At 45.0% G+C, this 71567-nt stretch overlaps 2 protein-coding genes and 1 long non-coding RNA gene across 7 annotated transcripts; 1 reads left to right on the forward strand and 2 right to left on the reverse strand.

Moving 5' to 3' along the window:
- The first annotated feature begins 2897 nt into the window (after positions 1-2897).
- On the forward strand, positions 2898-39720 carry LOC310677484 (nutritionally-regulated adipose and cardiac enriched protein homolog). Of its 5 annotated transcripts, XM_083440616.1 has the most exons (7): positions 2898-3125; positions 5448-5625; positions 10105-10194; positions 12255-12362; positions 16478-16610; positions 22813-22839; positions 38588-39720. In XM_083440616.1, exons 4-7 carry the CDS (start codon positions 12345-12347, stop codon positions 38788-38790), a joined length of 381 nt encoding a protein of 126 aa, XP_083296742.1. In that variant the 5' UTR covers positions 2898-3125; positions 5448-5625; positions 10105-10194; positions 12255-12344; the 3' UTR covers positions 38791-39720. The 5 variants fall into 5 exon arrangements, with proteins under 5 accessions (XP_083296742.1, XP_083296745.1, XP_083296741.1 ...); XM_083440619.1 differs by lacking the exon at positions 5448-5625; XM_083440615.1 differs by lacking the exon at positions 2898-3125 and having other exon boundaries at positions 5221-5625.
- A 3193-nt stretch (positions 39721-42913) lies between these two features.
- LOC310677827 lies at positions 42914-46674 on the reverse strand. The gene is made up of 2 exons (XR_014511481.1): positions 43706-46674; positions 42914-43265 (listed from the first exon to the last, which is right to left on the reverse strand). It is a non-coding gene; the product is annotated as an uncharacterized lncRNA (long non-coding RNA).
- Positions 46675-49295: 2621 nt separating this feature from the next.
- On the reverse strand, positions 49296-61564 carry TMEM179 (transmembrane protein 179). Its single transcript, XM_083440118.1, has 4 exons — positions 61163-61564; positions 54813-54950; positions 51663-51741; positions 49296-50796 (listed from the first exon to the last, which is right to left on the reverse strand). The coding sequence occupies exons 1-4, from the start codon at positions 61462-61464 to the stop codon at positions 50617-50619; spliced, it is 699 nt and encodes a 232-aa protein (XP_083296244.1). The 5' UTR covers positions 61465-61564; the 3' UTR covers positions 49296-50616.
- Positions 61565-71567: the final 10003 nt, after the last annotated feature.

Here is a 71567-nt window from a genome sequence, read left to right on the forward strand (position 1 = left end):
CATTTCTGCCTGGGTCTGATAGAATTTGAGCTTCCATTTCGCCCAAAGAACAATAGGAACGGACCCCCTACGTGAAGCACGCCACTATCTCTGCTTGCAGCCCCCTGGCCCCCTGCTGTTTCGTGTTTATTAACTGAGAAAAAACGTGGGCGAATTGCCACCAGGACTGGTGTACTTCTGACGAGATCAGCAGGTGCCCACTGCCCTGGGAACATGCCAAGCGAGCTGAAGACTGCTGATTACCCATCAGCACCTGCTTCAGCTGTCAAAAGGTTGATTGGATGGGAATGTCTTCCAAATAAGCACCGGAACATCAATTTGCAAAACTTGTGCATGAGATGGAGGAGCTGTGATGTGCAGAGGCGCCTGACAAGAAGTTCAAGAGTGGATGGGAGGCTTCCTAAACATGCTTGTGGGTTTCCCATATGCATGATCTGGTTGGCCACTGCGAGAAGAGAACGGTGGACCGGGTGGACCACTGGCCTGATCCAGCGGACTCTTGTTATGTTCAGGACCAGTGTTGCCATCTCACTTGCCCACCAACAAAAATTGGCTGGAATCAGGAAATTTGAGAGTGGTAGCCATTGAGCAGGGGACGCAGGTGGCACTGTGGGTTAAACCACAGAGCCTAGGACTTGCCAATCAGAAGGTTGGCAGTTCGAATCCCTGCGATGGGGTGAGCTCCCGTTGCTCTGTCCCAGCTCCTGCCAGCCTAGCAGTTCGAAAGCACTTCAAAGTGCAAGTAGATAAATAGGTACCACTCAGGCAGGAAGGTAAACGGCGTTTCCGTGCGCTGCTCTGGTTTGCCAGAAGCGGCTTAGTGATTCTGGCCACAAGACTCGGAAGCTGTACGCCGGCTCCCTCGGCCAATAAAGCGAGATGAGCACCACAACCCCAGAGTCGGTCACGACTGGACCTAATGGTCAGGGGTCCCTTTACCTTTACCTAGGCATTGAGCACATCCTTTGGGGATCCTGTCATCTTCCATTTTGTGGACATGACCAACCTAGCATAGATGTCACTGAGACAGGACTGCGAACATGCTGGGAATGTGGGTTTGGGAGAGCACATCTTTGCTTGAAACTCTGTCTTGCCATGTGATGCCCAAAATCTTCCTGGTGCAGTGCATGTGGAAGGCGTTGAGGCATTGCTCCTGATGGCAAGTTGCCCACCACTCTGCAGCGTGATCAACACGCAATCCTGGTGGGTCTTCATCTTGGTATTAGATGTGAGCATCACATTCTCCCACACCCTTTTGGAGAAGTGAGCCATTGCTGTAGCTGCCTTGCCAATTTGCTTGTCCAGTTCAGCGCCAAGGGAGAGGTTGCTGGTTTTGGTGGACCACAGGTAGACAAAATCTACCATCTCAATCTACGGGAAGCTTGATTCAGGCACCAAGTCCATTGGCAGATCAACTCTTTGTTACAAAGATGTAACAAACGTGCAATTTCCCACCCTGCTGTAATATATGTCTAACCTGGAAAAAACAATGATGAGGTATTTCTAATTTATTTTAAGAAATACTACTGTATTATATGCCATTCTGTGGGGCCATTCTGGTTGCAGCATTCATCCTTCTGTCTTTCTAGCCTAGTTCACTGCAGCTTAGAAAGAAGTGCTTAACTTTAGATAAATCATGGTGATGTTTTCCCCAGGAGCCCTGCAGTGGTTTTCCTTTTAGGGAATTAGCCCTGATCTCCATTTATTCCTAAACCTCATCTGTAGACATTTTAAACGAAAAAGCTGAGCAGCTGGAATGTTCATAAACATGCCAGAGCACTGCAGAACTGAGACAATAGCTCTGGTTCTTTCAGAGACTGTACATAGTGTTCGCCCCTGGCTTTTGGCGGCTGGGGAGCAAAGTCACTTCCAGGCTGGTTATTTATCAAGCACTTATCCTGATTGGCTTGCAGCGAGTTTACACAACACCAGCTGTTTATTAAGTATTCATTCTGATTTGGTTGGGGGTTTCTACAATGTTGTTTCAGCCACTATCCCATGCTCTGTAGTGTGTTTCCCCATCACTTTCCTTACCGCAGAAACTCTTTTTCTCTCTCCTTTCTTGATGTGGGCTGCCATAGTGCCAAAAGGAACTTTTAATTTCGCCACGTGACTTAACAGTTTGAGATTGACTCCTACCTGCAAAACAACGACTTAGGTTGCAAACACGCCGTACATGTAAAGGACATTCCCCACCCCAAAGAATCCTAGGAAATGTAGTTTACCCCTCACAGAGCTAAACTTCCAACCACCCTTAACAAACTACAGTTCCCAGAATTCTTTTTTTTAAAAAAAATATTTTTATTCAGTTTCCAATACAAGATTTAAACATACATTTTCAGTATTGTCACAGATACATAATTTTGACTTCCTTCAGCTCATCCGCGAATCTTCCATTTTCTAATCTTCTATCCGCAATTCTAAATTTAACATTGTCTTTTGTTTTAAATAAACCTATTCCCTTGTTCCCTTTTTTACGGTGTTTCTAATATTATTTCTTCACAAAGCTTCCTGTAAACCCAAAAACGTTATTTGTGCATCACATCAGTTCCCAGAATTCTTGTGTGTGTGCATGCATTAAATTTGTACTGTGTACACAGCCAGTCTGGAAGTGTCCTCAATTTATATGTGTTTTTGTAATAATTTGGGGAAACCACAATTTTTCTGAATATCCGTCCAACCCTTGCTTTCAGCTTGATGCCTTTTTAGTTTGTTTATGACCCAGAAGAAAATGCATCCTTAAAGCTGACTGAGAGCTGACTTTTTGACTGTGCAAACAACATACAAGGAAACCTTTCTGAGGCACGAAGGCTGCATATTCAAAAGCAAGAGCCTATTTCAGTTTTCAAGAGCAACAGGAGGAAATGGAGACAGAGATACAAATGAAGAGATACAAACGAAAGCTTTCATAGGCCAAGAGGAGCCTCTATTTATTCCACAGGCTGTAGCTGTTCTGCTGCTGCTGCTTCTTGGCACTGACGTTTCCCCTCACTTGATCTTCGGACAAATGACAGGAGTGTTAAACAAGCTGCTCCAATATACACAGGCGGAAAAACTCTGTATGTAGCTCACTTGCAGATGGAGCTCCTGGCAAGCAGCACCATCATCCATGGAAGCTCCGGAAAGTAAGTGACTTTTGAGAAACGTACAATAATCTGACTCCTCTCCTTATGTTTCTTCTGTGCTGAACCTTAAAAAAATAACAAACTATGCTAGAGATATGCACCGAGGGGGTTCTCCTTTCGATGAGATTGGTTCTGAATTTGTCATTAGGATCTAGGAACATAGGAAGCAACCTTATCCTTAGAGCCAGCATGGTGTAGTGGTTAAGAGCGGTAGACTTGTAATCTGGGGAACCGGGTTCGCGTCTCCGCTCCTCCACATGCAGCTGCTGGGTGACCTTGGGCCAGTCACACTTCTCTGAAGTCTCTCAGCCTCACTCACCTCACAGAGTGTTTGTTGTGGGGGAGGAAGGGAAAGGAGAATGTTAGCCGCTTTGAGACTCCTGAAGGGAAGTGAAAGGCGGGATATCAAATCCAAACTCTTCTTCTTCTTCTTGAGTTAGATGGACCAATGATCTGGGTCAGATCATTGGTCCATCTAACTCAATATTGTGTGTGCTAACTGGCAATGGCTCTCCAGGGTTTCAGGCAGGTTGCCTCCTCCAGACTTACCTGGAGATGCTGGGGACTAAAAGTGAGACCTTCTGCATGAAACACAGATCCTTTGCTGCTGGGCTGTAGCCCTTCCCTGAGCAGAGTTGGAAAAAAAAAATATTATGTTGATTGAGTGTGTTGGTGGCAAAAGACAAATAAAAAACCCCTCATTCAATCCAAGTTGAATGTTGGTCTTAAGAAGAGAGGGGTTATAGTTCTTGGCCCAGTACCAAGTGATGCGGGGGTTGGAGTCAGGAGTCAAGGCAGTGTCTTGTGCAAGAAGGTTGCAGCGTTGCAACCTTGGGCATTATTTTTCTGCAAGGTCACAATCTCCTCCAAGGTTCATCCTTGCAGCCCTGCACACACCTGGGCAGTCCATCACTGGACCAGCTGGAGATGCTCCAGGGGCAAGATAGTTGTGGTCCAGCTACTTCTGCCAAGGAAAAAAAAGGTAAAGGACCTCTGGACAGTTAAGTCCAGTCAAAGGTGACTATGGGGTTGCGGCACTCAACATGCTTTCAGGCCGAGGGAGCCAGCTTTTGTCCACAGACAGCTTTCTGGGCCATGTGGCCAGCATGACAAAACCGCTTCTGGTGCAACGGAACACCGTGATGGAAACCAGAGCGCACGGAAACGCTGTTTACCTTCCTGCTGCAGCATTACCTATTTATCTACTTGCACTGGTGTGCTTTCAAACTGCTAAGTTGGCAGGAGCTGCGACAGAGCAACGGGAGCTCACCCCATTGCGGGGAGTCGAACCACCAACCTTCTGATCAGCAAGTCCAAGAGGACCAGTGGTTTAGACCACAGCGCCAATCAGCCTGCTGTCACCAGGATGGAGGCTAGAGGGTAGAGGTGAATGTGTGTGGAAATTAGCCTACTGATGTTCCGCACACCAAGTTGTAATTTTAGACTCTGGGCTTAATGGTCTGCTGCTGCCACGTTTCCTGGGGACAGATTTGCAAATCTGAGGACATTCCAGGGATGGATTTTGTCTGGGGACGGATTTGCAAATCCGGGGACTGTCCCCGGGAACTGGGGACATCTGGTAACCCTACTGTACATGCCATGCCCGCTCCACACTTGATTCTTCCACATGCCCTGTGAATGCCTGAACAGAACTCTTTATTGCCCAACATAGAATTGTAGAATTGTAGAGTTAGAAGAGACCGCAAGAATCATCCAGTCCAACCCCTTGCAATACCAAATGACATCTATTGTTTGTGCCCAAGCCAATAAAGAGGACTCCATCTAGCTCACACCAATGCAGCTGAGGAAAGTACAGTCTCTTCTAGGTCCTTAAGATCTCATATCCTAAGCCCTCCTTTCCCTGCAGAAAGTAAAAAGGACGCAACATTTTTTCATGCAAAATCCACACCGCAGCTTTCTGTGGCTTTCGTGTTTGCAGACATCATGAAGCAAAAGAAGAATCAATTTCTCTGTGACTTTATGCCCTTCCTCCTCCTCCTCTTCTTTTAATTTGATCCAGCAGTAAAACTACTCAGCCGTAGGAGTAAAAACAAAATCTAGGAAAATCGCACAGCTAAACGCTCTGTTGGCAAAGTCCGCTTCAACAGCAAAGTGTTTGGTTCTGCTTTCGGATTCCGTTATGAGCTGCATAGATCCCTCATTGGTCTGAGAAGGGGCCCAGTGCTTTTGGCCTGCCAGTCTTTGCTGAAGCTTCACCTTCTCCCTTTCTGAGCAATTCAAGTCCCTTCATTTAATTTCAATGGAAACTTTAGTGTTTTCAGCCCTGCAGCTGAACGGCTCCTCTCTGGATCTTGTTTCCAGGTCTCGAGAGGACTGGGTTTGATCACCTCGTCTGATTACCTATTTGACAGCTTTAAAGGGATTTGCAGAAGGGGAAAGGAGAACAGCGGTGGTTCCTGTGAAGGTTTGGGAGCCGGGACTCCCAAGTTTGATGCACCTGCCAGAGACTTGAGAATACACCTTGCCCTGCAAGGAACAGGTACAAACCTCAGCCAGTGTGTTTGTGTGTGTGCGTGTGTGTCATTTTGTCTTTCGGTAAAATAAGAAACTGCCTTATATTGAGGCTGAACATTGGTCCATCTAGCTCAATACTGGCTGCACTGGCTGGCAGCAGCTCTCCACGGCTTCACATGGAGGATCTCTCAGTTCTACCTGGAGATGTCAAGAATTGAATTTGGGACCGAATGCAAGCAAACCAGGTGATCTGCCACTGAGCTACAGCCCTTCGCCATACAATCTTTCAGCTTTGTCCTTGAAGCAAAGTTTTGCACAAGCTGGTTGTCTCAAGTCTCTTGGAATACTTTAGCAAAGGAGGTCCATTTTGTATTTTACTTTTAAATACAAAACACATATGGGGGGGGGGCATCCTTTGAAAGCCAGCCATCCTGCTGTTTATCTTTAATGCAATGTGCTTTTTTAAAAAATCTCTCCTTCCAATAGCAAACAGCTGTTGAGTGGATGCTGGTTGCACAACAGCTCATTCTTCTTGTGCAACTGTTACACAACTACCAGTACCGTACATTGGTACCTCGGGTTAAGTACTTAATTCGTTCCGGAGGTCCGTTCTTAACCTGAAACTGTTCTTAACCTGAAGCACCACTTTGGCTAATGGGGCCTCCTGCTGCCGCCGCTGCGCCGCCACACCACGATTTCTGTTCTCATCCTGAAGCAAAGTTCTTAACCCGAGGTACTATTTCTGGGTTAGCGGAGTCTGTAACCTGAAGCGTATGTAACCTGAAGCGTATGTAACCCGAGGTACCACTGTACTTGTAAATTCCGTTCTGCAACAACTTCCTGTCGGTGCAACAAGTGTCCTGCTTAGTGACTTTCACTTAGCACTATTATTAATTATTATTATTATTTATTAAATTTGTATACCACCCTTCATTGTCAGATATCAGGGCGATTCACGGCAACTTCACAGCATTGGATGCAACCCCATTTTCCTCCACCGCTTTTTAAGACGGACCCCATATTGTGAAGGAAATGTGGTACAGTTGAATAGATCGCTCACATAGCCTTAAGAATATATTGCCTTGCATGAAAAGCAGCAGCAGTGGTGATTGCATATCTGCCTTTGGAGAGATGTTCCCACACAGCCCAAACCACTAACTTTGTAGCCGGACGCTAATATTGTGTACAGTTCTGTCCAGCTCTCTTCAAATAGGATATTAGTGAGTTGGAAAATATCTACATTGGCTGCCAGTACGTTTCCGAGCACAATTCAAAGTGTAGGTGATGACCTTTAAAGCCCTAAATGGCCTCAGCCTGATATATTTGGAGGAGCATCTCTACCCCCATCGTTCAGCCCAGACACTGAGGTCCAGCTTTGAGGGCCTTCTGGTGGTTCCCTCACTACAAAAAGTGAGGTTGCAGGGAACCAAGGCAGAGGGCCTTATTGGTAGTGTCCCCCCCCCCCTGCGGAACGCCCTCCCATCAGATGTCAAGTAGATAAGACATCCGAAGGCAGCTCTGTATAGCATGGGTAGGCAAACAAAGGCCTGGGGGCCGGATCCGGCCCAATAGCTTTCTAAATCCAGCCCGCAGATGGTCCAGGAATCAGCATGTTTTTACATGAGTAGAATGTGTGCTTTTATTTAAAATGCATCTCTGGGTTATTTGTGGGGCCTGCCTGGTGTATTTACATGAGTAGAATGTGTGCTTTTATTTAAAATGCATCTCTGGGTTATCTGTGGGGCATAGGAATTCATTCATTCCCCCCCTTCAAAACATAGTCCGGCCCCCCACAAGGTCTGAGGGACAGTGGACCGGCCCTCTGCTGTATAAGAACATTTTAAATGTTTGATGTTTAACTGTGGTTTCATAATTTACTGGATGTCACCCAGAGCGGCTGGGGTTACCCAGTCAGATCAGCAGCATATAAATTTTTTATTATTATTATTATTACTATTATTATTATTATTATTATGGCAACCGAAATGATCAAGGGATGTAGTAACTCCCCTTTGAAGGAAGGTTGCAACATTTGGGGGTTTTTTAGTTCAGAGAAAAGGCATAGAAGAGGTGACATTGTAGAAATCTATAAAATTATATGTGGCATGGGAAAAGTGGAGAGAGAAAAGTCTTTCTCCCTCTCTCACAACACTACTACTAATGGACAGATAAAAGAAAGTGCTTCTTCACAGTGGCGAAACTGCATGCTCTGCTACCGGGGGCGGAGAACAGGCAGGGGCATGGCTGATGCCCCCGGTCATGGCACGCATCTGGGGGCGTGGCGCACTACCATTGGGGGTGTTGTGTGCGTTCTGGGGGCGTGACGTGCCGCCGGGGGGGGCATGGCACCTGGCACCCGCGGGGGGTGGCACCTGTCCGGGGGGGGGGGCGTCACGATGGCACCCTACCGGAATAGTGGTGCCAGGGGCGGTGCGCTCCCTCTGCATGCCAGTTCCTCCGCCAGTGCTTCTTCACACAATACAAAGTTAAACTATGGAACTCCTTGCCACATGAGACAGTAATGGCTACCAACCTGGGTGGCTTTAAAAGAGGATTAGGCAAATTCATGGAGGAGAGGGATATTGATGGCTCCTAGCCATGAGGGCTGTGCTCTGCTTCCATGGTTGAAGGCAGCAATGCTTCTGAATACCAGTTGCTGGAAACCACAGGAGGGGAGAGGGCTCTTGCACTCAAAACCTGCTTGCTGGTTTCCCACAGGCAACTGTTCAGACACTATGGGAACAGGATGCTGCACCAAATGGGCTATTGGCCTGACCCAGCCAGCCCTTCTTATGTTCTTAGGTTCTTAATCGGGTTGCAATGGGACATGATGTTTGTGGTTGTTTTACACGGCTCTGGATAATTGCACCTGACAAAGGGGAACCCCATCCTTCGCTCTTGCTGCGAAAGGAGGCTATACCCTATTATTTACCAAATGCGTCCAGAACATTAGAGCTGGAACGTTGAACAGAGGATCGGTTGACGCGTGGGAAGCTAGAGGAACAGTGGAAGCATCCTTCCTGATTAATTCATTATCAGCCCGTTTGGGGAGCCTGATACACCCGCTTCCAGTTACACCAGCACACTTTGCTGCCTGCCATTACACGATTTTGTTTTCAGATTGTACAAGATAAGGTTACTTCATTATTAATATATGCACAACCACACGCATATATATACATAAATGTTGTATCTGTGCCGGAGCACACAGCCTCTGGAAGTGTTAATAGTTAAGATAAACTAAGTCCATTATCACTGGGAATGACTATTTCTATGACCCTATTTGCAATAAAACCAGATTCAATGATATGAGAAAATTGCTGGGTTTTGGAATAATTGAACCAGGCTGCATGAACCCGTACAAAGGCATCATTTACAAAGTACTTTGCTTGTCTCAAGTATTTATTCCTGCAGAAGGAAATGGGGGGAAGAAGAGTTCATATTGCTTATGCTGTTTTCCTGTGTTCATACTCTGTCTAAATCATCTATCTATCTATCATCAACTATCTATCTATATCTATCTATCTATATATATCTATATCTATATCTATCTATCTATATCTATCTATATCTATCTATCTATCTATCTATCTATCATCTATCATCTATCATCTATCATCTATCTATCTATCTATCATCTATCTATCTATCTATCTATCATCATCTATCTACCTACCTATCATCTATCTATCTATCTATCTATCTATATCTATCTATATCTATCTATCTATCTATCTATCTATCTATCTATCTATCTATCTATCTCTATCTATCTATCTATCTATCTATCTATCTATCTATCCACACACACACACACACACACACACACACACACACAATGTCTACTGTTAGACTTCCCATTTCCTTCCTTGGAAAGGGCAAGAGAGAAACTGTGAGCTTCTGTTGAATCACATCCCTATATGAAGAGTTGGCAGTGATCGAGAAGACCTCTCGCTCACCCAACAAGCTGCAAACTGGTTTGAAGAACATTGTAAGTGCCTGTTCACTATTCAGTTAAACAGTCAACAGACATATATACAGCTTGTATCAAAAATATCATCTTGCTCTTATATACCCAACGGATCAGTGCATTTTGCAGGAGAGAGCAACATGCAGATACCATCTGATCAGGAGTCCCATTCCATATGATGTTGAAACCAGGCACCTAACCTACAAATTTTCCCCTACGTATCAAACTGGTAACCCTCTTCGTAGTCTTTTCTGTGCCTCTCTAAACATGAAATATGAAGAAAGCCTCACCCAGCACTTTCTTGGACTAGATGGTCCTTTGGTCCAGCAGACTCTGCTGGGCTTCTTTTGTTCTGTTGTCCACATCAAAGTAAGATTCAGCTGCCAGGCTGATCAACTTTCCTACATTGGTTGTAGAGAAACCATCATTGCCTTGGCCAACGGCAGCAAAATGTCTTGGGCCAGGAACTGAGCTCTAATGGTTTTCATACCCATCATCAATGTTTTTGATTGTCATGGCTTACTCCCCCTTCAGGTTTGCTTGAGAGCATCTCCCTGACCATGGGGCAGTGGCTGTGAAGAAGCTGCATGTTTTTGCTGGAGCAGGAAGGACATAAGTGCCCAGGTAACTGCTGCAAACTCTGTAATCGCATGTAATCGCACTTTGGGCAGGCCTGGTACCCAGCAGTTTTAGATAGCCCGTGGTTGCAGTGGTTAAAGGGCTGGACTAAGATTTATGAGCATAGGATCATTGGTCTATCTAGTTTGGTATTGTTGGCCTATAGAGTCTATATGCGGAAGAACCCTACCTGAGAGGGTTGTGTTGAGGATCACAAGGGGAGGGGAAGAACCGTGAACACCACCCATAACTCCTTGAAGGAAAGCTGGGATATGACAATAACAGGGCCAGGCCATACCAATGCCTGCCCTGTGACACGTACACCAATGGTGCTGAATGGCTAATTCTGCAAGCCACCATTTTTAATTTCCCAGAATGCCCCTGATGGAGCGATGTCCTGTGGCATCATCCTGCTGCCACCACCAAGCTGATGTAGGAGAGGGCCCAACAGAGACCACCTTGCCAAGGACCTAATAATAATAATAATAATAATAATAATTTTTTATTTATACCCCACCCTCCCCTGCCAGGGCGGGGCTCAGGGTGGCTAACACCAAATATAAATTACAATGAAACGTAATGGGGGGGCGGCAACAATTGATTTTAGAATGAATTGATTTTAGAATGTATTTTAATTGATTAATTGTGATTTTATGTAAATTGTGTTACTTTTACTGTTCTTAGCCACTCTGAGCCCTGCTTCGGCTGGGGAGGGCAGGATATAAATAAAAAATTATTATAATTATTCACAAAAAACAGTTAATTAAAATATGGCTTAAAATGCAGCCCCATTTTAGTAGTAGCCCATAGCTCAAGATGATAAAGGGAGGAAACACCAGATATTCATGCTGGTCTTACATGGGCCAGCAAAAAAGCTAGGGGGAAATTTATATACCAAATCCCACATAAAGCCAGTTCTGACTAAGAACCTAGGAAACTGCCTTATAGAGAGTCCATCTTGGTCTATCTCACTCAGTATTGTCTATACTGATTGGCAGTGGTTTCCCAGGACTTCATATGGAAGTCTTTTACAGTTTTATCTTGAGATGCTGGAGACTGAACCTGGGACCATTCAGATGCAGAGCATGTGCTCTGCCACTGAGCTTCCCCTGAACACCTTGTGTGCACAACCCACCCAAAGCATCTCATTCTGCAGATGTTCACAAGAACTGTGCAGCTCCCAATCTATGTTTCCAGGTGTCATAAGAAAGCTGCAGAGATAGTGCAGGATAGTACGCACCCCGGAAATGATCTCTTTCAGCTTCTGTCTTCTGGAAAAAGGTACAGGGTTATAAAGACTAGGACCAGCCGCCTGAGAAACAGTTTTTATCCAAATGTGATTTTGGTTTACACGCAGTGTAAGGTAGTCTCTATGGGAGTATATTGTATTTAATTATGGGTTATCAGAGTTTTTAGGGGGTTAACCAGGCTGGGATAACTGGGATAGCAGGCTTGCTGGTTTTTGAATGTCTGATGTAGATTTTTTTCAATTTTGTTGTTCTGTATGGGACAATGGCAATAAAGATTACCGTATCGTATCGTATCATTTAGATGAGTCTTATGCAGAAGAGCCTCCCGCTAGTGACTTGGCCAATCTGTGCTGTAATGGTTCTAGGGGTTGCTCGTGCGTAAGTTGCCGTTACTCCTGGCTAGGTTGCCTGGTTGAACCCTTTCTGTCTGGACAGCCTCAAGTTCCGTGGCTGCCTCAGTCACTGGCAAAATCCGTCAGTGGGCGTTTCTTAAACCTCTTCCAGCATAGAAGCTGTTTGACGCCCAGTCTCCTCCCCCTTTGCCTGCGCGGAGGTTTTCTGCGCAAAGTGGGTGTGGGCAACGGAGTACTCGTGCCCTCTCCGCTGGTCTCCTGCGAAGAGTCCTGGAGCCACCTCTCCGATTCCCCCATTTGCCCCCCCTCTCCACTGGTGTTACGCTGATTTCCTTCCCCAGCGGATGGGCTACCTCTCCCCCTACTGGGACCCTCTCCACCATCGTCCTGGAGCCTCCTCTCCGCCTCCCGCTCCGATGGCAGTTCCCTGACATGTGCTAACTGAGTTATGCGATCCTTGCAGAAGCCATGAACCAGCAAAGTTCCCAAGACTTTCGGAAGTTCCGCAGATGTCCATTTTTTGCAGCATGAAGGCGTTCCTGCAGATTCTCCAATGCACTGTGAAGGAAAGGTAAGGTGGATTCTCGGAATACCTCTCCAAGCTGTTGCTGCCAGTGTGTTCACAGCCCACAGAAGCACTGAGCATTCTCTGGTGGCAAGAGATGGACCTGTGCTGCTATCACTACGTCCGTGGGCAGGAATTGGCTGAGAATGGTTCAGGTGCAGTGATGTGGGGCTCTAGAGTTAGGGACTTGGAGAACCTCTTGTTTGAATTTCCAAGTTACATGAACTGTTTTTTTAAATGCAGGAGTGGATCTACACACAGAAGAAGAAGAAACACACTATAAATGAGTCAGAAATTAAATCACTATAACAAAAGAACAAAACCACTATGTAAAATCGCATAGAAATTTTTTACTTTCCAACGCCATCTGGTGTTGCATGTTTATAACACATCCAAAACACTGTTTTTTTGACTAATATAGATGAGTCCAAAGTGCTAGTATGTAATGGACTAGTTTTGCGTTGTTTATAATTTTTAGTTTTAAATTCTTGTAATTTGCCCTGGGACCTCATGGTGTTGGGAAGACATGTGAAATTTCAATAACATTCTCATACCCTCCAACACTTTGAAGCTAAAATCTGGGACACCGTCTTCCCAGATGCCATCTTTCCATTTTTTTAAATTGCAAGAGCACGACAGCCATTTTGGTTGTTGCAATTTCACGAGATTTCACATTGTGCTCCCCCCCCCAAAAAAAAACCCCTCCTTTGTGTGTGGGAGAATCATGCCACGAAATGACACGAGATCACATCAACCCAAATGGCCTCTGTTCTCTCGCGATAAAAAAAGGGATGTCACAGTTTTTCTGGGACACTTGCAGGGTATGCATTCTAGAAACACTGAGCAAATGGCACTTATGGAGTGCCACAAATGGAGCCAGTGTGGTGTAGTGGTTAAGAGTGGTAGATTTGTAATCTGGTGAACCGGGTTCGTGTCTCCACTCCTCCACATGCAGCTGCTGGGTGACCTTGGGCTAGTCACACTTCTCTGAAGTCTCTCAGCCCCACTCACCTCACAGAGTGTTTGTTGTGGGGGAGGAAGGGAAAGGAGAATGTTAGCCGCTTTGAGACTCCTTCGAGTAGTGATAAAGCGGGATATCAAATCCAAACTCTTCTTCTGCTTAGGCCTAGGCCTTTAAATATATATATTTTTGTTGCAAAGGGGCTGCGGCCTACAAACATCCTTACAGAACTTCCAAAATTACAGACAAAGTTTCCATTGTTGTGCAGCTTATAAGTGACCCAGTAACAACTTTGTCCGTGTAGCTGAGGCATTCATAACTTGGCAGTTTTATGGTAATCGAGAGCAGCATTAGACTTCTCCATCTCACCCAGCAATAAAGAGGCTTCATATCTGAAAGGCTTTTATAGGGCTTTCGTCCTGGTCTTAGGAAGAACACAAAGGGGTAGACAAATAGCCCTAGGAAAACAAAGGAATCTGCGCTTGCATGTGCTATTGACGTGGCAGGAACAATAATAATAATAAAAAAACATATTTCAGCAATCATTGCCGAGACATCTTGACTGAAAGATGTATGTTTAATGACGGCAGATCCCCAGAGTTTTACCAAGGACTTTTAAAGCAAATCCTCTGCAATAGTAAATCATGTCTCTTCCCAACTAAAATTCCATCAATAGTTTTACTGAAATATCTGTAGGAAATCCTAATGTTCAAATCCCGCTTTATTACTGTAATAATGGACCTAATTTGTAAAACAGATAAAATGTGGCCTTAACGCTATTGGCATGGGAGAGATATACAATCCCTTCCCAGCTAAGTTGTTTTCTGGCTATTTTCGGGTGGCTTTTTTCCAAAAAGTAAAAACCAGGGCACCCCGAAAGTTGTTGAGCTTTTATGAAAATGCAAAAAAAAAAAGCAACCCACAATTTGACTTGTCTAAGTCCCAGGACAAGGCACCACCTTTCGGAAATTCCCCCGGACGCCAATTCCTCCTTTGAAATCCAGAAGTATTGCAGCCCTGGGCTATTTTAATTTCTAGAGAAAAACGAGGACAAAGGAATGAGGGCAACCATTCTATAAGAGAGAGAGAGAGAGAACGCACTGTTGAAAGCAAAGTAAGGGCCCACATGGTGGGAGAACACTCGTTTTGCATGCTCTCCAACATTTTTGTCTCCCAAACTGGGACATCAGCAAAGTTGTGCCAGAGCACCTTCTGGTTGTGCCAGAGCACCTTCTGACCACTCTGGTGTGAGTCAGAAGGGTCTACAAAGCAATCTGGCTCACATCATCAGGATTGCACCAGAGTGCCTTCTGGTCTGGTGGTCTGGCCTGACCCTGCTGACTCGCGCCAGAATGAGCATCTTTTGGACCGAACAACAGGATGTTCCAGGATGCAGCAGAAGCCAAGATTGACTTCTCTGATTCCGGGATGTCCCACTTAAAACGGGACAGTTAGCAGGTATGAAAAGGTCCCAGGTTAAATCCCTGGCGTCTCTAGGTAGGGCTGGAAATGTTCCCTAACCAAGACCATGGACAGCTGCTGCCAGTCAGTGTAAACAATAGTGAGCTGGGTGGGCCGATGCTCTGATGTTGTATAAGGCAGCTTCCTGTGTTTGAGCCGAGCTGCAATCTCTCAGAAGACATTTTCAGAGAACACCTGAGATTTTTCTTTCTCGTCCTCCACACTCACTAGAAAAAGGAGGCTTAGGCTACTAGGCATGATGGCTATGTTCTGCCTCCAAGGTCAGGGGCAGCATACCTCTGAATGCCAGTTTCTGGAAACCACAAGTGCGGAGAGTGGTGTTGCAATCAGGTCCTGCTTTCTGACTTCTCATAGGCATCTGGTCAGCCACTGTGAGAACAGGATGCTGGACTAGATGGGTCATTGGCCTGGTCCAGCAGGTTCTTCTTTTGTCTTTATGGAGTGGGTTTGGGTGTTTATGTATCCATTGGTGGAGGTTGCCGTTGGAGCTCAGCTGAAACATGGAGTTGAGGTTCATGAATGTGGTCATCCCCGCTCCCCAGAAATAGCCACCCATGACAATGTTTCATGGAGGACATGAAAGTGTTTGGTGGGCAGCGGGAAGAATGTGTTTGTCTACTGCTGAGACAACTAATAATAATAATAATAATAATAATAATAATAATAATACAGTGGTGCCTCGCAAGACGAAAAGAATCCGTTCCGTGAGTCTCTTCGTCTAGCGGTTTTTTCGTCTTGCGAAGCAACCCCATTAGCGGATTAGCGGATTAGCGCTATTAGCGGTTTAGCGGCTATTAGCGGCTATTAAAGGCTTAAGGGATTAGCGGAATAGCTGCTAAAAGGCTATTAGCAGCTTAGTGCCTTAGAAAGAGGGGGTGGGGAGCGGGGGGAAATCGCAGCAACTCGCAAGACATTTTCGTCTTGCGAAGCAAGCCCATAGGAAATTTGTTTTGCGAAGCACCTCCAAAACAGAAAACCCTTTCGTCTAGCGGGTTTTCCGTCTTGCGATGCATTCGTCTTGCGGGGCACCACTGTATATGCATACATTCTCCCCCACCATTGAGGACAAGAGCAAAGTATTTCATTTGCCCTCATGAGATGCCACCACATGCTCCATGCTCACTGGCTGTCTGGTCATTGCATTCACTACGCCACCCCTGAATGGCTGGGATCATAGAATGAATGTGAAAGAATATTTAACTAAGAAGACAGCTCAGTTGGTTAGAGTGTGGTGCTGATAATGCCAAGGTTGCGGGTTTGATCCCCGTATGGGACAGCTGCATATTCGGTTGGACTAGATCAGGCATGGCCAAACTTGGCACTCCAGCTGTTTTGGGACTACAGCTCCCATCATCCCTAGCTAACAGGACCAGTGGTCAGGGATGGTGGGAATTGTAATCCCAAAACAGCTGGAGGGCCTAGTTTGGCCATGCCTGGACTAGATGATCCTCAAGGTCCCTTCCAACTCTGCAATTCTGTGATTGTAAGAGAGCGGATTGGTGCTGGAGCAGTATACCTAAATAGTCACAAAACCTTTCCCATAAATGGTAAGTTGAGGAGTGCTGCCCCCTCAGAAACAGACATTTTGCCCCAGTAAAAAGATGGGTTCAATAATTCAATGCAGCTCTGGTCGTCGTCTGTGCGCATAGATAGATATAGATATTGTTTTTCTTTTTAGACTCACTACACCAAAAGCCCTCCTTCCATATTGAGGAAAAGATCGTCCGTGAACAAAGCTCTCAGTCAGAAGCAAAAAGTAGGGAGAAGAGTTCGTTTCCAGGAACCAGAAGAAATTATTGGACGTGTTCATGGTATGCTTGATATATGACACTAACAGCTCAAAGCTGGTCTCTCTCTCATACCCTATCCCTTTGAGGTTTTATCTGCAAGCTCCAACCATCTGCTTACCTCAGAACTGTCACTGGGGCCTTTTCATTGTACCTGGAGCCACGTTGAAGACCCTCTGGAGACTTCCGGAGGCATGGTTGACTGGCATAGAAACTAATTATAAGAAATCAGTTGCTGGATTGGTCAAGGTATAAATAGAGGTTGAGAAGAAGAGCACTCTGAGAAGGCAGATGCACATCAAGGCTCCATTGGCTTGTGTGGAGGCCACACAAACCCAAAAAGCCTGCTCTAATTTCACAGATATTGACCTGGTTTCATATTCTTCTCTTTATGCTGCCAGAGTTAAGCGTGAAATGCACAGAGACAGAATCTGCTGGAGTGCGCTTCTGTAAGCCATGGAACCATAGCCTTGGGAGGGGACCTTGGTGTCATCCAGTCCAAGGAAGTTAGTACGACAATTTGCCTGATAGAGATGATGCAAAGCACTCTCTTTCTCTTTGGCAATCACTCGTAACCAAGTAAGATTGTCTTCCATAAACTCGGTTTTAACAGTGGGTCCGTAAGTGACTGTGGAAGCCAATTCTGGATCCACATGTCCTTCCACAGTGGGGACATAGGTTTCCGGGTGGGAGTTGATCATGGTGAGGGTTTGCCAAACATGCCTTCCTCTTAGCATGTTTCTCCCTTTCGTCTTGAGTTTGAGCATCTTTAAAGTCCATGACACTTGGACTTTAAGGCTGTTCTCCAACTGGAGCGCTCGCAGGCCAGTGTTTCCCAGTTGTTGGTGTTTATACTACATTTTTTTAGGTTTGCCTTGAGAGAGTCTTTAAAACTCATTTGTTGACCACCAGCATTACGCTTTCTGTTTTTAAGTTGGGAATAGAGTAGTTGCTTTGGACAACATGTCCAACGAAGCTGATGTTGAAGAATCATCGCTTGGACACTGGTGATCTTTGCTTCTTCCAGTACAATGCCATTAGTTTGCCTGTCTTCCCAAGTGATGTGTTTTAATTTTTGGAGACACCATTGATGGAATCTTTCGAGGGGTTAGAGATGGCATTTATAAGTGGGCCATGTTTCACAAGCATACAGTCAGCTAAGCACTACAGCACACCTCAGCATTACGACTGGGAAGGGCCATAGCTCAGTGATAGAGCATCTGTCTTGCATGCAGATGGTCGTAGGCTGAATCTCCAGAATCTCCAGGAAGGCTGGGAATGCCTTCTGCCTGGAACCCTGGAAAGCCTTTGTCAGTCAGTGTAGACCAGGGGTCGGCACGGCTTACCAGCCATGGGCCGGATCACTCCCACGGAGATAGTTCATGGGACAGACCAGCACAGCGCAATGCCCAAAATCACATCTATGAATGTCCGCGGCACCGGAAATCACTTCTGCGCATGCCCAGATGACAGAAATCACAGCTGCATCTGGGTATGCGCAGAAGCAATTTTCCAGTATCTGTGTGTGCGCAGACGCGATTTCCAGCGGCACTCGGCGAGTCCCCGTGCAGAGCTGCGCCGATTTAGCGCAGCACACGGGGGACTCGCTGAGCGGGCGGCTCAGCTCAGGGGCGGCTCGGGGGCCGGTAAAACAGTCTTTGTGGGCTGCATCCGGTCCATGGGCCGCAAGTTTCTGACCCCTGGTGTAGACAATACTAGCAGGATTGACTCAGTAAGGCAGCTTCCTATGTAGCGACAGAACTGAGTTCAGTAGTTCCCAGCAGCAGTCATCATGCTTAGGACTGCAGCTTTTCAACCCACATTCTGCCTTCTATCATTTACACCAGCTGTTATAGAGTTATCTGGAGCCCTAAGTCCAAAATGGAAAACTCACACCTGAAATGTTTTGGTAAGACAGGGAGGGGAGCAGGGAACAGGGTGAGGGATCCTCATTTTTTGGCTGCCAGCTCCTCCACTTGTGTGCTTCAGCGCAAACGGTCTCTGACAAATGTGATTTTGCTGTGCGTCAACACACACACCATCAATAAGGCTCAGCTACGGATTGGGAAATGAAAGCTTTCTGGCACCAAAGACATTTTTCCATTTGCAGTACATTTCTTCCTAAATCTTAACTTGTGTGCGGTTTTTATTATTTTTTATCAACAAATGCCATTCCAAAACACTGTTGGATGATAGATCCACAATGTAATAAGAGTTGCTTTTTTTAAAAAAAAGGAAAGCTTATTCCCCTCACTCCTACCCACATCCTAGCATTTTATTGTGTTACATTTTCTTTTGGGAAATAATACAGAGGACTGGTTCCAAAGTCCTTGTTTTCTTGCAATGGGCTATATTTCTGCAACAAGAGCAAACCCATCGACGTTGCCATTCATCTTTGAGATGAAATGAACATTTACCCAAAGTATTCTCTGTTCAAGACATTCAATAAAACTCCTATCTTTCCAATCGCCGGGTATGATTATATTTTAAAATCCTGAAATAGAGCCTTAAGATAACTACCACAAAAGCATAATCTAGGATCTGAGGAATTAAATCATGTAATCTCTTTGGAGGGGAAAGGGAGGGGATTCTCAGTTCTCTGAATGTCAATATCCTTGCAAAATTTTCAATTCATGTTTTCCTGCATTTCCAATTGCAGCTGCTCTTGGTATTTTAGCATGGGGGGCGGGGGCGGCATAGGCAAGAAAATGCTATAAAAATTGTGCTGGTAGCAGAGAGGGAGGGAGAGAATAGGTTAAAGTGAGTTACAAATGGCCCCTTTTTTGATCGGTTACATTGGGGGCAGGGGGCACTTTTTACAGCTTGATACTCCTGGACCTCCATGAACTTGCAGCCAGTCCTATCCTACATGGTCCGTATCTAAACACTTCGATATGATGGACACAATTTTTTTTCCTAAAAATGATGCTTTGCAAAGACCTGTGGGTGTTTGTGCAAGATGTTCCAATGAAAAAGAACATTTCAGCTTCCCTACAGCACCAAAGAGCCCTCTCACCCCTATAAACTCTCAGAATGCTTTCCATTTGCAGCTATAAATACTATGACATTATTATCTGCTCCCTGTAATGTTTTCAGAAAGTTCCATTTCCTTGTTTCACCTGTCATGGCTCTTCTTGCGTGTGTGTGTGTGTGTGTTCTGTCTCATCAAGAAGCTTCAACAGAGACGGGAGAATGTTTATCTGAGAACAGATCCCAACACACGTGTTGGAATTTCCCCTTTCACAACAGACTGTTCCATTTAGTGGCACATCTGCTGATTGTCATCAGGGACAAGCTGCATGTTAACTCAGCAGACTCACAGTCTGAATCCCACAGCTGCTGAGTTAATGATGGAGACGGCCGGGGGGGGGGGGGGACAGGGACAGAAGAAGATAGGAAAAGGGAGAATGGTGGGTGGAAAGAGAAGAGGCTTAATAATAGGTGCCAACTCCCTGGGGCCCTGGGTGCCTGAACACCCACAAAATTCCCCATGAAGGGGCTGGGCATGCACAAATTTTGGTGCCAGGGCCATGCATGGTACCCATGGCCCAGGTACCCATGGCCCAGGGCATCCACAGTTGTGGGGGCCAAGCTGGCACTTCTGGGCTTAATCATTCCTACACCCATCTATTCTCCTCTTGCAGGACTATTTTTTCTTCCCAGGGGGGCTCAATTTTGGCTAGGGATAATTTGATACATTGCACACATACACACAAAAAGAAGAAGAGAGAAGCAATTGGTTTCAGTTTTACAACTGATACCAGGGTTAGGTTCTAAACATCTTTACTAAAATGTAGCTTCTCTGCTGAAAATCACATACAGTGGTACCTCGGAGCCAATGTGGTGTAGTGGTTAAGAGCGGTAGTCTCGTAATCTGGGGAACCGGGTTCGCGTCTCTGCTCCTCCACATGCAGCTGCTGGGTGACCTTGGGCCAGTCACACTTCTCTGAAGTCTCTCAGCCCCACTCACCTCACAGAGTGTTTGTTGTGGGGGAGGAAGGGAAAGGAGAATGTTAACCGCTTGGAGACTCCTTAAAGGGAGTGAAAGGCGGGATATCAAATCCAAACTCCTCCTCCTCCTCCTCCTCTTCTTCTTCTTCTTCTTCTTCTTCTTCTTCTCGGAAGTCGAACAGAATCCGTTCCGGAAGTCCGTTTGACTTCCAAAATGTTCGGAAACCAAAGCGCAGCTTCTGATTGGCTGCAGAAAGTTCCTGCAACAAATGAGAAGAAGCAGAAACCCCAACGGACATTCAGGTTCCAGAGACCATTTGGACACTGCAACACTCACTTCTGGCTTTGCGGCATTCGGGAACCAAAACATCCAAGTACAAAGACATTAGGGATCCAAGGTGCAACTGTACTGTCTCTTTTTCTCCTATGCACAACCGATTGTGTACAGCTCTGTGCTGCAAGCGACCTCGTTTACATTTACAAACACTGGCAAGGCACTCAGATTACATCTCTTCCCACTGTCTTAAGGTTTAACTCGTGACCAAGTCAGGAGAGGAGTCCCGAGCTGACTTAATACACCCTATGGAAAAGTATATGTCTAAAGCTTTCTTTTACAACAACTTCTGAAAATAATATTTTATGTAAATTAAACTTATAGCTTCAACACACTTGGATTCATTGTTGCTTCTTGAGGCTCAGGTAGCCTTTGTACCGCAGAGTGCCTTCCATCAGCTTTGACTGGTGGTCCAGTGACGCCCCTATCTGGTCAAGGAGGGCCTAACATCTGTTGTCTCTGCTCTGGTAACCTCTAGGCTAGATGACTGCAACGTATTATATGTGGGGCTGCCTCAGAAGATTGTTCAGAAACTTCAGTTGGTGCATAATTGGGTGGCCAGGTTGCTCACCAGGGTAAAACTCAGCAGCATCTTACACCAATCCTGACCTGACTGCACTTGCTGCCAATTAGTTTCTGGGCCCAATTCAAAGTGCTGGTTTTGACCTATTAAGCTCTAAAAAGCTCAGGGCCTCAATACCTCAAGGATTGCTTCTCCTCATAAGAACTGACCAAGACCCTGCAATATCATCTAAGGCCCTTATTTGTGTGCCCTCTCCATGAGAGGGGACGCGGGTGGCGCTGTGAGTTAAACCACAGAGCCTAGGACTTGCCAATCAGAAGATCGGTGGTTCGAATCCCCACGACGGGGTGAGCTCCCGTTGCTCGGTCCCTGCTCCTGCCAACCTAGCAGTTCAAAAGCACGTCAAAGTGCAAGTAGATAAATAGGTACCGCTCCGGCGGGAAGGTAAATGGCGTTTCCGTGCGCTGCTCTGGTTCGCCAGAAGCGGCTTAGTCATGCTGGCCACATGACCTGGAAGCTGTACGCCGGCTCCCTCGGCCAATAAAGCTAGATGAGTGCTGCAACCCCAGAGTTGGCCAGGGGTCCCTTTACCTTTACCTACCTCCATGAGAGGTCTGGAGGGCAGCAACATGAGAACGGGCTTTTTCTGTGGTGGCTCCCTGATTGTTGAATGCTCTCCCCAGGGAGGCTCGCCTGTCACCTTTGTTACATATATTTAGGCACCAGGCAAGAACATTCCTCTATAACCAGTCCTTTAGTTTTCTCTGTTGAACATAGGGATATCCTAAGGAGAAGCAGGACATTCTGGGATCAAACCAGGATGTCTTCTGTTAATCCAGGGCTGTCCGTAGAAAATAGGGATGCTTGAAAGGTCTGCATCTAGTCCAACCCCTTGCAATGCAGGAATCTTAGCTAAAGCTATGGCCTTTTAAATGTGTTTTGGGGAGGGCGTTATTGGTCTGTTTTTGTATTTTGTGTTCTCGTTTTCTATCTTTGTGCTGTAAATCACCCTGTGACCTTCAGACAAAGGGCAGTATACAAACATTAATAATAATAATAATAATAATAATAATAATAATAATAATAATTGCATGTGTTGCTCCACCCACTTATGACCCCAAAAATTCCACCCAGACACCTATTTTGGACGGACGAATCTGGACATATGACTGCCCTCCCCAACCTGATGTATAGGAAGAAAATGGAATCAGTTGAACCAGCTTTAATTATTTTCTCAGTGAAAATCCAGTTCATTATTTTTGCAAGTGAGCCGTGTAAAATCTGCATTTGCCTTTTAACTGAGCAATTTCCAACCTGCAGCTAGGTCCTCTACCGAATTTGCCCTTTTTTATTAGTCCAAAGAGGTTCCTTCTTTGCAGTGCTAATAATACATCCCTTTCATTCTGTTTTCTATCTAGACATTTCCTGCTGTGACTACATAGTTGGTAAGTTGAAATCTCTAACATGTTCACCGTGGGCCATTTGTGGAACTGACTGATGATGGCTTGATGCTTGGATTATTAATAGCCTAGGTTTGCAAAAGGAATAAAACATTAGCTGAGAGTAGCAATTCACATTAGGTCTCCTTCGACATACTTCATCTACGATATGGGGGTGAGCTCCTTTACACTGCTGTTTTAAAAAAACACAGCTAGGGGTGGGTTGCTTTAAAAGAGGACTGGTCAAAATTGGGGAGGGTGGAGTTATCAATGGCTACTAGCAATGAGGTCTGTGCTCTGCCTCCAAAGTCAGAGGCAGCAATATTTGGGAATACCAGTTCCTGGAAACAACAGGAGGGGAGAATGATCTTGTGCTCAGGTCCTGCTTGTACGTTTTCCATGAGCTTCTGTTTGGCCGCTGTGAGAACACGATGCTGGACTAGATGGCCCATTGGACTGATTCAACAGGCTCATTTTAAGTTTTTAACCTCCAGCAGCAAGCTAATCTCTCTCTCTCTCTCTCTCTCTCTCTCTCTCTCTCTCATTTTTATTAGTCTTTTTAACGTATCATTTTCAACAATAATTAAACATACCGTATTTTTCGCCCCATAGGGCGCACCAGCCTATAGGGCGCACCTAGTTTTTTTTTGGGGGGGGGAATAAAGAAAAAATATATATTTTCCCCCCAGGCGCAGGGCTGGGGCGGGGGAAACTCGAGCTTCCCCCGACCCCGGAACTGGCTGCTATCCGCAAGCCTAGGGAGCCGGGCGGGAAGTCGCGCCGGTCCCCCAGGCTTGTGGATATCTGCCTGAAGCCTGGGGCGCACTGCTCAGCACGCACCAGGCTTCGGGATGCAGGCAGCTCTCCGCAAGCCGTGGGAGCCCGGCAGGAAGTCACGCCGGTCTCCCACGGCTTGCGGAGAGCTGCCCAAAGCCCAGGGCGTGCTCTGCTGCGCTCCCTGGGTTTTGGGCTGTAGGCTGCTGTGCGCAAGCCTTGGGAGTCCTGTGGGAACTCCCGTGGGGCTCCCAAGGCTTGCGGAAAGCTGCCCGAAGCCCGGGGTGTGCAGCGCTGCGCTCCCTAGGCTTCGGGCAGCAGGCTGCTGTGCGCAAGCCTTGGGAACTCCCGCGGGCTCCCCAGGCTTGAGGATAGCTGCCTGAAGCCTGGAGAGCAAGAGGGGTCGGTGCGCACCGACCCCTCTCGCTCTCCAGGCTTCAGCAAAAGCCTGCATTCGCCCCATAGGACACACACACATTTCCCCTTTATTTTTGGAGGGGGGAAAGTGCATCCTGTAGGGCGAAAAATACGGTACTTTTACATCTTATTCAAATTTTTGACTTCCATCAATCCTGTCTGAAAATTTTCCAATCTAATCTCTCAGTATGCATTTCTTATCTTCCCTGTTACATTTCAAACTCATAACCAATATCTCTATCTTTTTCTACTTTGTAACACTTTGTATCCCCTTCATGGATCACTGCCTTGCCGTGGCGAAGGGGCTTGAAGAACTCAGAGAAGCTATGAACTATGCCGAGCAGGGCACCCAAGATGAACAGGTCATAGTGGAGAGTTTGGACCAAACGTGATCCACCTGGAGCAGGAACCGGCAAGCCACTCCAGTATCCCTGCCAAGAAAACTCCATGGACAAAGACAACAGGCATATAAAAGATATGACGCTGGAAGATGAGCCCCTCAGGTCGGAAGGCGTCCAACATGCTACTGGGGAAGAGCGGAGGACAAGTACAAGTAGATCCAGAGCTGATGAAGCGGCTGGGCCAAAGCCGAAAGGACGCTCAGTTGCGGATATGCATGGAAGCGAAAGGAAAGTCCAATGCTGTAAAGAAAAATATTGCATAGGAACCTGGAATGTAAGAACCATGAACCTGGGTAAGTTGGATGTGGTCAAAAATGAGATGGCAAGAATAAACATTGACATCCTGGGCATCAGTGAACTAAAATGGACGGGAATAGGCGAATTCAGTTCGGATGGCTATCATATCTACTACTGTGGGCAAGAAACCCGTAAAAGAAATGGAGTGGCCCTCATAGTCAACAAAAGAGTGGCGAAAGCTGTACTGGGATGCAATCTCAAAAATGATAGAATGATCTCGATACGAATCCAAGGCAGACCTTTTAACATCACAGTAATCCAAGTTTATGCACCAACTACTGGTGCTGAAGAAACTGAAATTGACCAATTCTATGAAGACTTACAAGACCTTATAGAAGTGACACCAAAGAAGGATGTTCTTCTCATTATAGGGGATTGGAATGCTAAAGTAGGGAATCAAGAGATAAAAGGAACAACTGGCAAATTTGGTCTTGGAATTCAAAACGAAGCAGGGCAAAGGCTAATAGAGTTCTGTCAAGAGAACAAGTTGGTCATCACAAACACTCTTTTCCAACAACACAAGAGACGACTCTACACATGGACATCACCAGATGGGCAGCATCGAAATCAGATTGATTATATTCTCTGCAGCCAAAGATGGAGAAGCTCTATACAGTCAGCAAAAACAAGACCTGGAGCTGACTGTGGCTCAGATCATCAGCTTCTTATAGCAAAATTCAAGCTTAAACTGAAGAAAGTAGGAAAAACCACTGGGCCGGTAAGATACAATCTAAACCAAATCCCCTATGAATACACAGTGGAAGTGAGGAACAGGTTTAAGGATTTAGAATTGCTGGACAGAGTGCCTGAAGAACTATGGATGGAGACTCGAAACATTATACAGGAGGCAGCAACGAAAACCATCCCAATGAAGAGGAAATGCAAGAAAGCAAAGTGGCTGTCCAATGAGGCCTTACAAATAGCGGAGGAGAGAAGGCAAGCAAAATGCGAGGGAGATAGAGAAAGATACAGGAAATTGAATGCAGAATTCCAAAAAATAGCAAGGAGAGACAAGAAGGCCTTCTTAAATGAGCAATGCAAAGAAATAGAGGAAAACAACAGAATGGGAAGAACCAGAGATCTGTTCAAGAAAATTGGAGATATGAAAGGAACATTTCGTTCAAAGATTACCATAATAAAGGACAAAAGTGGTAAGGACCTAACAGAAGCAGAAGACATCAAGAAGAGGTGGCAAGAATACACAGAGGAACTATACCAGAAAGATATGGATGTCTCGTACACCCCAGGTAGTGTGGTTGCTGACCTTGAGCCAGACATCCTGGAGAGTGAAGTCAAATGGGCCTTAGAAAGCATTGCAAATAACAAGGCCAGTGGAAGTGATGGTATTCCAGCTGAACTATTTAAAATTTTAAAAGATGATGCTGTTAAGGTGCTACACTCAATATGCCAGCAAGTTTGGAAAACTCAGCAGTGGCCAGAGGATTGGAGAAGGTCAGTCTACATCCCAATCCCAAAGAAGGGCAGTGCTAAAGAATGCTCCAACTACCGCACAATTGCACTCATTTCACACGCCAGCAAGGTTATGCTTAAAATTCTTCAAGGAAGGCTCAAGCAGTATGTGGACCGAGAACTCCCAGAAGTGCAAGCTGGATTTAGAAGAGGCAGGGGAACCAGAGACCAAATTGCAAACATGCGCTGGATTATGGAGAAAGCTAGAGAGTTCCAGAAAGACATCTACTTCTGCTTCATTGACTATGCAAAAGCCTTTGACTGTGTCGATCACAGCAAACTATGGCAAGTTCTTAAAGAAATGGGAGTGCCTGATCACCTCATCTGTCTCCTGAGAAATCTCTATGTGGGACAAGAAGCTACAGTTAGAACTGGATATGGAACAACTGATTGGTTCAAAATTGGGAAAGGAGTACGACAAGGCTGTATTTTGTCTCCCTGCTTATTTAACTTATATGCAGAATTCATCATGCGAAAGGCTGGGCTGGATGAATCCCTAGCTGGAATTAAGATTGCTGGAAGAAATATCAACAACCTCAGATATGCAGATGACACAACCTTGATGGCAGAAAGTGAGGAGGAATTAAAAAACCTTTTATTGAGGGTGAAAGAGGAGAGCGCAAAATATGGTCTGAAGCTCAACATCAAAAAAACGAAGATCATGGCCACTGGTCCCATCACCTCCTGGCAAATAGAAGGGGAGGAAATGGAGGCAGTGAGAGATTTTACTTTCTTGGGCTCCATGATCACTGCAGATGGTGACAGCAGCCACGAAATTAAGAGACGCCTGCTTCTTGGGAGGAAAGCAATGGCAAACCTAGATAGCATTTTAAAAAGTAGAGACATCACCTTGCCAACAAAGGTCCGTATAGTAAAAGCTATGGTTTTCCCAGTAGTGATGTATGGAAGTGAGAGCTGGACCATAAAGAAGGCTGATCGTCGAAGAATTGACGCTTTTGAATTATGGTGCTGGAGGAGACTCTTGAGAGTCCCATGGACTGCAAGAAGATCAAACGCATCCATTCTTAAGGAAATCAGCCCTGAGTGCTCACTGGAAGGACAGATCGTGAAGCTGAGGCTCCAATACTTTGGCCACCTCATGAGAAGAGAAGACTCACTGGAAAAGACCCTGATGTTGGGAAAGATGGAGGGCACAAGGAGAAGAGGACGACAGAGGACGAGATGGTTAGACAGTGTTCTCGAAGCTACAAACATGAATCTGACCAAACTGCGGGTGGCAGTGGAAGACAGAAGTGCCTGGCGTGCTCTGGTCCATGGGGTCACAAAGAGTCGGACACGACTGAACGACTAAACAACAACAACAACACTTTGTATATTTCTCCTTACAAAACTTCTTGTAGTCCTACTAGCGTAATTTGTTGATTACAGTTGCTCTTCAAATAATTCATATACTTCTTCCAATCTTCTGTAAATCTCTGGTCCTGCAGGTTTCGAATCCTTCCTGTCATTTTGTCCAATTCTGCATAGTCCATTAATTTCGTCTGCCATTCTTCTTTCGTCGGAATTTCTTCTTGTTTCCATTTCTGGGCTAGCAATACTCTTGCCGCAGTTGTTGCATATAAAAACAATTTAACATCTTACCTATTAATGTCCTGACCTCTAATACCAAGTAAAAATGCTTCTGGTTTTTTAAAAAAATGTATATTTCAACATCTTTTTCATATCATTATATATCATTTCCCAGAAGTTCTTCACTTTTTTACATTCCCACCACATATGATAAAATGTTCCTTCTTTTTCTTTACATTTCCAACATTTATTATTTGTCTTATACATTTTAGCTAATTTCACTGGTGTAATATACCATCTGACAGCAAGCTAATCTCAGGCCATACTGGGTTGGTCCAATTTGGCCCATGAGGCCATTTTCCCACAACCACCTGTCAAGCAGCTGACATCACTTCTGGTGCCCTCCAGATGTTGCTGGACTACAACTCCCAGCATCCCTGTCCACTGGTCATTGTCAGGAGCGAGCCGGCAGTAAATCACACTGTGCAAGTTGAAGTTAAGTCTTTATTAGCAAGAACATGATCTGCACAGACTTGGCAGAGTGTCGGGCCCAATGAACACAACAGTTCACCCCCAGTAGGTCTTGCCCCATGGATCAGTTGCCGAGACTGAAAGTCCCTGCCTCTCTAGGTCTTTCCCAAGCAATCAGAGACTGCGCCTGTGTGAACCAGCCTCCCCTCCGCCCTTTTCATGCCTCTTCTGGTTCTGGGAGACAAGCTGGGAGGGGAGCTTGTTGCAGCAGCAGGGGGAGACCCTCATGACTTTTCACCAGCCCGACTCAACTCTGCTTCTTGTCCCTCCTACTTCTGCCTCTGATTCTGGACTTCCCTCTGCCTCGGGCTCTCCCAGTTCACTAAGCCCTCTTCACCTTCTCCTCCCAGTCTTCTCCCTTTTCTCCCTCTGGCCACTCATCGTCATTGCACCACCAATCTCCAGGCTCTGAGCCTTCTTCCCTTGGTGGTTCCCCAGCTGGTTCCTTCCACCATTCCTCTGTGTCCAACCAGTTCATGACAGTCATGCTAGAATTCAGCGGTTCTCAACCTGTGGGTCCCCAGATGTTGTTGGACTACAACTCCCATCATCCCTGAGCACTGGCCTTGCTAGCTAGGGGTGATGGGAATTGTAGTTCAACAACATCTGGGGACCCACAGGTTGAGAAAGGCTGTGCTAGATGGAAGTGATGGGAGTTGCAGTCCAGCAACATCTGGGGGGGCACTTGATTGGCTACCCAAGTCCTCATGTGCCCTATAGCAGTGTTCCCCAACCTTGGGCCTCCAGCTGTTTTTGGACTACAATTCCCATCATCTTGCTAGCGAGGGATGATGGGAGTTGTAGTCCAAAAACAGCTGGAGGCCCAAGGTTGGGGAACACTGCCCTATAGCACTTCCCCATAGCTTTGCACCTTAAGGGACAGGTGGTCATGCTGGGCACCCTGTTTCTTAGAGTTCATCATTAATTACCACCCTGATAGGCTTCAAAATAACTGTTCCCAGGACACAGTTTGAGCAACCCCAGCTCCAGCATTGAGAATGGAGCAGTTTTCTGTGTCCAAAAGCAATTTCACACTGTATGTTTCAGATGCTATCTACTACAGTGTGTGTGATTATATATATATATATATATATATATATATATATGCAGGTTTTGGTGTCCTCGGGTGTCTTCCCGTGTAAAAGTTGGGGTGTCTAGGCGACGTTTCGACGAGGTCTCACTCGTCATCTTCAGGCTGGTGCTTTCGGCTTCTTGTTACTGGAACAGAGCAGGATCTCAGTGTTTGAGTTCCTATAAATACTGTTGAGGAGGTGTGGTGTATAGCCTCCAATGTTCTGGGCAGAGAGGAGGTTCCCAGGCTAGTGTGCCTTTTCTTCTTTTGTTCCTTAATTACTTGAGGGATATCTTGAGTGATTTCTTGAGTGATTTCCTGAATCCCACTTAGGTGGGTCATTAGGTGTGGATTAGTTGCTAAAGCCTTCGTGTCTTGAACTCTTGAACTTTGTGAAGAGTTTTTCTGAGAAGATGGCTGTACTGCACTTGGTTGTGCTCTGGCTTGGCTTCGTGTATAGGGGCGAGCTGTGGTTTTGTGGCCTGTGCCAGCCAGATCTGTGTAGGGATTGCAGGGGGGTGCAGCATCCGGAGGTGCCACCCTGGTTTGGCTACTGGATGGTGTCTGTAATTTATCTGTGGAGAGGGTCTGGGTTTGGGTCTGGTGTGGTTGATTGGTGATGGCGTTCTGTGTGCCTCTGGATCTGGTGTCAGATTTTGTGGGGAGGGCTAATTTCCAGATGTCTGGCAAGCGGGATGTGTCGTCACGCTTGTTCATGTTGTGAGGGTGTTTCTCTATCTCGATGGCTTCCATGATTATTCTCTTGTGGTGATGTTCCATGTTAAAGAGCAATTTGGAATCTGCAAAATTAATTTCGTGTCCTGTTTCTTTCATGTGTTGGAAAAGAGAGGAAGTTTTTTCTTCTTTTTTGACGGCATTCTTGTGTTCTGCGATCCGTGCATTTATTCGTCTGTTTGTTTGTCCAATGTACGTGGCTGGGCAGACTTTGCAGGGTATTTCATAGACCCCTTGGTTTTCCAACTGAATTTTATCCTTGGGGTTTCTGAGGATATTGGCTATTTTTTGGTTGGTGCAAAAGGCTGTTTTGATATTGTGTTTATGGAGGATTTTGCTAATTTTATCTGTAGTGCCCTTGATATAAGGAAGGAGGGCTATGCCATTGTTTTCTTCTGTGTCTTGGTTTTTGGGGGGTGTTTCTTTTTGGATTAGCTTCGTAACCCTGTTTTGCTGGTATCCATTGGCAATTAACACATTTGAGAGATTCTGTAACTCAGTTGTCAAGTGGTCTTCGTCAGCCAGGCGTTTGGTTCTGGAGATGAGAGTTACAGCAAACCACCCAGAAGCAATTTACACAAAGAAGAACAGAAAGCACTCACCAACCTGAGGAAAGACAACAACATAATCATTCTCCCAGCAGACAAAGGTAATGCCACTGTTGTGATGAACACATCGGACTACCAAGCAAAACTATCAAATCTACTCCAAGACCCTACCTACCAACCTATAAAAACAGATCCCACCACCTATCTGGAAAAAACCACCAAATCCAAAATAAAAGCCTCTCCTATCAGTGAAGAAATCCAGCTAAGAATCATCCCCAGAGAAAAATCATCCAGATGCCCCAAACTCTACGGCCTCCCCAAGATACACAAAGAAGGAACACCACTCAGACCAATAGTCAGCTCCATAGGCTCACCTCTACAAAATCTCGCTAAATTTCTCGCCAAGCAACTTCAGCCCTATGCAGAATCCATCTCTTCACACGTTCCAAACTCCTTCCAGTTCATAGAAACAATAAAGAAGCAAAACCTACAACCCAATGACCTACTTGTGAGCTTCGATGTTGTATCTCTCTTCACACAAGTGCCCATTAATGAAGCCTTGACAGCCATTCAAAACAAATACAATCCCCCCGAATACATCTTGGACCTGACCAACCACTGCCTAACCAACACGTACTTCATCCACAATGGACAAAGATACAAACAGATAGAAGGAGCACCTATGGGATCACCCCTCTCACCGGTCATCGCTAACCTGTACATGGAACACTTTGAAACCAATGCTTTAGACAAGTCAGAACACAAACCCAAACTTTGGCTCAGATATGTTGACGACACCTTTGTAATTTGGCCACACGGGAAGGAAAAACTGGATAGCTTCCTCACACATCTCAACAGCCTACACCCCAAAATACAATTCACTATGGAAATAGAAGCCAACAACCAACTTCCCTTCCTTGACGTCCTAATCTACAAAAAACCTGATGGCTCCCTAGGACACACTATCTACCGGAAAAAAACACACACCAACCGCTACTTACATGCACAATCACACCACCACCCTGCACAAATAAACTCCGTAGCCAAGACTCTCATCTCCAGAACCAAACGCCTGGCTGACGAAGACCACTTGACAACTGAGTTACAGAATCTCTCAAATGTGTTAATTGCCAATGGATACCAGCAAAACAGGGTTACGAAGCTAATCCAAAAAGAAACACCCCCCAAAAACCAAGACACAGAAGAAAACAATGGCATAGCCCTCCTTCCTTATATCAAGGGCACTACAGATAAAATTAGCAAAATCCTCCATAAACACAATATCAAAACAGCCTTTTGCACCAACCAAAAAATAGCCAATATCCTCAGAAACCCCAAGGATAAAATTCAGTTGGAAAACCAAGGGGTCTATGAAATACCCTGCAAAGTCTGCCCAGCCACGTACATTGGACAAACAAACAGACGAATAAATGCACGGATCGCAGAACACAAGAATGCCGTCAAAAAAGAAGAAAAAACTTCCTCTCTTTTCCAACACATGAAAGAAACAGGACACGAAATTAATTTTGCAGATTCCAAATTGCTCTTTAACATGGAACATCACCACAAGAGAATAATCATGGAAGCCATCGAGATAGAGAAACACCCTCACAACATGAACAAGCGTGACGACACATCCCGCTTGCCAGACATCTGGAAATTAGCCCTCCCCACAAAATCTGACACCAGATCCAGAGGCACACAGAACGCCATCACCAATCAACCACACCAGACCCAAACCCAGACCCTCTCCACAGATAAATTACAGACACCATCCAGTAGCCAAACCAGGGTGGCACCTCCGGATGCTGCACCCCCCTGCAATCCCTACACAGATCTGGCTGGCACAGGCCACAAAACCACAGCTCGCCCCTATACACGAAGCCAAGCCAGAGCACAACCAAGTGCAGTACAGCCATCTTCTCAGAAAAACTCTTCACAAAGTTCAAGAGTTCAAGACACGAAGGCTTTAGCAACTAATCCACACCTAATGACCCACCTAAGTGGGATTCAGGAAATCACTCAAGAAATCACTCAAGATATCCCTCAAGTAATTAAGGAACAAAAGAAGAAAAGGCACACTAGCCTGGGAACCTCCTCTCTGCCCAGAACATTGGAGGCTATACACCACACCTCCTCAACAGTATTTATAGGAACTCAAACACTGAGATCCTGCTCTGTTCCAGTAACAAGAAGCCGAAAGCACCAGCCTGAAGATGACGAGTGAGACCTCGTCGAAACGTCGCCTAGACACCCCAACTTTTACACGGGAAGACACCCGAGGACACCAAAACCTGCATTCCTGTACCCGTGAAAATCTACGAAAGCATATATATATATATATATATATCTCCAGTCTACAAGTGCAATAACATTTGAATCAGTCCCTCACAGGAAGGAGTTAGCGAGCGAGCCACAGGCTGACATTTATTCACAGAAAGCACAAAGAGAGTAATTTTAAATAGCAATCGATTTAACAAAGAAAATGGAAGCCTGTTCAGAGATAATTTGCAAGCGGAAAGGAGGGCTTCGTTCGAGATGAATAAATCATTTGCTGCAAATAGTTCCCCCCGACTCTATTAGAGAACATTGATTCGCTTTCTCGGGTTCTTTAAAATGATTTGCTCTTAGCATTCTGCCTTCCCCCCAAACACACACACTTTTTGATACATTATTATGGGTTGGGTTGCCTGCCTTTATGACTTCTACTTTCCTCCCTGTACCTCGGCATGACAGCTTAATTGTTTACCATGAATTCTGGGACCAGTAATAGCAGCTAATTTAAATAGGCCAGAGCAAATAGTGGACCTTTACCCATAACGATACAGACCACAGCAGCATTTTTATATATATTTAATCTTAACCATACTGGCTGCGCTCATATACCAGGCAAATGGTTACACTCTGTACAGAATTATTATATTTTTTTTAAAAAAATGCTTATTATCCGATGCATAGATCAGGCGTTCGGTAGCACTTTCCATATCAAAGTAGCTTTATAAAAGAAGACTGTTGTTATAAAGTAATGGCAATGCAACTTACATAAAAATTGCCACGCTGGGTCAGAGCGATGTTCTGTCTCACTCAGCAGCTTGTCAGTAGATATTGGTATGACAGTGTGTCTCGCACAGGATCGTCAAGAGGGCATATAAGAACAGGGGGAGCTGCCTTCTGCCAAGTCAGACTGTTGGTCCATTGAGCTCAGTCTACACTGACTGGAGACGTGGGTGGCGCTGTGGTCTAAACCATGGAGCCTCTTGCGCTTGCCAATCAGAAGGTCGGCGGTTCGAATCCCCGCAATGGGGTGAGCTCCCATTGCTCTGTCCCAGCTCCTGCCAACCTCGCAGTTTGAAAGCACGTCAAAGTTGTTGTTGTTGTTTAGTCGTTTAGTCGTGTCCGACTCTTCGTGACCCCCTGGACCAGAGCACGCCAATGAATTCAAGTTGCAAGAAAGGAGATTCCTGCTAAACATCAGGAAGAACTTTCTGAGGGTGAGAGCTGTTCAACAGGGAAACAGACTCCCTTAGGAGGTGATGGACTCTCCATCCTTGCAGGTTTATAAGCAGAGGTTGGGTGGCCATCTGTCAGGGGTGGTTGAGATTCCTGCATTGCAGGGGGTTGGACTGGATGACCCTCGGGGTCCCTTCCAACTCTACAATTCTATGCTTCTACGAGAGTATCGAGACTAGTGATATCCTCCCCAAAGGCTTCACAGAAAACTGAAATAAAAATAGGAATGCAAATGAAAACATTGTAAATGCCATTAAATAGCAAAATTAATACAAATTAAGATGAACGCTTATGACACACACACAAGCATTTCATTAAGAGAAAGCCTTCCTAAATCAGCCTGTGAAAATTAAAACATGTCAAATGTTTACTCGGATGATCATTTTAAGCCCGCTTGTATTTTATGCCGCACCGAGTGCGCAACTAAGTCTCTCTTTTTTCCAATTTGAAAGGACTGGATATAAAAGGCTCATGTTACAGGCAGGAGCCACGGAATCTCGTTTCTTTATAAGCTGCCAATGAGCATTAAATAATTTGCCAGAGCTACCTAGCGTTCAGAAGTATTTAAGTGCTCACTTTTTTTTGCTGAAAGGGGTTTTGTTTTTTAAAAGATGCCAGCCAGGGTATCCAAGTGCAAGCATTAATTATGGTAATCCTGTTCTTGTTGTATATAATCAAATCCTTTCAACGCTCCATTAGATTTCATCATTGTTATTCAGTCTCCTTTCGGAGGGAGGTGTGTGTTGTTGCTATTTGAGCTAGGCGTGCCAAAGAGCTGTATTCAAGGGCAGGAGGCCAGAGGAACACAGTGGGCAGAGACAGGCCTGGGAACTGCTGCCAAACAGCTGCAAAGAGGCAGAGCGAGGGCTGCTTTATAGCAAATCCTGGGCAAGCACAGGAGGTACTCCCCCAGGGTCACCGATTGGGGGCACGCTTTAGGCCCTGACCTCCATAGGCTTCGGACGAGGCAACGCCCCCCGGAATCCTTTACCGGACTACCCTTCAATATTTGGGGGAGGTGATGGCGCTCCTCCCCCCAAAACATCTACATAACAATACCTAACCGCCAAACCAAGGAGTTGTGACGATTTGCTACGAGGTAGGCGAAAAACCAAATGGCCAGTGCCAATTTGCCAAGTGGAAAAAATTCCTACCAGGCCCCTTAACAGCGACCAACCGAAGTCCATAGCAAGGTCAGAAGGGAAAACCTTAAAGGGCGGGCGGGTGGGAAACCACATCAGCTGCGCAGACCAAAGAGGGAGATCCCAGGGCCGCGGCTGCCTTAAATGAGGCAAGCCACACACCCCGAGTCTTCCCCTGATGTTGGAAGTGGCTTTGCCTTTATACTGTTCAAGGAGCAGGCCTCCTGGCTGCCTGAAAAGCTGAGGTGTAGGGATAGCTTGTTGTTGTTGTTGTTTTCACAGTTATCCAAAATCCAATTATTATTATTTTTATTTATTTAAATTTTTATTTTTTACCAACAACTAAACACAAACAGTGAAACCCCCCCAGGCAGCTGATACATTGGGTATACATAATCAATAATAACATATTCACATCAACCATATGTACAATTTTATATACGTTAACACTTCTCCATCCACAGGGTTTGTTTAACTTTTAACATTTTAATTGCCCCAAATTGTTCAAACCTACCCAAATAATTCAATATCTTCTCAAACCAATCCTCCTCTTTCTCGCTGATCTTAAACCTTTCATTCTGTGTATCTTCACAGTTAGATGTTCTAAAATTATAATATTATTCAGTTTTTTCCTCCATTGGTTCACCCCTAGCTCTTCTGCATTTCTCCAGTTACTCGCTATAACCTGTCTGGCTTCAGTTACCATCAATTTTATCCATTTACATTCTTCTTTTGTTTTTAACTCGGTGCTACTCAGACTAATAAGAACCATTAAGTTAGATATTCCCACCTTCCTACCCACAATTCCTGATATTTTCTATACCAATCTGTTTCCAAAATTCATTAACTAATGGACAGTCCCACCACATATGACTGTACGTTCCAATCGCTCCACATTTCCTCCAACAATTCTTACTTCCAGATTTTGTAATATGATATAACCTTACAGGTGTATAATACCATATTTGTATCAAGGTGTAGGGATAGTTAAACCATGGAATTCACTGCCACAAGAGGCAGAGATTGCCACCAACTTGGGTGGCTTTAAAAGAATAGGCAAAATTCATGGAGGAGAGGGCTATTGATGGTTCCCAGACCTGATGGCTCGGCTCTGCCTCCACAGTAGGAGGCAGTAATGCTTCTGAATACCAGCTGCAGGAGAGGAGAGTGCTCTTGTGCTCAGAGCCTGCTCATGGGTTTCCGACGGCCGTCTGGTTGGCTTCCTTGAGAACAGGATGCTAGACTGGATGGGCCATTGGCCTGATCCATCAGGTTCTTCTTAGAGTCTTATCATGGGTGAATCTGTCAATTTTCGCCTCTCTCAATTTCTCGTTTTTTCCCCCTTCAGTTTGGGGTTGGATTAATGTAAAACCAAAAGTACAAAGAGGAAAGAATAGAATCAAAGTTACGAAATAAAGGAATCGTAAAAGCTAAAAAGGAACCCAGCCCCCTGCAATGCAGGAATGTCAACTATCCATGACAGATGGCCATCCAATCTCTGCTTAAAAACCTCCAAGGAAGGTGACTTCTTCACGCATTACGCTGAACACAGATATTAGCTATCTCTACACACTTACAATTGTTGGTGTGAAAGGGTCTACCACTGAGGGACATCTCAGTAGCAGAACCTCTGCCTCAGATGATATGATAGCCATGTTCAAATATATAAAAAGATGTCACATAGAGGAGGGAGAAAGGTTGTTTTCTGCTGCTCGAGAGAAGCAGACACGGAGCAATGGATCCAAACTACAAGAAAGAAGATTCCACCTAAACATTAGGAAGAACTTCCTGACAGTAAGAGCTGTTCAACAGTGGAATTTGCTGCCAAGGAGTGTGGTGGAGTCTCCTTCTTTGAAGGTCTTTAAGCAGAGGCTTGACAACCATATGTCAGGAGTGCTCTGCTGGTGTTTCCTGCTTGGCAGGGGGTTGGACTCGATGGCCCTTGTGGTCTCTTCCAACTCTATGATTCTATGATTCTATGAGATGGAGAATAGCCCAGGTTCAACCCCCAGCTTCTCCAGGTGGGGCTGAGCACGTCCCTTCTTTCTGAAACCCTGGAGAACTTCTGCCAGTCGGTGCAGACGCTACTAAGATAGATGGGCCAATGGTTTGACTGGGCATAAGACAACTTCCTGTGTGCCTATGTTCCCTCTGGAATGTGGTGTGGATTGGGGCCAGAGGAAGAGGTGAGTGGGCAGCATCAAGAGTGGTGAGGAGCGTAGGATGTAACATCACAGAAAGCAGACAAATACAATTCTTGTTTGCCCAGAGTGGACACACAGGGGGATGTTACTCCAGCCAGGGGGACTTCCTGTCTGGTCTGGAGCTTCCTCCCCCTGCGTGTGACCAGGTAGATGGCCATGACCCTGGGCTGTGACCATGAAAGGGCTGGTCACACAGCCATCTTAACTTCTCTCTTGATCCTTCTTCTTCACTTTATCCCATCTTGATGCTTTTGCTGTCTGCTGGTTCTCAGCCAGCAGCACATGGGCTCAATCCAACCCACACTCTCTTCTGTAACTACGAACGACTTACATTCAGGATCATACTGTGAACTGAATGTAAATAAACTTCCCATTGCTTTTAAGAGAAGACTGCTGTGTCTTTATTCTTTTTAAGAGGGAACAAATGGGATTTACCAGGAACAAATCCAATCTGGACAAGCCAGGCTGGATTGCTTAACTCAAGGGATTCAAACGAATCTACCAACTAGCTTCCTGCAATATACAGGGGAATGTACTCTGCCAGCAGCTCACTAGCGTGAGTGAGGAAGGATAATATTTAATCAATATATCCTCTCCTAATATCCACAACATTCCCACAAGGCGGCAGCGGCAGTATCCTCAGAGGGAGATCCTCTGAGAGCAGCATGCTTAATCGCCCCCCAGATAAAAAGAAATGGATATCATACCTTCCAACATTTCTGAGATGAAAATAGGGACAGTCTATTCTACATCAGGAAGCTTCTTCCGTGCTGGATCTCCCACACATCTACATTAAGGTTACCAGATTTTTTTCAATGAATCCGGGGACACTTTTCAACTTCAATGGATTTTGTATGGGGACTGATTTGTAAATCTGGGGACTGTCCCTGGGAAACGGGGACATCGGGCAACCTTAATCTACATTGGTCACCTTGAGTCAACCTCTCAGCCTCCGCAACCTCACAGGGGGTGGGGGTTGGAATCAGGACACTCGGAGGGTCTGTGATATGACACCGAAAGTTAATATTTCTCCAGCAAAAGGGGAGGTGGGGGTTTTTCAATACGACTGGGGAGGACCTAATTTTAACCTCGCTTCTTTCTGTTCTCCTCCACTACATCCCAGCGCACAAGAGGCCTGCAAGCGTACTGCCTTTGTTCCTGGGGATTTTCCTTTGTGTGCTCCTGCTTTTGGCTTTAAGTCTCTACTACGGCAGCGTGAGGCGAGATTTCAAAGTCTTGGAAGAGTTTCACACCCAGCTTGTTATCGTCGTCCTTCAGATCAGGCACGTTGCTGTGAAATGTTGGGCCTGGTTTATGAGGCTGTAGAAAGCCTCACACATGGAACCATGCAGGGCTGGGGACAATGGTTCGCTTCCTCTGGGATGCCGTCCGAATGTGTCTGAGAGAGAAAAAGAGCCTCTTTATTTAAGAAAAAAAAATTAAACGGAAAATGAAGCAGCTGTCTTCTTGCAAAATTACGACGCTACCCACGGTGGGCATTTTTTCCTTTCTTATCGCCGTCATTTGGGTTCTGCATTTCTTTTCATAATGCCATTATCGTCTCCTAGCAATCTGAATTGCAATTAGAGGCCCATTGTGTAAGAGCCTTGAAGCATTGAGAATATTCTTTATTTCCAACCTGGGGATGTGTGGGAGCTGCAAACAGGATTTCAAAGTATTGCCAATCAAACGTCTTAAAATAATAATAATAATAATAAACCCATGAGCTAGACCATACAAAGGACTAGTCTTCAAAAATGACTTATTTTTAAATGATAAATATTGGGTGTTGCTTACAGAGGAATGTGTGGACAGACAGGGTGTATAACCTTATCAAAACTTGCTTCCTTTGAAATTCCCCAGCAGTTTCTTGGGGAGGAGCCTTTGAACGCAACTCAAATTTTGGCTTGGATGAAACTGAGAGTAGCTGAGCATATTTTACTCTCTCCCACTGGAATCAATGGGGTGTAAAAGTGTTTAGCTGGAGCTGAGTCGAGCCTCTTTGTGCCTGATGTATATTTTGAGGTGAGGGTTAAGCAATGTGGGTATTTGTGAGTGGTATGTATAAATATCACATTTTATCCATTGCACGGTTTGAAACCTATTCTATAGATGTCAGCTTATGGATAGCTGCTGCAAGCTTTCAAAAGATAGGTGACCAAGTGTCTAATCACACAATTAAAAATTACAAGAATGCTGCAGTCTCCACTATCATTGGTTCATGCTTTAATAAAATATTGTATATACTAATACAAATTGGTTATAAAAAGGTGTTTTTTTCTAAGACATTGATGCCATTTTTAGCTTACTGGAATCACACCAAGACTGTTTAAAAAATGAACACAATGCAAAAAAAATTCCTTCTGCATTGCAAAATTATGATTAAGAATGAATAAATGCTGGTAACAGTTACTAAATCTCCTTGTCACACATTGTGGTCCTGTCTGCACTATACATTTAAAGTCCCTGCCTCTGAAAAGTCTACAAAGAACTATATAAAAGATTAGTTTAACAATGCCAATAAAAGCAAATGTTTAAACGAGGCTGGCATGCAATCTTAGCAAAACATAAATAAAATCAGCAACTTAATATATATATATATATATACACAATAATATTGTGTATGAACAATGGCATGTTTAAATCCCAGGCCTGGATAGGCTTGCGGGGGGGGGGGGGCTGTTTTTAGCAGATGCTGAAAACAATGCAGTGAAGACACCTGCCTGAAATCAATGGACAGAGTAGGTACTGCTGGTGGAATGGAACTAGTGGGACTGGTGCAATGGAAGGCGAAGAGGCCAAGAGTACCTGGAACCAACCAATTCTAGGTTTGTCCCTATTCGCTGCCTCCCTGCTGAGTTATACAAGGGCAAAACAGACTGAGAAGGAGGAAGCTGACAGCCAGCATCACACACACACACCAGGTTGGCTGTAAGAAGGGAGGTGTCAGGGACAGGAATGGTGGAAACCGCCTCCCCATCCTGACCCTTCCAGGGAGGAGGAAGACAGTCTAGATTTACAACAGGGGTTTGAGGGAGGTCACAGCTCAGAGGCAGATGAGGGGTAAAGTTGGGAAACCATGGGAGAGCCAGAGCAACATTTAGCTGACACGTTGTCATTAGAAGGCATTCCAAACCCTCCATCTCCCAGAACACGGCGAGCCTTAAAAGTAGGAGAGCAAAGAGCTCAAAGGGCACATAGCAGCACCCAGAGAGGAGATGAAGAAGAAGAAGAATGAGGGATGGGAGAGATTGGAGGGGGGAAGAGATTCACTCGCGTCAACGCCCTTATCCAAGAGGCTGGGTTCTATAGCCTCTCTGTGTAAAGTTTGAAACAAAGACTCTCCTCCTGCAAGAGAGGGGAGTGGTTGTGGTTGGGAGCCGGACTCCGCCTCAAGCAGGGGGCGTTAGCCCCCTGCCTCCCACTCACCTGGCTGGCGCCCACGCCAACGGGCAGGCACCCAACCAGGTGCCTGCGAGGGGGCGTGTTTATCAGCCTAAATTGCTTCGGCACCAGCCTTCCAGCCTCACTTTTCATCGTCCCATCGCGAGTCACCCACCCTCCACTCCCTTAGAGCTCAGGGTCTCAGTTTTCTTTTGGCCTTGCTATGGACCTTAGGTTGGTCGCCCTGGTTGTCCGGGGGGCCTGGTAGGAATTTTTCCATTTGGCATTAGGCTTTTTGGTTTTTTCGTCTACCATCACAACTTTCGTGGTATTGGTGGTTAGGCATTGGAATAATGTGTTGTGGTGTGTCGAAGGGCTAGGTGTGGCCATCGCCTGCGCCTTCAATTTTGGGTATTCCGTTAAAGGAATCTGGCGGTCGTGTATTCTGTCCGATGCCTGCTTGGCGGGAGGCCATGGCACGACCCTCGGTGACATCAGGGGAGAGCTTATAGTTGGATTAGCATCAACAGGCTCCACCTACTGGTGAATAAACCCCCCTGTTTTAGACTCACCCCTCTCTGAGGGGGTGGAGTCAGCTGACGTAATCCAATGCCTAAGCCAATACCTTTTCACTTGCTGTAATCAATAAAGTTGTGGCCTTTTTCTTGCCCATTAACCTTATATCACGTGTCCTTGTGTTTTCATTCCACTACGCGGGGATCCGGTCCTCGAACCACAAAAAAGGACTGTAAGAAACTTTCCCTTGTCTTTATACTTTCCTGGGCAACCAGCCGGGAGTTGCTGACATCATCCTGACAGGGTTGGCTGAGGGCAGAATGAAGCCGGTGGACCACTGCCCTATTTGCCCTAATGGACGAGCCTCTGTTGAAAAGTCAGGATAGAAACTTTCTAAGATTATGCGTGGCGCTGAGAAAGTGGATAGTTAAAACTGTGGAACACCCACAGGAGTTGGTGATGAGAGCTTTAAAAAAGATTTTGGCAAATTCATGGAGGACAAGGCCATTGATGACCACTAGCTGCAATGGCAACGCTTTGGCTCCACAGTCAGTGGCAGGAATTAAACCACAGGATGGGAAAGAACTTGAATCCAGCTTGCTGGTTTCCCACCAGTATCTGCATTGCAGAGTGTTGGGCCAGATGATCCCTTCCAACTGTTCAGTCTTATAACTCCATTATCTGGTTGGCCACTATGAGAACAGGAAGGAAGGAAGGAAGGAATCTTTATTTGCGTCAGCCATCGGCCATAGCAATAAAACAACAATACGATATACAAAGAATACAAATAAAAAGTCAATTACAGTGGTGCCTCGCAAGACGAAATTAATTCGTTCTGCGAGTTTTTTCGTTCTGCGAGTTTTTTCGTCTTGCGAAGCACCAATGTGTATTGACGGTTTCCCATAGGAATGCATTGGCAGTTTTTTAAAAAAAGGCGCAAGACGTTTTGTCTTGCGAAGCAAGCCCATAGGGAAATCCGTCTTGCGAAGCAACTCAGAAAATGAAAAACTCTTTCGTCTTGCGAGTTTTTCGTCTTCCGAGGCGTTCGTCTTGTGAGGTACCACTGTATATAAAATACATTTTAGGGTTTTGAATCAGCAGTCAAATAGTGGATCTTATTCTGATTGCCCCAGCTAAAAGCCTTGCAACCTTTGCTGTTACCTGCTCATCTTGATCTGCCAAAAGGAAGGACACTGTGGCAGTGGTTGGGCGACCCGGAATGGACAATAAAAGAGGGGTAATAATCTCATTCCTCAAGCCTTTATAAGGAGGGCAAGCCAGAAGGGCACGCGCCACCAATTTGGTACTGCCATCTCCACAGGGGCATAAGGGTTTTTCGTGTGGAATCTGTTGGAATCGTCGCTCGAGTACAGCCGAGGGCAATACATTCAACCTTGCAAGACTAAAAGCATGTCTATGTTTTAGAATTGCTAGGTTATGCAGATAGAGTGCCAGAAAGTTGAAATGGGAAGGTGCAAAATAGTCATACCGTGGGCAAAATTTCCTTATTGTGGCCAAGTTGTTCTGACACTCGGTATCATTTAGGAAATGACAAATTAGACTGTTTGCTTTACTAAAACCCAAAGTGAGTAGCTGTTGTGGTGATAAACCACAAGAGTGAAGTTTTTGACAGACAATTTTAGTCCAGGCGCTCTTGTGACAATCTTGCAGCACTAGGGATATTAGATGGGGGGGGGGATCTGCATTTAGGCGAAGCCAATAGTTAAGTGTCCTACGCCAGATCCATAATTCTACCAAGGAAAGATTAGCCTCTAGGCACAATGATGCGTTTGGAACACAGGGTGGTACAGAGAAAATTTGCCTTAAGAACTTTGATGGGACAGCTTCCATAGATCCAAAGTGAGTGCCTGTCCAAATCTGAGCCCCATATAATAACTGTGCTGGGGTGTCAGGGAACTGCCATTGGAGCTGGAGGCGGAGAGAAGGCTCCAGAGGGATGCTGGAGAGGGTCCCAGTAGGGAGAGAGGCAGCCCATCTGCTGGGGAAGGAAATCAGCGTAACACCAGTGGAGAAGGGGGGCAGATGGGGGAATCGGAGAGGTGGCTCCAGGACTCCTCGCCGGAGACCAGCGGAGAGAGCACGGGTACTCCGCTGCCCACACCCTCCCTGCACAGAAGACTTCCGCGCAGGGAGAGTAGGAGAAGACTGGGCGTCAAACAGCTTTTATGCTGGAAAAGGTTCAAGAAACGTCCACTGACAGATTCTGCCAGCGACTGAGGCAGCCACGGAACTTGAGGCTGTCCAGACAGAAAGGGTTCAACCAGGTAACCTAGCCAGGAGTGGCGGCAACTTACACACGAGCAACCCCTAGAACCATTACATGGGGTTTAGCTTGGAACACTTCCAGGACTGATGGTATATGTTTACCACTTTTTGTGTGGAAAAAGTGTGTCAGAATTTTGGCGCTTTGGGACGCTTTTTCTTTTGCACATGCTAGACTTAGGGCCATTGGTCTGATGCAACAGACTCCACTTATGTCCTTATGGTTGCTACCACACCGAAGGGTTGATTCATTGCAAGTGCAGAAGGAACATTACATGGCAGATGAAAAAGTGTTGAACAGGCATTGACTGAAGACGGAAACTCATTTGCAGGTTACCATTTTTGTTTTCAGATGGAAACATCCCTCGCAAAAATTAAAATAAAATATGGAGAGCATTAAAAGGAATTATTCTGACCATATTTATAACACCTGCCTCGGAGGATGGCATTAATGGATGATACATTGCTGGGAACCTTTTAAAATACACACTGGCCCACTTGTACGAGTGCATTAAAGGTCGACATAGGCAATGTTCTTCCCGGTGTGGATTCTGCACCATAATTGAGACCACCTGCCTGCACCGATTACGTGAACCATATCTGACTTCTCTTCGTATTCAGGCATTATCCCCGCTGCGACAAACAGTTCTTGTTTACATAACAAAAAATAAAAAATATATACATGAAAAGGAGTTTATTTTAGCTGCCATTTAATAGATGTCAGCAGCTGGAAAATGAAAATGGGGAACAGCCCTCTCAGCTTCTATAGAACTGTGCAAGAAAAAATCTGAAAAATGAGGTTAGACACACAAGAAAAGGTTTTATTTTCATTTTTTTTAAGAAAAAGAATTATATCCTTGTTAGATTCCTAGATCTGCACAATACTTGTCAGCAAGACTCGTATAGCCTATAAGTGCGGCACACTATTCAGTTCCCAACCATCAGTTGCTTCATACGTCTTGTGCTAAAAAATCTAATTATTCTGGTAAATAAAACACCAAAACGCATTAAATTTTCAGACAATTTATTTTTATATGGCACCAGATCAGAAGCCCAATACGCTCTCCAGAAGGGGTGGTGGGCAAACAACTGATATAAAACAATAATTTCCCGTTTTAGGCAACCCTGTCCCCACCAAAGACAATGGAAACTCAATCGTTGGTTCAAACAAGGAGAATGGGCCTTGCAATCTCAGATTTGCTTGATGTATACAAAGTATTACAGCAGAAGGTCATCAATGGGGGTTTGGGGTACATGTTTAAAAAAAAAAACCTACTCCCTATTCAGTTTTGTATAAAACAAGCAACACTCTGCATTTCCAAGCTCAATGTTTTCCCTGCACTTTGCATGCAATCCATGCCCAACTATACACCAAAAAAAGACAATACAGATTGTGAGTGCAAATGCTCAAGATAGCATCGTGATAACAAGCTCTGAAATGAGCACAACCTATTCCAGTCCCAATTTCTTAACTATTTTGAATTTGACAGTTATGCATCGTGCAATAGTAAATCTGTTCAGAAGGTCAGGTTCTAAATCTTAGGACATAAAAGTTGGTGGATGTGATACATACACACAACTGCATTTTGAGCCCCTCTCCCAAAAGGTGGCTTAAGAGATCTTTCTTAAAACCACTTGTGGACCACCTGACATTATGCCTTGTTTGGTGCTTTGCTCCTGAATTCAGAAGAAGTTCAAATTTGGGCTAGGAATACACACACACACAAACACACACATCACAGGGCATCGATTCAAAAACAAAAGCATTCATCCCCTCCTTTATGTACACAAATATACAATAAGAGTTCAAACATCTACCAGTAGAAAGTTATCATTAAATGTACACTGAATTTGCTTTTTCACTACTGGACATTGCAGGAAAGGAAGGTTCAGCCGAGTGGTAGGGAATGTGTTATGCACACAAAAGGTCCAGGGTCCCATCTGTTGGCTCCTCTGCAGCATCTTCAACTCAACAGAACATTAAGTTGTGGAGCTGGGCTGAAGGAAAGAAATCTGAAAATCTCAGATTACGTTTCTGCTTTAAAGCTACATTTCGACATCAAAATGTAAACACTGACAAGCAAAGGCTTTTGCTTTCTCACTGGAAATGGCATAAACATGGTGGCTGCACGCTTGCAGATAGAAAGTGGCATCTTCCAAGCCCTTAAAGTTGCCTTGATGGGTGGCCCTCTTTTCTGAGTTTTTGAGAGTTCTACTCAGGCAGCATAGGGCGCATGGGTAAAAAAGAGGACACATTTGCCAATGCCTGGGGTGGGGAAGGAGGTGCAGGAGAGAAGATGCTGGCTTACATACCCCTATGGTTTGATCCTGCAAGATCCCTTTTATGACCCTATGGGCTCAGGCTAGAAACTCTAACCACTGTGTCCTGTTGGCTCTCAGCTCAGTTATTGAGATAATCTTCTAAGACCGTGTTGCCCCTCCATATTAAGGTAGGTGAGCCACAGGATGGGGGCTTTCTGATGCTGACAAGAAAGGAAGTTCAGACTCAAGACAGCACTCCATTGGGCGAACAGGTTCTTCCTCCAGCATATTGACTTTGAGTTTTATTGTTGTTTTAGCCTAATTGCATGCATGTTATTGTTTGATATCATTTTAATCTTATCACGTTATTTGCTGCCCTGATTCATTTTTCTTTTATGGGAGAGAGACAGCTGTTGAAAATAAGTAAAGGAATAATCAAACATGCATGTCTGAATTAGCTCTTGCCCAATTTTGACACTCCTGGAACGGCAGTTCCCGAACGCATGCATGCTCTCTGGGTACGAAAGGAAAAAAATGAGGACATTTTGGCAAATTAAAAAATCCACCAGGACAGAAATTCTGCCTCTGAAAAAGAGGGCATGTCCTGAAAAAGAGGACGTATGGCAACCCTATGTATGGACTCTTTGGCGTTTCCTCAGTATCCTACTTCCACAAACGGGGGGCCAAGCAGACTCCACCTTCTGCTAGACATGGAATTCCATGGCAAGCCTAGTTCCACTGCTCAATTAAGTAAGTAAAAGGACCCCTGGATGGTTAAGTCCAGTCAAATACGAATTTGGGGTGCGGCGCTCATCTCAGTTTTCAGGCTGAGGGAGCCAGCATTTGTCCACGGACAGCTTTCCTGGTCATGTGGTCAGCATGCCTAAACTGCTACAGGCACATGGAGGACCATGACGAATGTCAGAGTGCACAGAAACATGGTTTACCTTCCTGTCGCAGCGGTACCTATTTATCTACTTGCACTGGTATGCTTTAAAACTGCTAGGTTGGCAGAAGCTGGGACAGAGCAACAGGTGATCATCCCATTATGCAGATTCGAACCACCGACCTTTCAATCAGCAAGCCCAAGGAGCACAGCGCCACCCACATCCCTTACCTTTTCAGTTAAGTAAAAACGGCCCTACCATTAGGAAGAGTGGACAAACCACCTCCAGCAGAGAATGCTGGAAGGCAACAGGGGCAACCTTCAGAATCAGCTGCCACTCCAGGCACCTTCTGTTATATAGGGAAAAGGGAAGATGCCATCTTGCCCTTTGCCTCAGGCTAGGCTGGCTCTGTTTCTGTGTACCAGAGGAAACGCAAGCCAAGACTCATGGCTAGTGAGAAAACAGTTTGCTGATTGTATCCATCTGCAGGGAGCAGAAACAAACAAAAATGATGGCGCAGATTGAGAGAGAGAAGCAAGGCTCTACACAATGAGTTCTTTGGTTTGGAAAGAAAGATAAGGATTGGGTCTGAAAATCTACAATGGAAGAACAATCAAGCACTTTGCAGGCTGTGAAATTGGTGTGGGTGGGTGTTTTAGCTGTATCTGTTTTCAGTGCATGTTGTGGGTTGCCTTGAATCCTGTGCTAGGAGAAAGGAGAGCACAGAATAAAATACATAAGTAAACACTACAGAAGACATTATAAAAAAGGAGCAGAACTATGTTTTGGCATTGGGGAGGCCTTGTGGAAGTGGCCCCCATGGCTTATAAAAGGTAATCATGGGGAAATACAGACTTTCCCCCTTTTCGAGTGCATTATTATTATTATTATTATTATTATTATTATTATTATTATTATTTTGCAGCAGGGGCCAGGGGACCTGATGTCTTTGGATTTTGCAAACCTAATTAAACTATCAGCCTGTCAGACGGTTAATGCAGAAGGAAAGTGGGGAATGATTTGCAAGATCAAAGTTATTGTAATATATAAATAATGTGACCAGAGGAGGAATGACTGGTGAGAGGTGCGCAGAAAGAAGGAACGCCATGGTGCATCTGTAACAAGCAAAACTGAATGCCTTCATCTGCTCCAGCTGCAAGAAAACATGTCTCTCCCACACTGGTCCCTACAGCCACAGCTGGCGCTGTAATTCTCCAGTGGCTTGACTTCACCGCCAAAGACAGACGGATGCTAATCAACCTTCACTAAACTGCCAAACTGAACTCTGCTACTGGGACTCTTTGAAAACAGCCTTACAGCCATTTTTCCTTTGCTGCTAACCCGCACATGTGGGTCTCTAGAGGGTTAAATATAATTCTATATCCTCTTGCCAGTTCTTTAGCTGTGATTCCCACACTGCAGGGAGTTAGACTAGATGGCCCTTGAGGTCCCTTCCAACTCTACAATTCTATGATTATATAGTTGTAACTGTTTTATTTGTTTTATAACTGTGGTTCCCATCGCTGCAACCCTTGCACCTTAGGTTAAAGGGTGGGTAATTAATGCATTACTTTATTCCCCCACCCCACTTACCCATAAGAGCAGACGACAGCAACAGCCAAAGTATCAAGCTTTGGTTAGTGATAAACCTCCTTGAGTTTGCCTGATCCTGAAAACAAATCCTGAATCCAATCCTAATCCCATAATTCCGAAGTGCAACTTTCATCTCAAGCAGTTTGATAAAAGGGGGAGAGTGCCCCAATTCAACCACAAACAGCCTGCCTAAGTAGTTGTTTGAGCTATGCACGTAGATAACTGTACTTTGTATCTTGGAATAATTCCACATACTGTATGAAGGCAACATTACAGATGAACATTACTACATTAGAATATGTCATTAAGATTCTACTTGTATATATGAAGAAGCAAGCATTATATATCAATTGCTGTACAAGGCAAGCTGTTACCTATAGCCCATTTCACTACATTTTACTAAGCAATAATAATATATTTTGCATGCCAACCTCGAAGCTAAGCAAAAGCGCCCTCCGAAATCTCCTGGGAAGATCTACGGAGAGCAGCTAATATAATGCAATGAGTTTCCCCTCCCACCCCGTTCCAAATACACATCTTTATCATAATCTAAACAAGTGTCCAACAAGCCACTCTGCTCCATATCTTCTCAACTGAATCCAGGAGCAGATTTTTTTTTAATGGAACTGAAACAAATTTAAAAGCAAAACTCCAATCTGCAGATTTTCAGCTTGGCTGCAGTTTGCATCAAATTAAATTTGGTATAATGATGCTTCGGATTTTAAAAAATCTTTTTAAAGTGGCGATTCAAGGATTTTTGAGGGGGGCATCTCGAACTTTGCATAAATACTCATGCTTTTTAACCCCCTGGTTTTCAACATTTTGGAATCAGGAACTCCAATCTGGAATTCTTCCATTCATTCATGAATGTGCAACTTTGCTTCAGTAAATGTTTCAGTAAATGAGTTTCTGTGCCTTCAGCTGCATGCAAGAAGGCTTCCATGTAAACCAGAACTCTGCAGAATCATGGCATTTGGATTTCAAGGAAGCTTTTGCATGTACAGTCATACCTTGGTTCTCGAACGCCTTGGTACTCGTACGTTTTGGCTCCCGAACGTCGCAAACCTAGAAGTGAGTGTTCTGGTTTGCAAACGTTTTTCGGAAGTCGAATGTCCAATGCAGTTTCCGATTGAGTGCAGGAAGCTCCTGTAGCCAATCAGAAGCTGTGCCTTGGTTCTCAAATGTTTTTGGAAGTTGAACGGACTTCCAGAATGGATGACATTTGAGAACCAAGGTACAACTGTACAGCAGCATGTACGAAGACTCAGTTGCACTCTTCATTCAAGGGCACATGGCTGGGCCACTTGGCACGCACAACAAGGGAGCATCAATGCCCAGAGAGGACACTGATCTAAGGCTTATTAGTGGGTCTACCAAAAGGTAGCACTGGTGGTCACACCCAGAGATACTGTCTGTGTCACACAACAGTTCTTTAGAGGTACATTTTGAGCATGAGTTTGCAAGTGTTGCAAACTGCAGACCATCCACTCACTGGATCAGAAAGAGCCGTCAGGTGGGAGAGGAGAAACTCAGCAAAAAGATAACATCACACATATGATGCAGGCACTAAATACAGATTTCCCAATCCCATGGATGCTCAGTTTGGATAATTCTCACCCTCATTCCTCCTCTTTGAGGGGGAAGAATAACTGGGCATCCAACGTAACTGGACATCAGCATTGAGTGCCCGCATCATGCATGACATTATATTTGTGATGGAGCGGAGGAGTGTATGACTCAGGCTTATCTCGTCAAACATCTGAAGAAGGAACATGACAGCCAAGAAAGAAAATCTATTTCAGAGTAGTGGCACACAGCTTGCTGTCTACGGATTGGTTCATGCGGGCATAGCCATCACATGGCAACTGCTGCATCAAAGGATGGTTTGCATGTGTGTGAATGGGCCATCATAAATGAATCCCCAAGGATGGACCTTCAATATAACCCAATTCTTTTCAAGTGAGTTTGTACATTTGGCTGAGATTCCTCAAAGTCAGCTGATGAGAGAGAAAGTGATGGGCGTGCCTGTGTGAACCAGTCCTATGTGTCAGTGCTAGTAGGGATGCGTCTACAGACACCATCTCCTTAATGGGATCCAGATTCACTTTCCTTTCTTAAAACCAGTACCATTTTCTTGAACTCCACCTAAAACTGCCAAATTATTATAATTATTTTTATTTTTTTAAAAACCCCTACAACCTGCTAGGTAGACTGGCTTGTCTGCCCATTAGATCATCCCACTTTTCTCCTCCTGGAAAGAAGTTCGTGATGAGGATCTTCCTAGCAAGAGCTCCTTCTCATGAATCAGGCTTTCCACAAGGTCCTCCTGCCGGTAGTTATGGTAAACTTTCAAAAAGGCCAAAATGGTAATTCCGAGCCAAGTGAGCCAGGCAGCCCAAAGGCCAAACTAGAGAGAGAGAGAGAGAGAGAGAGAGAGAGAAACAAGGTCAAGCAATTCCTAATACCAATTTATTTACAGTGCTACCTTGGTTTAAGAACAGCTTAGTTTATGAACAACTTGGATTAAGAACGCTCCAAGCCCAGAAGTAGGTGTTTTGGTCTGGGAACTTTGCTTTGGAATAAGAACATCTTTCACTTCCTTTTCAGTGTGTTCCATTTGTAAATTGAGCCCCCCACTACTATGGGAAAGCACACCTTGGTTTAAGAATGCTTTGGTTTAAGAACAGACTTCCGGAACGGATTAAGTTCATAAACCAAGGTACCACTGTACATGCAAGTCTGTTTATACAGGGAAGTTTTTGACTGAATTATACAGAGGTGGCCAACATGGTGCCTTCCAGGTAGTATTTGACTCCATCTCCAACTGAGAGGCAGTGTGGTGTAGTGGCTAGAGTGTGGGACCTGGACGGGCAGAATTCAAAATTCAATGAAGCTCACTGGCTGCCCTTTCTCCTAATACATGCATTTTTTAAAACAATGGCTGGTTTCAAAGTTCAGATCTGCAAAGTTCAGATCAATGCAAATTTATCTGAAGGCTGACCATCTTTTGCTTCTCATGTTGCCCCAGAAAGTGGAATTTTGATAAATCCTCCTTTAAATGCACACTGAATTGAATTTCTACCCCATCCTCATCAGGGATGCTACTTTTGATTCCCAGAGAAGACAAGATGACACTGAGAACCTTCCCAGAGATCGATCTATCAATTAATCAATCTCTTTATTACAGCCAATAATCAGTATTCCTTTCCAGAGCTGCAATTTATCAGCTCTATGGACAAACAAAGAGACTTTGGGGGAGATCACTTGACTTACCTGTGTGATGGCAAACTGGTCATAGAATGCTGAGTTTTCTAAATTCAGCTCAAGATCTATATCCTGTAATTCTTCACAGCTAGAGGGAGAAGACATTTTGGATGAGGGGGAGGGGAGGAAATGAAAATCATTTCAGCAATTCCAAATGACCTTTTCTGAGCTCCAGCTGAAACAGACCTCTAAATCCTGTCCAATAAAGCTCCATTCCCAAGAAGCAATAGCCCACTGCCATATATAACAACTGGATGACAACATCTTCATTATAAAACAATCATCCTGCTATCCTTGAAACACAGATAAACTTTCATATTGCAGCCTCTGTCTCTCAGCGCATGCCACTGAACCAGTCAGAGTTTATTGCAGTTTGATCTCAACCAGAAATAATGGAGCAAAGGCCAAAATGTCAACGTCCCTTCAAATACTTTGCCAACTGTTCCCACTTTGATCAATTTCCTGCAGATTAAGAGAAAGAGAGAAGCTGTATGAATGTTTCATCCGTGTCTGCATTCTGAAACTAAATTGGGTCTCTAATCTGGCAGGACCTTTCAATGGAATCGTAAAATAATAATAATAATAATAGGAGACCAGCATGCATTTTGGCCATTGCACAATAATTGTGAAATGGATACACAAGGGAGTTTACAACCACAATTAGCACAACATACCAGCCTCGGCATAAGAATGTAAGAAGAACCTTCTTGCATCAGACTGAATTGACCTCTGGCCAGTGTGGTGGTGTGGTTAGAGCTTTGACTATGACTTGGGAGAATCAGGTTCAAATTCCTGCTCAACCATGAAGCTCATGAAGTGAACTTGGGCCCGTCAAGATTCTCTCAGCCTAACCTACCTCATACCTGCTCCTTGATCTCATGAACCATCAGGCCAAATTTGGTGGCGATAGGCTTCTTGATTTCAGGAACTATCATGCAAAATTGGGTTACAGTGCAGTTTAGAAAGGTTGAGTCCACCATCTTGTCTGATGGTATCCCAACACAGAGTTTACGAACTATCCTTGAGGTCAAGAATCATCATGCCAAACTGGAGGAGACCTTTAGACCCATAAGCACCATATATCTAAAAAACACACACACACAAAGAGAAACACTGGTGGGGCCCCCCAGACTGACAATGACTACTGGGGATGAGAAACAAAAAAGCATGCAATGCAAATGAAGCAAAAATGTGCAGGGAAGTCCTCCACCTTACCTAAAACCAGCATTTGAAAAGCCTTAAGCTCTTCTATTTTGCCCCACCGAATCAACCACCCACACAAACAATCCCCACTTTGGCATCACCCCACAATGAAACTGAGTTATGAGCCTCCATTACCTTTTGACATCACCAGAGAAGACTTCAGAAGAAAGGGGTGTTTGCGTGTGTGTGTGGTTTTTGTTTTGTTTGTTTCAGATGCTCCAGAGCAAAGAGTTGGTCAGATAGAGTCTGCCTACGGGTGGTTTTGGGTTGGTTTGTTTACAGGTAACTTGGATTTCTACTTGGTGCTGTGAACAACTCCCCGGGGTTCTGAGGTTTCAGAAGGCCTCTTCTCTTTCTTTCTTTCTTTCTCTGTCTGTCTCTCTCTCTCTTTTTCTCTCCTTCCTTTCCAGTGTTGTCAGCCATCTTGGATGCTTATCCGAATATTCTATTAGTCCAGAGATTTTTTTGTTTTCAAAAAAAACCTCCCTTTTTAACGGAATATTCGAATAACCGTTGCAGCCCTAAACAGAACATTCACTAATGGCATTTTACAACATATGACAAGGTGAAACAAAGTAAATGCTTTAGCAATGCAGTTTATCTGTATCATATGACATAAAATGTCACCATTTTATCTTCTACTTTATGATCCAGTGGATATTTTTTTTTATTAAAAAAAAAACATGAAGGGAAAGAAATTTAGACTCTCAATAAAAATATTTCTAGTACCAAACACGCAGAGTGGTTCAATACGCTGGATAATTTCTCAATTGTGCAATATTGCTGGGCTTTCATACTCTACAACAGTAATAAATTTAAATTGCAGCCTGGAAGCATTTTAGACGCACATTCCTAGTTGCTTCTGAAAATCAACCCCCCACCCCCATCCCTTGCAAGCTAATTCAGTTGTGTAAAGCAACAACAGCATTTTCCCTATCCAACCATGTTAATGTGGATTACTGCCCTTTACTATGAAGCAAATTATGTCCCATTTTCATTTATCCAGAATAGGATAGGTGCATATATTTCAGATTTTTAGATAGGCTAGTACTAGCTCAGGGGTGAAGAACCTTTCTTCAATTTGGGGACCACATGCCATTCTGTGCAACCTTCTGGGAGTCATGGGTCTGTGATGGGCGGGGCCAGAGGGAAAAGTGGGTGGAGTAACAAATGTGAAATTCACCTTCGTAGGCTACTTTTTAAGCACACTTACGGGTCCCTCCCTCACCTCCACCATCCCTCTCTATCCTCCAGCTATTGGGGTTCAACAGCACATTCCAGCCTGGCAAAACCACTCAAAGAGAGTGGAGAGAAGGGCTGGGTGAGGGGGCGACATGACTATGGAGTGGTGTGGTCTGAGGACAGTTCCAAGGGCCACATAGAGAAGCCTAGGATCCCCTTGCCTGAGGTTCCCCATCCCTAAAATGAGCTTAAATCTTTTAGGATACACATCACGTCCTGGATTTTGAGGGACAAGGAATATAATAGTAGTAATCAAATGCTCTGCACATCCAAATTTTCACTTCCCGTGGGGTATAAAAGTGCTTAACCATTCTTCCTTCCCCTCCTTCCATATCTTGCTTGACAAAGGGGTGCTGCAGTTTCAAGGTCCAAACTGCCATATTCAATATGGGACTAGCCTCCAGTAGTCTTCTTTTTTTTCCTCAAATCACAGAAAAGGGGGAAGTTAACTTCTCCCATTGCAATGCTGCTAGATAATTCTTAAAGGCACTGGATCTCTCCCCTGTGTTGCATCTGACAAGGTAAGCCAAAGAAGGGGCAATTTCTTCTTCTGTTTGCCTCGCTGTAGCTACCCATCATACCGTTAGGAGATTATTTCCAGCTCACACCTCTTTTTGCCTGTTTCCCTTGCTTCCATACCTGCCCTTCGCTTACTGCCTCCCGTCTTTCTGAGTGCATGCATCAATGGGAAGGACCTTACCCTGCCACACTCACCTGTTGGGCATGCTTCCTTTTTCAGTGATGGCGTCGCACCACATGTTAAAGCCAACGCTTACGATCGTGCTGGCGATGAAGATGACAAAAACCACAAAAGCGCTGATGAGCAGATTCAGGAAGGCATAAAAGAAAGAGCTGCGAGGGGAAAGTGGGAGGTGGGGAGGAGAGAAGAAAAGGGAATTATAACTCGTAAGCAACGTTTACCAAAGCAAAGTAAGCAAAGTAACCAAACGTGATCCACCTGGAGCAGGAACCGGCAAGCCACTCCAGTATCCCTGCCAAGAAAACTCCATGTACAAAAACAATAGGCATATAAAAGCTGGAAGATGAGCCCCTCAGGTCGGAAGGCGTCCAACATGCTACTGAGGAAGAGCGGAGGACAAGTACAAGTAGATTCAGAGCTGATGAAGCGGCTGGGCCAAAGCCGAAATGTCACTAAGCTGCAGATATGCCTGGAAGCGAAAGGAAAGTCCAATGCTGCAAAGAAAAATATTGCATAGGAACCTGGAATGTAAGAACCATGAACCTTGGTAAGTTGGATGTGGTCAAAAATGAGATGGTAAGAATAAATATTGACATCCTGGGCATCAGTGAACTAAAATGGACAAGAATGGGTGAATTCAGTTCGGATGACCATCATATCTACTACTGTGGGCAAGAATCCCATAAAAGAAATGGAGTGGCCCTCATAGTCAACAAAAGAGTGGCATCTTAAAAAGCAGAGACATCAGCTTGCCAACAAAGGTCCGTATAGTTAACTGCTTTTTAAGATGCCACTCTTTTGTTGACTATGAGGGCCACTCCGTTTCTTTTATGGGATTCTTGCCCACAGCTATGGTTTTCCCAGTAGTGAGAGCTGGACCATAAAGAAGGCTGATCGCCAAAGAACTGATGCTTTTGAATTATGGTGCTGGAGGAGACTCTTGAGAGTCCCATGGACTGCAAGAAGATCAAACCTCTCCATTCTGAAGGAAATCAGCCTTGAGTGCTCACTGGAAGGACAGATCCTAAAGCTGAGGCTCCAGTATTTTGGCCACCGCATGAGAACAGAAGACTCCCTAGAAAAGACCCTGATGTTGGGAAAGATGGAGGGCACAAGGGGAAGGGGATGACAGAGGACGAGATGGTTGGATAGCGTTCTCGAAGCTACCAACATGAGTTTGACCAAACTGTGGGAGGCAGTGGAAGACAGAAGTGCCTGGCGTGCTCTGGTCCATGGGGTCACGAAGAGTCGGACACGACTAAATCATCAAACAACAACAAGCAACGTTAGGACTAGTGCAGCTTCCTGTTATCTCACAGTGGCTGACCAGGTGCTTCTGGGCAAGTCCTGAGTGTGAGAGAGCCAGTGTGGTGTAGTGGTTAAGAGTGGTGGACTCGTAATCTGGTGAACTGGGTTCGCTTCCCCGCTCCTCCACATGCAGCTGCTGGGTGACCTTGGGCCAGTCACACTTCTCTGAAGTCTCTCAGCCTCACTCACCTCACAGAGTGTTTGTTGTGGGGGAGGAAGGGAAAAGGAGATTGTTAGCTGCTTTGAGACTCCCTAGGGTAGTGATAAGGTGGGATATCAAATCCAAACTCCTCTTCTTCTTCTTCTGAGTGCAACAAGCAAGTCCTGAGTGCAACAGCATTCACCCCACTAGGGATTTCCAGCTACTGCTATTCAGAAGCATTACTGCTTCTGAGAACATAGACTAAGGTTCCCAGACGTCCCCGTTTCCCGGGGACAGTCCCCAGATTTACACATCAGTCCCCATACAAAATCCACTGAAGTTGAAAAATGTCCCCAGATTCATTGAAAAAAATCTGGTAACCTTAACATAGGCATCATGGCCAGTAGACATCAACAGCCCTCTCCTCCATGAATTATTGCAATCCTCTTTTAAAGTCATTTAGGTTAGTGTCCATCACTGCCTCCTGTGGCAGAGAGTTCCATAGTTCATGCACTTTCTTTTACCTATCCTAACTCTTCCAGCATTCATCTTCATGGATGTCTGCAAGTTCTAGTGCTATGAGAGAGGGATAATTTTTTTTCTCTCTATCCACCTTCTCCATGTCACACATCATTTTATAATTTTATAAATCAATTTGTCGGATCCTCTTTCAAAGCCATTCAAACTGGTAGCCACCAATTGATGCCTCTTGTGGGAGCGAATCCTGCAACTCTGTGTTTACAATGCCAGAGCATCAGTTCAGATATGTCTGGAATGCTAAAAGTTTTCTCAGTGCCAAGGCAGCAAAATCCAGACGAGGCACTCCTTTGCCTTTTGACAGATTGATACTGACAGATCTGGGTTTAAGAGGCCTATCCCACAATCTCCTTCCCCGCTCCTATGTATTTTTGGTGGCAGACCTCAAACATTTCCTTTTAGCCTAGGCCACCACCACTGGGTTGAATAGGGGGTATTAGTCAAACCATATGAAGAGCACTAGCTTATACTTTGTCCATGCTCTGACTTGAAAACAAAACAGCACTAAATAACATGTGAGGTTTGTCAGAGTTTAGTATTGTGTAGCAGCTTTCTGTTTCACAAATAAGCAACTAGGGGAGGGACATGGGTGGCGCTGTGGGTTAAACCACAGACCCTAGGCTTGCCCATCAGAAGGTCAGCGGTTCGAATCCCCACGATGGGGTGAGCTCCCATTGCTCGGTCCCAGCTCCGGCCATCCTAGCAGTTCGAAAGCACGTCAAAGTGCAAGTAGATAAATAGGTACCGCTCTGGCGGGAAGGTAAACAGCATTTCACCAGAAGCGGCTTAGTCATGCTGGCCACATGACCCGGAAGCATGCTCCCTTGGCCAGTAAAGCGAGATGAGCGCCGCAATCCCAGAGTCGGTCACGACTGGACCTAATGGTCAAGGGTCCCTTTACCTTTACCTAGGGGAGGACAGATGGACCCAGCCTGTGAACACAGTGTAGGAGAGGAGGGTTTATCCAGTACAAGGTAGGGAGAGGTTGTTTCCATCACTATAGTTCAGGCCTTTTCAATGCAGCTGAATGTTGGAAAAATTGAGAGAGAATATTATTGATTCATTTATTTACTAAATGCATATTCCACCCTTCTTCCCAAAGAAGGCAAGGATGGTAAGCAACAACTTTTAAAGTGTCCCACTGCAGATGCAGACTGGGAGAAGTCTCAATTTAAAAGGTCTGCTGACCAGGTGCCAAAGGGACAACAGAGGCTGCACCTGTCTGATATGCATGGGGAAAGCATTCCAAAGAGCAGGTGCCACAGCACTAAAAGCCTGATTCCTAGTTTGTGTGGAATGGACCTCCTGATAAGATGGTCTCTGCAGAAGGCCATCAGCTGCAGAGCAGTGATCAGTTGGTCATAGAAGGGGTGAGACAAAGTTTCAGGTATCTATCTCTCAAGCTGTATACAACCATATGCACCCAAACCAGCACCTTGAACTTGGCCCAGTAACCCTAACCCTATCACACCCCCACTCAGTCTGCTCTTTGCCAGGCAAAAAAACAAAATAAAAAACCCAGTTTCTTCAACCCAGATAGCCAGTGATATGGAAAACAAATCCTATTATAAAAGTTTGGAGAAGCTGGGACTGTTTTGCAGATGTTCTACCTTCCTCCACCTTTCTTCAATGGTGGCTAGACTTGGAGCAAGGCCTCTTGAGGCTGATCTTAAAATCTAAACAGCTTCATATAGCAAGTGGTCCTTTGTGTATCCAGGTTGCAGGACAGCTTTCTCGTTTAAACACTTTGATCATCCCCGGAATATTACAAGCTGGATGCCTGCCATCGTAATCATACCAGTTTATTTGTAAGCCACTTTTCTGCAAAGCGTGACTCACAGGATATCAAACTAACCGCAATAAATGTAACAATAAAAAAAATATACTAAGAAACTATTAAGAATTATCATAAGCTCACTTATGTAAAGCAATATAAGTAAACTAACCTAATTTCTGAGCTTAAACCCAAACAGGGCAGAGAATAATGTCTAACACAGAATAAAATAGCAGCATATCAAATTGCAGGCAAGAAATCAGTAATCCAAAACCATGTTCCATAGATGCTCACCATAATTTGGCAACCACACCTTTCCATTCTGACAGCCTTCCCTCTGATCTGCTAGTTAGACACCCATGGACAAAATCATCCACCAGGCCTATTGTGAGTTTAAGATAAGGCTTGTGGGCCACCTGATGTTGTTGGACAACAAAGCCTATCATCCCTGAACATTGGCCATGGCAACTGGAGCTGATGAGAGCCAAAGTTCAGCAATGTCAGGAAGGCAGCCATATCTAGTTTATGGAAAGTTTATGGAAAGCTTGATCATCATCCACCCCCTGCCCATTCTAGCAGCCTGGACCAGTTCATCTTACACAGGTGAACACGTGGACAGCAAAGACCTCTTCATAGCTTGTGGTATTTTGAGCTAAATTGCAGCACCCCAGAGAGATCTCAAAAGCCAGCTGAATGCAGTGTATAAAATATTACCAGTGCTGCAGGCACACATCACCATGGAGATCAATGGTACATTCTATTATAAGCCTGTGGTTTGGATCACTTGCCCAAAGCCTCTGGAACTGTCTGCTCTGCAGACACTGTAACAGAACATGTTGCCTGCTTTTTATCTTCTGGTTTTCATTCTGCTTAGGGCTAACTGGGGATGGGAGGTACCACATTGATCTTAAGAAAATAGAAATTTGCCTAATGGAGATTGGGGCTCTTAGGTCCTCCTGGTTGCTTGCAGACATCTGGAGAGAAAAGATCTCACCATAAATAATCTATTTATTATTATTATACATGTATATCCCACTTTTTCTCCAAAGACCAGGGTTCAAATCTCCTCCCCCTTTCCATTTTATCTTCACATTTTATCTTGTGAGGTACGTTAGGTTGAGTTGCAGTGACTGCCCCAAAGTCATCAAGGGGCCTTCAGAGCTGAGTAGGGATTTGAACCGTGGTCTCCCAGGTCCTAGTCCATCTCTCTAACCACTACTCCACACCAACTCTCAGAAATAAAGGCTCGCTCTCCCACTTATCCAAAGGAAGCATAGACATGGATTATCTCAGAGATAGCTAATTTGGTGACCCCCAGAAGTGGTAAGAATCCAGCTCTCACCAGTCCCAACCAATATGGCTGACAGTCAGGGATGATGGGAGCTGTAGCCCCAAAAATTCGGAAGACACCATGTTGGGTACCACTCGAAGAGCCAGTTGTGGTACTCAGACCATTAAAAAAGAATCAAAATTGGCTTTGGGGGGCCCAGAGAAGGTGGGTGAGCCAGGAGAAGGTAGGATTCACTCAATGTAGCAGAAAACTTTTGGAGGACCATACCTGCCTTTCAGCTCTTGGGATGAGAAGCACCATAAGCAGAAGCAGCTGCTGTCACCAACAATATCAGCATCAGTTGTGCCTGTGTTTGCTTGTTGTTGTTTTAATGTTATTGTTCTTATTTTGTAACGATATGTAGCAGAAACCATTATACATCAAACATCCTTGCAATAAGAAGAAAACAAATGAAATTTTTAAAAAGAGGAGGGAGGGGAATAAAGTGGGAAATGAAATTACAGATAAAGGGGCGAGGACAGCATAGCAAACTCTGTAATACCTTGATTAAATTAAAAGGGGAAAAATGTCATTTATGTTGTCATTCCAGAAATGTAAAAATACCCACCTCTCAATAAATTTGTTCTCTTTTATTATTAAGCACTGTGTTTCTCTCAAATGTAAGCTTCATCATTAAGATAATTTTCCCTAACCAAACCATTATGGTAGGGAGATGTCTTCCCATTTTTTGTGCAATTTTGCTGTGGTTAGCGGGGTAGCAATCAGCTGTAAGTTCTTTTAGGGTATCTTGGGAAATCGCAGCCTGTACATATTCACATAATATTCGGTAGGTCTGCCCAGAAAGGCATTCATTTTCCGCAACCCCAAAAGGTATGCATTAAATCCAAATTATTGTGTGCATGTTTTAAATGGTCATTGTGTGTGCAGTCCCACCCCCTATGTTGAGCTGCAGGTCTGGGCAGCCTTCCCCAACGGGAGCCAAAACCAGAGCCTAAGAAGGAGAGCCCTGCAGGATCAGGCCAAAGGCCCATCTAATCCAGCATCGTGTCCTCACAGGGGCCGACCAGAGGGGCTTTATTTCAGAACAGGCAAGCGTAGGGGGTAACCGGACTGAACAGAGACCCCAGCTCATCCTGCTGCAAGCCTAGAGGAATGCGCACGGAGCCTTTTCGCCTGGAGTCTGGCGCGCAAGGCATCTGGTGGGCGACGGGGAGTCTCCGTTTCCACGGGAGGGAGGACCCCTCCCGCTCTTTTAAGCCAGCTCCCTCCCTTCCCCTTCTCTCCCCTCCCTCCCTCCCCGGCCGCCACTTACTCCTCGTGGCCTTTGCAGAGGAAGAAGAGCGTCCTCCAGGCCTGCACTGCGGCGAGCAGCAGCGAGAGGAGGCCGGCGAAGAGGCTGAATCGGCAGGCGGACTCGGGCCCCCACTCCTGCACGGTGAAGCGCTGCCGCTCGGCCGTCAGGTTGGCGTTGAGCCACATGCCCTCGGTGAAGAGCAGGCAGCGGCCGTGGAAGTCGTTGCTGTTCTCCGACAGCGGCACCACCACGATGAAGCTGAAGAGGAAGGCGAGGAAGTAGCAGGTGCACTGCGCGAAGAGGAAGTTGCTCAGCGCCATGGTCGCCAGCCTTTGCTGCCTGCCTGCCTGCCGCCGCCAGCCGAGGAGAGAGGAGGAGGAGGAAGGCAGCAGCCCGAGGAGCGAGAGGAGGATGCGCAATGGCGAGCGCGCCTCCCTCCAGCGCCGCCCGCGCCGACCCAGCAAGGCTGGCTGGCTGGCTGGGTGGATGGATGGATGGATGGATAGGTAGAGGAGATCAAGGGCAAGACGGGGCGGGGCTCGCCGGGAGGTTTAGACCCCCGCACCGCTTTTGTGAACACGTGGAGCTGCCTTCTTGCGTGGGTATGCCTTTCAGTTTAGGTGTTTGCAAAGCAGGGAAGGGCAAGAGGGCAGGGGATGGGCCCACGCAGAATGATGCATGGTGTGGAGACAGTGGGTAGGTTCTATTTTATTTTATTTTATTTTATTTTATTTATAACCAATTAGCTCACTCCGTAGAACATGAGACTCTTAATCTCAGGGTTGTGGGTTCCTGCCCCCTGTTGGGCAAAAAACTCCTGCATTGCAGGGGGTTGGACCAATTGACCTTTGCGGTCCCTTCCAACTCTAGTTCTATTACATATATAGTCAGGTATGATGGGAGTCGTAGTCTTTTTTATGATTTTTCAGTTTTATACATTTCAATAGTTTTGCAATCATTTTAACATTTCAGAACTTGACTTCCTTCCCCCTCTTTCTGCAGTTACTTAAATTTATTTTCAATATTTTCTGCATATCCAAATTAACTTAATTTGCTCATTTATTCATCTACTTTAAATATATACTCTTATAAAACTGCAGCATATCTTATTTGTAAGTATTCAATAAACAATTTCCATTCTTTTATAAAAAAAGATTTGTTATCTTGATTTCTTACTTTCCTGGTAAGTTCCGGGAGTCATAGTCCAACAACATCTGTCAAGCCGATGTTGAGAAAGGCTGAGCTAGACTGAAGAGCAGTTAAAAATGAATGAATGAATGAATGAATGATAGACATGCATACGTTTCAAGTCACAATTGCGGCTGCTGGATTTTCTTATAAGCAATAAAGCTTTTCTCAAATCCTTTTTGCTGCTCACATTTCTTCCATCCAGTGTCCTAGACCAAAAGCTGGCTCCTCCACTTCAATAATAAATTTTATTTATAGCCCACCCTCCCCAGCCAAGACTGGGCTCAGGGCAGCTAACATCAAATATAAAACAAATTAATTGAAATACAACTTAAAAACAAAATTAAAATACAACATTAAAATGCAGCCTCATTTCAGCAGAAACTCAAAAACTTTTAGGTGGATGAAAACGTCAAGTCTTCACCAAGGCTAACTATCCAGACTGGTCCTATGTGGGCCAGAAAAAAGCCAAGGAAGTCCCCAAGTAGGAGTTCCGTCACAGAAGGAAAAAAGGGAAAAAAGAAGAAGGGGGGGTCAAGTTAATTCCAGGCCAAAAGCCAGGTGGAACAACTCTGTCTTACAGGCTCTGCGGAAAGAAATCAAATCAGAAAAGGCCCTGGCTCTGGTTGAGCCTAATCTGACCTCTTTAGGGCCCGGGACCTCTAGGGTGTTGCTATTTATGGACCTTAAGGTCCTCCGTGGGGCATACCAAGAGAGGCGGTCCCATAGGTACGAGGGTCCTAGGCCATGAAGGGCTTTAAAGGTCAAAACCAGCACCTTAAATCTGACCCTGTACTGCTGGAAAAGCACTGGGTGAATATGGTCCCATGGCAGAGACCCTGTGAGGAGCCTCGCTGCAGCATTCTGCACCCGCTGGAGTTTCTGGGAGGTTTGAGTTGCTTCCTGGCCCCTCTTTGATTTGAAGGTGCAAATGAATCCTCAGTTTCCATGTTTTCAGAATGTGGAGATAAGAACATAAAAAGAGGCCACTGGCCCATCTAATCCACCCAGCATCCTGTACTCATAGTGGCCAGCCAGATGCCTATGGGAAACCTGTAAGCAGAGCCTGAGTACAACAGCACTCTGCCTACCTGCAGTTCCCAGGAACTGGCATTCAGAGGCATACTGCCTCCAGCAGTGGAGGTGTAACATAGCCACCATGAATAATAGCCTTTTGATAGCCTTGTCCTCCATGAATTTGTCTAATCCTCTTTTAAAGCCATCCATCACTGCCTCCTGTGGGCGCAAGTTCCATAGTTTAACTATGCTCTGCATAGTTTTTATCTGTCTTGAATCTTCCAACACTTAGCTTCATTGGATATCCACAAGTTCTAGCATTATGAGAAGGGGAGAAGAACATTTCCCTATCCACTGCCCTCATGTTATGCATAATTTTATATTTTTGCAAATGATTGTTGACCATTGTGAATTAAGTTCAAGGTGCTTGTAATCTATAAGAATCAGATATGCTCGTGACATGGATCTAATTCCAATTTGAAAGTCTCGTGCAGATGTGGTGCAAATGCAATATATGGTAAGAAGCCTACAGTGTGAGTTCACACATGCATGCATGCTGCAGTGAGAGGTGTGTACACATGATATGCAAACACCTATTCCTGGCACAACAAGCAGCAGAAGAGATCTATTGCATTCTGGGCCCAGCATTTTGCATTGCTTGCTTCTACAAGAAAGCAGAAGGAAGAAGAACTGCCTCTTGCTAGATCTCAGGGGCTCCAGCGCTTTCGAAAGATAATTAGTCATTCTTGGCAAATCCTAACGTAATAACCGCAGCCAAGCTTCGCTATTTTAAACAGAATCAGAAATATAGGTGGTTGACTGCATTAATCAGCACCACGGACAGCTCAGCCATTCAGATTGCCTCTGGGAAGCTTGCTCTCTTTAGACCGCTGTCCAAGGTCCTGAATTCTGCATGGAACTGCTATTAAAGAAAGGAAACTGAAATCCTGCCCACATAATGACTCCCTCCCCTGCTTCTTTCATTATTAATTTATATAATTGTATTGTTTAGTTTTTCTTTTTCTTCTTTTTCTGATTTTCTGTTGTTTTTATCTCTTTATATTTTATCTTATGAAGTCACTTCACTGCTTTTGTATAAAGTGATTACAGTGGTACCTCAGGTTACGTACGCTTCAGGTTGCATACGCTTCAGGTTACAGACTCTGCTACCCAGAAATAGTGCTTCAGGTTAAGAACTTTGCTTCAGGATGAGAACAGAAATCGTGCTCCAGTGGCGCGGCAGCAGCAGGAGGCCCCATTAGCTAAAGTGGTGCTTCAGGTTAAGAACAGTTTCAGGTTAAGAACGGACCTCCAGAACGAATTAAGTACTTAACCTGAGGTACCACTGTATATTACTAATGATGATGCTGTTAATTCAATCTGTACTGGCTGCTTATCAGCTACCAAGCCAGGTTTAAGGTTCTGTTGTTGGCACTGAATGCCCTGCGCAACTTGGGACAGGGAGACCTAGCAGACTGCCTCCTCCAGCACAGACCAGGAGTTATATCCCAGGGCCTATGCCTTTCAACAGGGTTGGAGAACCTGCAGCCCTCCATATGTTGTTGGAATATAACTCCCAGTATCCTTGACCATTGGCCATGCTGGCTGGAGCAGACGGGGGTTGAAGTCCAACGACATCTGGAGAGACACAACTGTCCCAAGCCTGCTTTACAGTGTTCTTAGAAGTCCGATGGAAAATCACACATACGTACAAAGAGTAGAAGTGTTTTGTCAAGCACCAGATGTCTCTTTAGGAGAGAGCTTCTCCTCACCAAGTCCAGATGAGAGCATGACTGCAATTTCCGCCAGTTCTCTGAACTTTCTACTGCTGCAGCTGCCCTTCCAGGCCTTCTGCAGACACAGTGGGAATAACTCCTCCCAAAAGATAAATCATTATTTAAGAAATCATTGCTTTGCAGGTGCAAATATTCCCCTTGTTAGAAGAGACACATTTGTTTCCAGAAGCTGCAGTTTTATCACAGGTGTCGTGCTATACTCTCAATAGTTGTGGGAAATTTCATTTCCACTGCTGAGAACCTGATTGAACTTCTGAAAAGGCCCATCCAGCAGTTCCTCAGAGAATGAAAAAGTCACAAAATTGTGCCCTGGGCAAAGCAATTTTGCTGATAATTCAGGGCTTTACGTGTGAGGAGAAATGTGGAGGGAAGCTGCCTTTGCATCAGGTTCCCAGAGGTTTTATACTACCTGGAAGGTTGAAGAGGGGGGAGAGAGAGAGAAACCAAACCTGCAAAATTGTGGCAAATTCTTTCCTTTGAAATCTAATGCATTATGTCTCCTAGGTATTTTTTAAAAGCAAGATAGGGATCGATCTAGACACGGAGCCCAATTTGTTGCTGACTGTAGGGGATACTGGAGATTTAGAATGAAAACTTGGCTCAGTTGATGTCGCTGAGACTTTTTCTGCCATGGGCTGTTGTGGAGCAGAATTTTACTCTTAGGCTGTGGTCCTCAAGCCTCTTAGGACCAGTACAATCGTTCCAATTTCCTCTCCAGAGATCAAACTTGATTTCCTGTAAAGAAGTAGGGAAGGACACAGACATATGATCCTAAAAACATGGGTTGCTGCACTGTAAAAGGGTGCCCACCATATTGTTCTCAGGTGTTCCTATTCCCTTTCAGGAACCAATGCAGGAGGAATTGGCTAGGTGGACTAGAAGTAGAAGCACCTCCTGCACAGCATGGATTGGCTAGTGACTTTGTGTCACCACCCTCTCTTCTCACCTCTATGCTCTGATCAGTTTTGCAACTTATAAAGATTTTGTGGGGGGTTTTAAAGCCACAATAAGAACATCACCATCATCATTTCATTAACATTTATATACCGCTTGATTGTAGAAAATCTCAAAGTGGCTCTACTTTTATGAGTTGATGCATATGATAAGAACCTTTGAAATAAACCCTGTGGAATCATGACATAACAAAGAGTTTTGCTTGTGGCCAGCATCGTGCCTAAAGCTTTCCTAAACAGGCATTCCTCTTTTGGTAGATGTAAAGTAGACTTTGATTTCAAATGGTTGGTTAGGAGGGAGATAAAGAGAGAGGGGGGGATGAAAGAATGAAAGTAAATGGGGTGGCAGAAAGAGGAAAAACAGACTCTACAGTCACCAGGTGATGGTGCTTTCCATGAGCCTTGGCCAACAAATACAGCTTTAAGAACAACCTGCTGGATCAGGCCATGTAGACCAGCATCCTCACATTGTCTGTGGGAAGCCTGCAAGCTTGTCATGAGTGCAACAGCACTCTGTAACTCGTATCCAGAGTCATACTGCTTCCGATAGTGAAGGCAGAACACAGCTAACATGGCTACTAGCAAGGGAAGAGCCATGCATACATTCCCAGCATCAATTGCCTACATCTCTAGGTAAGCTTTGGAGAGAGCTCCTCTGAAACCTGGAGGAGTCACTGTAAGTCATTGGAGACAATGCCAAGCTGGGTAGACCAATGGTCTGACTCGGGGCTTAGCCACACTTACCTCCCCTCGCCCCCAGTGCTCCCTAGCCACAGCTCCACAAAAATGGCCCTCTTCATCAAAACCTTCCCATCTGGTGATGAGGAGCAAAGAGGCCGTGTTCCTAAACCTTCATTCGGAAGGCAGTTAAAAGGGGAATTTCAGCAATTGCAACTTCTCTCTCCCTTGCGCAATATGCACCAAAAATCCCCTCCACTCTGTGCATTTGGCCACCAGCCCTAGTGCTGGCAGCTACAACATTTTTTTAAAGCGCTTTCTTTCTCCTATAAAGACAGGGGTCAAGAGATCTCATGCAAGAGAATATTCCTTGCTCTCCCAGGAGGCTGTTTTTCCCCGTTCTGGCCAGGCTGACCTTTTCTGCCACGCTGCTAAGCTCAATGAGATTGCCCACACTCAGGCAATAGAAACTGAGAAGGCTTTTGCTTTTATTTCATTTCGACTGTTTTCTGGTCCCCGAGATGGTATCGTATATTCTGCAGTCCTGCTGACACAAGCTTCTCTTGTGATGAGGCTGTGCAGCGTCTGGCGTTCACCTTTTGCTGTAACCTTTTCAGCTCTAATAAAACTCTACTTTGTGTCAAAGATGACAGGAGCAGGCAGGAAAACAGTTGCAATTTGGGGAAATCAGTAGAATGCTTGCAATATTTTGTAGTAATTTTGACAAAGTACAATACCATGCTGAGGGTGGTTCCTCACACTGTTCATCTCCAATGCCCCCAAACTGTCCTGTGTGCATTTCTCTGTTGACTATCCTTCAGATAGACATGGATTATTCAAATAATGATTACAGACCTGCCAACGATTTGATGTCAGTATTTGCAGGGTGTTCACCTTTTGAACACTTATTTCCTACCTTTCCATGAGACAATCGACCTAAAGGCAGCTTAAAAATAAAAATGCAAATTACAGCAGAGAGCTTGCCCCTTGGCATAAACATGATATTACGTATTTTTTAAACGGACATGAAATGGTGCTTGGTATCTGACTGCTTTTAATGCACAACATGAAATGGTATGTAGCATTAGACTAGGTTTGGTAGTGGACACACAATGGCATATTATTATTATTATTATTATTATTTGCATACCGTCTTATACCCGCAGGTATCAGTACCAATATTTATTTTAATTAGTGCATTTATATCCTACCATTGTTCTACCATGGAACCTTCTATCATGGAACCAGGGCTGGCACTATGATGAGGCAACCTAAGAAAATCAACTTTGTTGTGGGGTGCAGGGAAGCAACAAATTGGTAACCCCAATACCCCACCCACCCACCACTAGTCTGACTAAACACACTGCTGCAAGCAGCCCAGATTCTTGGAGTCTTCTACAGGACTCTCTGCCTCCATTCTGCCTTGCTCTGAGGAAAGGTCAAGAAGAAGATCTCAGCCTTCTCATATATTTCAGTTGCTTTTGGCAGCTTCAGTGTATATGGCAAGCTATCCCTCCATTCTTGGGACGGCTATCAGGAACCTGGAGTGGCCCCCAAGTGTAAAAAAAAAATACTCCAACCATTCCTGACTTATAGGATGAGCAGCAAACAACACGGATAAATCTTGATAGGCATGATATGCAGGCTTTGAAGTTATTCCCTCTCCCCTCGTATCTCTGTCTCCCCGCCTCTCCCAAATCCCCCACAGGGCAAGCAAAACTGTATCTCCTGTTTTTTTGCACAGAATGACTAATGGGCAAGCACATTTCTAGCTGTTGCTTCCTGATCCCTCTCAGGCCATTAATTATTCTGTCTGACATAAGCAAGGCTCTCCAGTTGATTGTTGTACAACAAAATGATAGATTCCTTCTTCTCCAAAGAGCTCATTAAGACATGTTTTATTAGGAGGAAATTTGCTGATTAATCAGCCATCAATTTTGTTTCAAGAGCATAGTTTCCCCAGGATAGATGGTTGCTCTAACCCATTCCCTGCCCCCCGCCCACCCCAGCCTCCCCAAAATGCTACCGTCTATTCCAAATGCCTTGATGTCAAAAGATGATTCCCTAATTTATTCAAACAGATACAGATATGCCTGCCGAGTCCTGGGATTCTAAATAATTGTAAGCAAACAGAACTCCTCTGATGTATTGCTGTCACAATTAGAAGGCGTAAAACAAGAGCGAAAACAAATAGTAGATTTGCCATTCAGGGAGAGGGGAAAAAAATATTTGGCTTATGTGAAATCCCTTATACAGGCGCGCACACAGCCGGTAGATAAATTCCTCAAGTGGCTGCCTTGTCTACTGTATATATTGCCATGTCTGCTGTATCCATCATTCCTCAAACAAAGCAGGAATGCTTAAGGGCACCGTTCTGCTACCAGAAATGCTGTCAACTGTTGGTTTTAGCCTTTCCCCACAAACTCCTCTCTACCGAAACTATGGGGAAGGGGGGAGAGAGTGAGGGGGAGCTTATAAGGGCTCATCCACACTTACCTTTCTCCCCACACTTTCAAGACACAGGTCCAAGCATCCCTGCCCCCCAGCTGCTTTCTCCAGGAATACTCACTCTTTAATGCTGAATTGGAACAAATGGCAGTTCAGGTTTTCTGTGGATCGCCAATTGCTCTGATTCAGCAATAAAGAGCAGGTTTTCCTAGGGAAAGTACTGGAGCAATTGTTGTTGTTGTTTAGTCGTTTGGTCGTGTCCGACTCTTCGTGATCCCATGGACCAGAGCACGCCAGGGACTCCTGTCTTCCACTGCCTCCCGCAGTTTGGTCAAACTCATGTTCGTAGCTTCGAGAACACTATCCAACCATCTCGTCCCCTATCATCGTCCCCTTCTCCTTCTTTCCCAGCATCAGGGTCTTTTCCAGGGAGTTTTCTCTTCTCATGAAGTGGCCAAAGTATTGGAGCCTCAGCTTCAGGATCTGTCCTTCCAGTGAGCACTCAGGGCTGATTTCCTTCAGAATGGATAGGTTTGATCTTCTTGCAGTCCATGGGACTCTCAAGAGTCTCCTCCAGCACTAGAATTCAAAAGCATCAATTCTTCGGCAATCCACCTTCTTTATGGTCCAGCTCTCACTTCCATACATCACTCCTGGGAAAACCATAGCTTTTACTATACGGACCTTTGTTGGCAAGGTGATGTCTAAAACACAAAAAAGAGTGCTTGGACAGGGAGCTTTACAGCATGGACCTGTGCCATGAAATGCAGCACAAAAGCAAATCTGGGTGAGCCTTAAGATCACAAACTGAGTTCATTAGCAAAGGCGAGATTTGAACCAGGGGTCTCCCAGTTCAGGCAGGTGTGCACTATCTGCCCTTTTCAGAAACAGCTGAAGACATTTTTGTTTTTCCCAGCTGAATCTTTACCATGTCCACTCATTAGTGTTTTAGTCTTGTTTTAAATGTATTTGTTGCTTTTGTACTATTGACTGTTTTAATGCTCTTATGTGTAAATCACCTTGGGATGGTGGTCAAGGAGGCAACTGTAGTAGTAGTAGTAGTAGTAGTAGTAATTTGCAGCTCAGTCTTAACCCTTATCAATGTTTTGCCAGAGGGATTTGATTGTGTACTAGAAATTTAGATTTGCAAAATGACCATGAATCAAAGCTCTCTCATCACAAAAAATCCAAAGAAAGAAAGAAAGAAAGATGGGAAAATGCACTAAACAAAAGTGTGTGGCATAAACAACTGATTAAGGGGGAGGCATATAACCACTGCAAAAGCAAATCAGAATGAATGCTCCTTGTCGTATAATCCAGGAAATGTAAGAACACAGGAGTTGCTGGAAATTAAACCCAGGACCCTCTACACACAAAGCAGATGTCCCCCCCTGAGCTATAGCCCCTCTTTGCAAACAAATCATAGCAAACATACAATAAAGGACGAGATATCATTCTACTCCCACTTAAGCTTTGTGCAAGCAAATCAGGATGAATGATCAATAAACAGGTGACCTGGAGGAGCCCTTGGAAAGGCAGAGCTTCTTCTACAGTGGAGGGATTAAAGCAGAGACCAAGGCAGGGTGCTGTACTTGCAAGATTCTTCCACATAACCACATAACACCAGTCTTGAAATATCTACATTGGCTCCCAGTACGTTTTCGAGCACAGTTCAAAGTGTTGGTTCAGACCTTTAAAGCTCTAAACGGCCTCGGCCCAGTATACCTGAAGGAACATCTGCACATCCATCGTTCTACCCGGACACTGAGGTCCAGGTCTGGGGGCCTTCTGGCGGTTCCCTCACTGTGAGAAGTGGGGTTACAGAGAACCAGGCAAAGGGCCTTCTTGGTAGTGGCACCCACCCTATGGAATGCCCTCCCATCAGATGTCAAGGAAATTAACAACTATCTGATTTTTAGAATACATCTGATGGTGGCCCTGTTTAGGGAAGTTTTTAATGACCGATGTTTTAATGTATTTTTAATCTTTCGTTGGAAGCTGCCCAAAGTGGCTGGGGGAACCCAGCCAGATGGGTGGGGTTTAAATAAATTATTATTATTATTATTATTATTATTATTATTATTATTATTATTATTATTCACAGAACATGGGGTTGAGCTGGATGACCTCCAAGAGCTCTTCTAACTCCATAATCCTATAACTCTATGAAAAGCAAAGGTGTGCCATAAAGCAAGACCTCTCGGCAAGGATCATGTCACTTCTGAGTCCTGCACAAAGCCTTTATTTTATTTTATTTATTTTTTGCACTGCTGGCACTATATAAATGTTAAATATTGGCATCAGTAGTAACTCTGCCAGCTTTGCTCCGCTCCTGGGTTTCGC

This window comes from Podarcis tiliguerta, assembly GCF_965153285.1.
Source record: "Podarcis tiliguerta genome assembly, chromosome: 1".
Taxonomy (NCBI): domain Eukaryota; kingdom Metazoa; phylum Chordata; class Lepidosauria; order Squamata; family Lacertidae; genus Podarcis; species Podarcis tiliguerta.

Excerpts from the sequence above, each read along its gene's own strand:
- LOC310677484 (XM_083440616.1), top strand. Across the intron at positions 16,611-22,812 it reads AATTATTGGACGTGTTCATG|ACATTTCCTGCTGTGACTAC; the intron begins GTATGCTTGATA and ends TTTTCTATCTAG. Across the intron at positions 22,840-38,587 it reads CTGCTGTGACTACATAGTTG|CGCACAAGAGGCCTGCAAGC; the intron begins GTAAGTTGAAAT and ends ACTACATCCCAG.
- TMEM179 (XM_083440118.1), bottom strand. The coding sequence starts at position 61,464 with ATGGCGCTGAGCAACTTCCTCTTCGCGCAGTGCACCTGCTACTTCCTC. Across the intron at positions 54,951-61,162 it reads CTCTGCAAAGGCCACGAGGA|CTCTTTCTTTTATGCCTTCC; the intron begins GTAAGTGGCGGC and ends TTCCCCTCGCAG. Across the intron at positions 51,742-54,812 it reads AAAGGAAGCATGCCCAACAG|CTGTGAAGAATTACAGGATA; the intron begins GTGAGTGTGGCA and ends TTCTCCCTCTAG.